General features: G+C 44.1%; 1 protein-coding gene across 3 annotated transcripts; it reads right to left on the bottom strand.

Annotated features, from left to right (window-relative positions):
- Nucleotides 1-41,450: 41,450 nt before the first annotated feature.
- Nucleotides 41,451-59,158, bottom strand: nat9 (N-acetyltransferase 9 (GCN5-related, putative)). Of its 3 annotated transcripts, none has more exons than XM_041217307.1 (6): nt 59,046-59,158; nt 56,902-57,011; nt 55,871-56,011; nt 54,697-54,756; nt 51,113-51,207; nt 41,451-43,156 (listed from the first exon to the last, which is right to left on the bottom strand). In XM_041217307.1, the coding sequence occupies exons 1-6, from the start codon at nt 59,120-59,122 to the stop codon at nt 42,998-43,000; spliced, it is 642 nt and encodes a 213-aa protein (XP_041073241.1). In that variant the 5' UTR covers nt 59,123-59,158; the 3' UTR covers nt 41,451-42,997. The 3 variants fall into 3 exon arrangements, with proteins under 3 accessions (XP_041073241.1, XP_041073243.1, XP_041073242.1); XM_041217309.1 differs by lacking the exon at nt 59,046-59,158 and adding an exon at nt 58,097-58,250; XM_041217308.1 differs by lacking the exon at nt 54,697-54,756.
- Between the last annotated feature and the right edge of the window lie 12,931 nt (nt 59,159-72,089).

Raw genomic sequence — 72,089 nt, 5'->3', positions numbered from 1 at the left:
CTTTCTCACCACCAGCCAAGCTACATCTTGGTGTTTGTTGGAAATTTCTGGTGATGAGGCATTCTGCCAAATTACTTTGTCAGTCTGCTCAGGGAACCATCCCACAGGATCCACCCTCTCCTTTTCCCTCAGGGCCTTTAAGATGTTACGTGCCGACCACTGCCTAACGGACTTGTGGTCGAAGGTGTTTCTCTGCATAAATTTTCCCACGAGGGACAGGTGGTATGGCATGATCCAACTACTTGGAGCGTTCCGCGGCATCGTGGCCAGACCCATCCTTCGCAACACTGGGGACAGGTAGAACATCAGCATGTAGTGACACTTGGTGTTTGCATACTGAGGGTCTACGCACCGCTTGATGCAACCGCACACAAAGGTGGCCATCAGTATGAGGGCGATGTTGGGCACGTTTTTTCCCCCTTTATCTAGAGGCTTGTACATCGTGTCCCTGAGGACACGATCCATTTTCGACCTCCAGATAAAGTGGAAGATGGCTCGGGTGATCGCCACCACACAGGAGTGTGGAATGGGCCAGACCTGCGCCACGTACAGCAACAGTGAGAGTGCCTCACACCTTATGACCAGGTTCTTACCCGCAATGGAGAGGGAGCTTCGCTCCCACATGACCAGTTTCCTTTTCACCATAGACACTCGCTCCTTCCAGTTTCTAACGCGTGCCCTGGTCCCTCCGAACCATATCCCCAGCACCTTCAGGCCATCAGCCCTGACAGTGAAGGGGACAAAGGATCGGTCAGCCCAGTTCCCAAAGAACATGGCCTCGCTCTTCCCACGATTTACCTTGGCTCCCGAGGCCAGTTCGAACTGGTTGCAGATGTGCATAAGTCTGTGCACCGACAACGGATCAGAGCAGAAGATGGCGACATCGTCCATGTACTGGAAGGCTTTGATCTGAATGCCTCCACTACCTGGGATCGTCACTATTCTTATGCCCGGATCCTTCCTGATGGACTCAGCAAAGGGTTCTATGCAACACATGAAAAGAACAGGCGAGAGAGGGCAGCCCTGCCTGACTCCAGATTTAATAGGAAAGCTATCTGATTCCCACCCATTGATTGAGACTGCACTACTGATGTTAGTGTAGAGCAGTTGGATCCAATTGCGAATTCCCTCCCCAAACCCCATTTTGGAGAGCACATCCACCATGTAGGTGTGCGATATTCTGTCAAAGGCCTTCTCCTGATCCAGGCTGATGAGGCAGGTATCCACACCCCTGTCCTGTACATAGGCAATCGTATCCCTGAGCAGCACGAGGCTGTCAGAGATCTTCCTGCCCGGCACAGTGCAGGTCTGGTCAGGGTGGATCACCAATTCCAGAGCGGATTTGACCCGATTTGCGATGACCTTGGACAGAATTTTATAGTCCACATTCAACAGTGAAATGGGTCGCCAATTTCTAATTTCCTCCCTTTCCCCCTTGTGCTTGTAGATGAGGGTGATAATGCCTTTCCTCATGGAGTCTGATATACTGCCGGCCAGGAGCATACTCTCGTACACTTCTAGCAGGTCTGGGCCGATCCAGTCCCACAGAGCCAAATACAACTCCGCCGGCAAGCCGTCGCTTCCGGGAGTTTTACTCTTCTCGAAGGACTCAAGGGCCTCAGTCAGTTCGTCAGGAGTTAGCACTTTGTCCAGACTCTCCCGTGTACTGTCATCTAAGACTTCCGTGATAGAGGACAGGAAGGACTGGGAGGCCGTGCTGTCTGTGGGCTTTACATCATACAATCCGGCATAAAAGGATTTGCTAATCCTCAAAATGTCAGATTGCAATGACTTAACTGAGCCGTCTTCTTCCTTCAGGCTGCTGATCACAGAGCTCTCTCTGTGTACCTTTTGGAAGAAGAAACGTGAGCACGTCTCATCCTGCTCTACAGAGCGGACTCTGGAACGGAAGATGATCTTGGAGGCCTCCGAGGCAAAGAGCGAGGCTTGGTGGCTCTTCACCTCTTGGAGTTTCTCCTTGATATCGACCCCCATCGACCGCAGCCAGAGCAGATTCTGCATGTTTTTCTGGAGTCGGGACATTTCCCTCTGTTCCTTTCTAGCTTTCTGGGTGCCTTTGAGGACAAAAACCCTCTTGATGTTTCCCTTGATCGCTTCCCACCAGGGTGTCAGGGACTCAAAGTGGGGTTTCATGGTTCTCCAACCTTTGTAAACCCTCTTGAGCTTCTCAATGTTCTCTGGGGTCAGCAGTTGCACGTTTAGCTTCCATACCCCCCTGCCAACCCTCTGGTCCTTCTCTAAGTGGCAGTCAGCCAGTAGGAGGCAGTGGTCAGAGAAGAACACCGGCTTGACGTCGGTGGATCTGACTGCAAATGCGCGGGACACAAACAGGAAGTCTATCCTGGAACAGACGGACCCGTCAGGCCGCGACCAGGTGTATCTACGCTGCGCTCCATCTGCAGGGTTGCTGAAGACGTCGTGCAGCTTGGCATCCTTTACTGTTTCCATCAGGGATCTGGATGTAGCGTCGAATCTGCTGTCGGCCCTGCCGGATCGTCCGGCCGCATCGATGATGCAGTTGAAGTCACCGCCCAGAATGACCGGCATGGAGGTTGCCAGCAGCTGTGGGAGCTGCTGAAAAACCTCCAGCCGCTCAGCCCCTTGTGACAGGGCGTAGACGTTAATTAACCGGAGTGGAGCATTCTTATACATTACGTCTGCTACAAGGAGGCGCCCGCCCACCACCTCCTTAACCTGGGAGACGGTGAAGCTGCCTCCCCGCAGCAGAATCCCCAGGCCGGAGGAACGAGAGTCGTTTCCTCCCGACCAGATCGATGGCCCATGGGACCACCATCGTGACCATTGCCTGTAGGAGCTGAGGTGCGGTATCGCACACTCCTGTAGAAACAGCAGGTCAGCTTTGACCTTGGCAAGGTAGTCCAAGGTCGCAACACATCGCGTAGTAGATTTAATGCTACGCACATTTATGGATACAATCTTTACACCCATTTTAAAGCAGTTAGTCGCTTACCAAACCTGTTGTCTCTGAGAGTTCCTTCGTGCTCGTGGTGTGCTCAAATTGCTTCACTTGGGATGGGCTGAGGAAAGCGTCCTGAACCTCCCAATTGGAGATGTTCTGTTCGGGTGGCATCTGAGCGCCTCACTGCTCCCAGATTCCTGGGGTTGTGGTGCACTGGCCTCTTTGGGTTGTGGGCCAAGTTGGGCTGCGCTGGTCTCCTCATTGTCACCAATGTTCTGGAGCTTGGGTGACTCGTCCTCCAACTCCCTAGCGTTTTGCCGCTTCTTCTGTTGGTGCCGCCCTGGCCCTTCTTCGTCCGAAGAGCTGCTGCTCTTGTTATCCGTGTCGGATAGGAGACGCCTCTTGACTCTTGTCTGGGAAGTGGCTTGGTTTCTTTTTAGCCCCTTCTTCCTTTTGGCTCTCTTCACCAGCTGCCACTCCCCCTGCTGCTTTCCCACTGCTGCCTCCTCCTCCTCCGTTGATTAGCTCTCCTGAGGAGTGGGAGGTTCAGGGGGCAGTGCTGTTGATTGGCTGTCTGCTGCCTCAATTTTTTCCTCCATCTTGTCTTCCTCTGTGTCCTCCTTTGTCCTGATGTTTTCCCTGGGGGCCTTGGTGGTTGGTGTGACATGAGGCATTTCTTCTGCTTCCCCCTCATTGGCTTTAGCTGCCTGTGCATAAGTACGGCAACGTTTGGGGCAGGTCTTGTAGAGGTGACTTGCCTCGCAACACAGGTTGCAGCACTTAGCCTGTTTACAATCTTTTGTCTGGTGCCCTTCCTTTTTGCAGTTCTTGCAGAGGACAGCACTGCAATTGGCCGCCACATGACCAGACTTGCCGCATGAGCGACAAAGTTTGGGTTGCCCAGCGTAGACAAGGTAACCACGGCTTTCCCCGATAGCGAATCTGGAAGGGGGGTGGAAAACGGCTCCCTTACCGTCGGTCTTGAGCGTTACCTTAACCTGGCGTTTACGTGTCCAGATCCCCAAATTATCTTTAACTTCAGTGCAGCTCCCAACCTTATTGAAGTACCTGGTAAGGAAGGTGAGCAAGTCAGCGACAGGGACGTAGGGGTTGTACAGATGCACCGTCGCAACCCGTTCACGATGCAATGGTAGAACAAAGAGCGGCTCCGCCGTCAGGATCTTCATTTCTGGCAGGTCTTTCTTTTCCTCAAACACCTTCAGGAGTTTGACACAAGCTGCCACATGCTTGAAGGTCACATCAAAGAAACCAGCGCTGGGGAAATCCTGTAGGCAGTAGATATCCGCAGCCTCAAAACCACACAGCTTGAATAAGATCCTCTTCGTGAAGAAGGTCCTATCCATTCCTGTTCCTTGCTCGCTACCCTTCACCATGACTCGGATGGTGTTAGGTACCCCATGGTAAGGGGTTTGACTGGTTATAGTCATTGCTCTTTCCCTGGCAGAAACACGATGAAGGTCTCTCCCCTGCCAGGTAAGTATGCCTGCAATCTCGACTGAGCATTCCTTAAAATGACCCAGTGCTTTACTGTTCATGATGGTATACACATGCTACACCTCATTCTTCAACCTGCACATCTTTGCAAAATGATTCCACTTTAAGCATGAGTTACACGTTTTCCCTCGAGCTGGATGTGGCGTTGCAAATCAATCAGCACTTCCACAATTTAGACATGTTTTTTAATAATATGTGGAATTGAAGTATTTAAATAAATTGGACATGAATAGTTAATTGGTTAGTGTGCCAAATTTACATGTGGAAGCCAATTGCCACAAAGCTGTCACGTATTGTTTAATGGGTTCACCATTTCCCTGGCATCTCTGGCACAATGTATACCATTTGATCATCACACTTTTCTTTAGCCTGAAGTGCTTTTCGAGAGTACTTACTGCCGTATCAAATATAGACGTATCTTCTTTAAACTGCTTAAATATTTGCAGGCCTTCTGCTCTAAGACAATGTATAAATACTGCCTTCTTGTGGATCGTTGCTACATCCAGACTATCTATCCCTGTAGTGAGCAAGTAGGTTTTGAACCCTGAAATCCATTGTTCCCATGGCATGTGTGGATCTCCTGGTGAAGAAAGGAAAGATACAGGAGTCAGTAAATTTAAACTTTTCTCCATCATCCTCATTCCCACTTTGTTGTATATTTTATATCTTGTATCTATGCTGAGATGTAACAACAGCTTATATGTGTGTAGAAACTTTATTTACAGTGCTTTAAAATGACTGCTCCATGCTTCCAGCTCTAACTTCCAGCTCTTGCTACAGCTTGCTTACTTTTATGAGTCCATATCCAGACTTAACCAATCAAGCACAGTGAGCATCAATAGTAAACAGACTCACATAACCAAATCCTGAACAATTGAACCATTGAATACTACACTGAGTAGTTCCAGTAGTTTCCATTTATATATGGCTTTGCGGTACAAATATAACAAAATATTAGAAGTTTGATATTTATCAGAGTGCCATTTCAACAGATTATGGAAGAAAATACAGCTCTTAACATGCCCACACTATCTCAATTTCCAGTCATTTGGCTGGATCTATCAGTTCATACCTAACCATGAAGATTCTCTTGATTTTGTATTGGAGTGGAGACTAAACACCAATCACTAAAAGTTATGCCACAGGTTAGCAAGGCCATAAAAAAAAACATACTAAGCACTAGGCTAACATTTTTGTAGACAGGGACAAACTGAGTAGGAGCAGGTATGGAGCCGACTGTAGTATTGTTGGGGTAAATTTTAATATTCGGTTTGTAATAAGTAAATAAATCTGATGTTATTGCAGTCAGATGTATTAAGATATAGCATTGGTGGAAAGAGTGTGGGGCGTTACATTTCCCAACTTCTTTGGACGAATCTGGCTGAAAGCTGCATTAAAATGAATAGACTTGCTCATTTGACTTAATGCAAGAAAATATTCAAGAACAAAATTTTCAGTTTTCTTTTGTTAAAATTATAAGGTAGTGTCCATCCACTGGTCACCGCTAATGGTTGCCTGAGATCCCTGAAGAGAGTAGCTGTTGAAGAGAGTTGAAGGATGACTTACCCTGGCAGAGCGGATGGGGTCATTCGTCCACTTCCTGTACTGGATGGCATTTTGGGCATGGCTGCTAGCCACGCTGACCTGCTCTGCAACGGCCTTCCAGGCCAGACAGGTGAGGCTGCTGCACTCCTTGCAGCCATCCCTGGGATACAGGACTTGCCTGTGCGCCTGTGCTCCTCTGATCAAGGCCCGGAGGGCCTGGTACGTGAAGCAGGATGCTGCCTTCTTCTTGGGACCCTCGGCCTTCTTTTTCTGGCTACAAGACATCTCTGCCGGTGTCAGGAAAACAGGTGGACTGGAGAGAGTGAGATTATGTTTTGGACTGGTCTTTAAGTATGGCGCCCGGATATTTGACCCCACCAGCTGATGGCGGGTGGACAAATCAACACCTGACCTGCCAGGTAATTTGGCTCGATACTCACTGTGCATAATTAATGACCCTCCAAGCGTGGAATCGGGTGCAAGTTCTCACCATTCCAGCCAGCGGGATGAGTTTTGCTGAAACCGTCCACCATCACACTTAGACTCATAAATGGAAAATTCTGCCCTTTGAATCTGCAATCCTATTTAGAGTGTGTTTCTCCTATCACAGTTAATCATGCCAGGTTATCACAGAAAGATGATGCTGCACCTAAAGAAGAAACGCTTTATGGCTTCCCACTTCATAAGTCACCAAACCCACAAAGCTCGCTTCTACCCCCTCCCAAGATCCATAAACTGGACTGCCACGGTAGACCTATCATTCCAGCCTATTCCTGCCCCACTGAACTGATCTCTTCCTCCTTTAACTCTTTTTATCCCCTTCTCCAGTCTCTTCTTACCTACATCCATGACTCTTCTGATGCCCTCTGTCACTTTAAAAGTTTCCAATTTCCTGGCCCTATCCCTTTGTCATGGACATCCAATCTCTGTATTCCCCCATCCCCCACAAGGATGGTCTGAAGGCTCTCTGCTTCTTGCTTGATTGGAAGCCCACTTTCCATTGACCACCACCCTTTTCCGCCAGGCTGGACTATGGTATTGAACAATTTCTCCTTTAATGCAACTCAATTCCTCCAAATAAAAGGTGTTGCTATGGATACCCAGATAGGTCCTAACTATGGTTGCCTTTTTGTAAGATATGTGGAACATTTCTTGATCCAGTCCTACTCAGGCCCCCCCCTCAAATCTTTTCTGGTACATTGATGCCTGTACCTGTGCCATGTCCTACTCTCATCTTCAATTGGAAAACTTCATCAACTTTGCTTCCAATTTCCACTCTTCTCTCAGTTTCATGTGGTGCATCTCCAACTCTTCCCTTCCTTGACTTCTCTGTCTCTATTTCTGGCGTTATGGCTATCACCTAATATTCGTTATAAGCCCACTGACTCCCACAGCAATCTTGACTGTAGAATTTCATATTCTACACCCTGTAAGGACTCCATTCCATTCTTCCAGTTCCTCCATCTCCATCACATCTGTTCTGATTATGCAACCTTCTGCAACAGTGCTTCTGAGATGTTTTTGTTTTTCTTCAATCGAGGACTCCCCCCTCCACTCCCCCGGTGGTTGACAGGACCATCCACGTATCTGTTATGTATCCCGTACTTCTGCTCTCACCCTTTTCCCTCCCTCCCAAAATGATCCCTTGTCCTCTCACAGCCTCCATATTCAACATATCATTTCCTGCCACCTTTGGTGTGATGTCACCATCAAATACATCTTCCCTTCCCCTCCCCTTTTTAGCATTCTGAAGGGACCATTCCCTCTGTGATACCCTGGTCCACTCCTCAGTCACCCCTGACACACCATCTCCTTCCCACGATACTTCTCCATGCAACTGGAGGTGACGTAACACCCGCTCTTATATCTCCTCCCTCCTCTCCGTCCAAGGCCCCAAACACTCCTTTCAGATGAAGCAGTGATTTACATGTACTTTTTACATGTAGTTTACAATTGAGTCTAATGCATTCACTGCTCACAATGTGATCTCTACACTGGGGAGACCAAATTCAGATCGGGTGACCACTTTGCAGACCACCTCCGTTCAGTCCATTGGCATGACACCAAGCTTCTGGTGGCCTGTCATTTTAACTCACCGCCTTGCTCTCACACTGACATTTCTGTCTTTGCTCTCCTGCACTGTTCCAATGAAGATCAATGTAAGCTTGAGGAACAGCACCTCATTTTTCAATTACACATTTTACAACCTTCCAGACTCAACAGTGAGTTCAACAATTTCAGACAATAATCTCTGCCCCCATCTTGTTTCCTTTTCTTTGCATGTTTCATTTTTTTTCCCTCTTTTTTGCTTTCAGACAGCAGCACGCCTGCTGTAGGCACATCTTTTGTTTCTTTTCTTGCCCCATCATCCATCCCTTTGGCCCTGTAAGGCTCTCCTGCCTTCAATCTCTCCCGTCTTCCACCCTATCACAGTCCTTCCTTTGTCCTTGTCCCACCCACCCCTTGCTCAAAACCTATTACATTTCTTTTCTCAGTTCTGATGAAAGTTCATCAACCTGAAATGTTAAGTCTATTTCTCTCTCCACAGATGCCCCATAACCTGCTCAGTTTTTTCAACATTTTCCATTTTTATTTTAGTTGCAAAGCTTGTTTTGTCAGTTGAATTTGTTAAGGACACAGACAAGGCTGGATGCTAGTTTTGGTGTGTTGGAACTAAGTACTGTGATGAAACACCCTAAAGTTGAGGATGTTTAAGCACAAATAAAACATTTTAAAAATTAAATATGGAGAAATGTGCACTCAAGTTTCCATTCTTGGGTGACCCAAAGAACATGAAATTAGTCATTTTAGTGATCCTCCTCATGCTGATCTTCCTGATGGGCATTCAAGTGCAGCTGGTTTCACAATATTTTTGGTGGGCAAGATTCAGAAATGTCCTTTAGCCTGGGAAGCTAAGAACATTTTTAAAAAGGTAGATAAAAGTACTTTACCTAAGAAAACACTGGCTGTTGTGGAAGCAGTGGATATGAGATTCTATTTATCAAATAATTTAGGGGAAATTCTATACAAGGGACACACTAAAGATAATTTGTCTATTGAATGTTACAGAGATATTTGTTCTTTGTGTGATAACGTACACTCTGCAAAAATGTATGAGTGAAAAAAGATTAAGAATTGACCTTACTAGCGTGAAGCAAATGTTGGAGAAAAAGGAAATCTCCAAGATCAAATGGGTTCATGCAAGTCATCAATTATCAGATTGTTTCATGAAGTGGTTGCACTAAGAAATTATTGGGGATCCTAGAAGAGGGGCTTCTCATAATGCAATGCTTTGTACAGCCTATGGAAAACAATTTCTTTCTTTTTGATTCGTTTTGAAATATTTTGTGCATATCAATTGTTAATTTTTACTTAAAGAAAAGGAATCTGTTAATTGTATAAGTTAAGGTTCAGGATATACAGATAGAAGGCATTGATCAGATGATCACTTGAGCACATATAAGCAGACATTTGCAGAGCACTCCAGTCTGAACTGACCCTTCTTGGACACAATTTCTTATTCACCCCCGGTCCAAAACCTCCCTCCGGCACCTCAGCCCCACAATTTGAGCATCTCACAGAAATCCCTTTTGAGACGTTCCACTCTGCATGGAGGAGTTTCCTGTAGGGGCTGCTGCTGCACACCCTGCACTTCCTTACCCTCGTCAACCATCTGGACAAGCTGTAGCATTCCGTTCTGCCGTCTGGAAGTGGCAGGGGCCTCCACTGGAGAGCTCTCTATACAGGAGTCCTCCCCTTTAGCATTGGGGATTTGGCATGGCGGGTGTTGCATGCAGCAGTATTGTGCGATAAACAACTAAGGTGATTCACGAACTCCCAGGATGCTTGTCTTTTCTGCGGCCTTGAGGAGTCCGTGTCCACAATTACATAGGTTGTGCGAAGTTGCAGTCCCTTTTTGATTATTTGAGGGAGCTGTTCCTGCACTTCAGGCCCATGCTCCTGATCTTTGGTCACCTGGTGCAAAGGGGGTTGGGCAGTGAACTGTGCAGGGGGTTGATAGGCCTGACTGTCTGCCCCTATTCTGTGGCTATGCTAGCGTCCAGGTGTCCCTGGAGAGGGACTACGCAGTACGCTTGAGGCCTTCCACAACTGGTGGGCAGCGTAGGGACTGGAGTGCATCATCAACCCTGGGAACATTAATTTGATAAGCTTCCTTTAAAGTTTTGATTTTTGTTACAGCGCTTCTTTAAGGGACTGTTAATTAGTTTATTAATTAATTAGTTAATTTACTTAATTGATATTTGCAAAAGAATATAAAGAGTCACTTCACCCGTAAGGGTGGTTCATTAGTTACTTAGTTTATTTGAAACTCAAAAGACTATAAAGAGAAGCTTGCACAGCACTCCCATCTGAACTGACCCCAGTTCAGGCAGAATTTTACATTGGCCCTGGGTCCCAAAACCTCCCTCAGGAACCTTGGTCCCACAATTTGTGCCATCTTGCAGAAATCCCCTTTGTGCCATTCCACTCTGCGAGGAGGGATTTTCTACATAGACTGCTGCTGCACACCCTCCACTTCCTCATCCTTGTCAACCATCCAGTTATGCTGTGCCTTACTGTTCTGCCCTCTAGAAGAGGCGGGGGCCCGTGGTGGGAGGCTATGTGGGAGTCCCCCCTTTTTCCATTGGGGATTTGGCATGGAGGGTGTTGCACGCAGCAGTCCTACGTAACCAGAAGTTAAGTTTGTTCATGGACACCCAGACCACTTGTAATTTCTGCAGCCTTAAAAAGCCCATGTTTCACATTTACATAGGTTGTGCGAGGTTTCAGCCTCTTTTTCATTATTTGAGGTGCTGCTCCTCAATTTCTGGTTGCATTTGGTTCCCATGTTCCTGATCTTTGGCCACCTGTTGTGGAGGAGGGGTGAGCAGATCGGAGGATCTCCTTGTTAGCCTGCTCCTGGGCCTGGCAAAGGTAGTCATAAACAGGTCCAGGTAGTGGGCCATTGAGGGGGTCACTCATCTTAGATGTCTACCTCTCTTCTGTGTTTATGTCCATGTGTCCCTGGAGAGGGAGAAAACCGTGTCCACCTGTGCGCTTGAGGCCTTCTGCAACCGGTGGGCACCGCAGGGGCTGGAGTGCATCATCTCTCTCCAAAATTTTATTTTAATTTAATCTTGATAAGTTTCCTTTCAAGTTTTGTTTTAATTACAGAGCCTCTTTAAGGGATTGTTAATTAGTTAATTTGTTTATTTGCTTTTAGTTTACTCAGAAGTGTATAAAGAGACACCAGTTGACACTGGTGGGGAAGAAGAGTTAATAGTTTTGATGTTTCATTCTGTGATTAAGACTGAGTAAATATTGGCTTCTGGTCTCCTACTTCACCAACTGGCAGTCTGGAATTTAATAATCACTGGTGTGCATTATTGAGTGAATCCCTTCCCATACATGGTACCGATAAATGGTCTCTGCCCAGTGTGACTGCGTCCATGAATATGTAGCTGGGATGTTGTCATGAAGATATTAATGTATATAATGTTATTGGAAATTATTTTAAATTCGAGTTGTAGTAGGGTCTGTGTGTGTGGGTGTGAGTGTGTGTGTCTTAATTGGATTAAAGCCAGCAAGTCTGGGTGCTTTGATGTATAGTAGTTTTGAGATGTTAAACAGTAAGGTAGAGGGGACAATTGCATTTTATTGAATAAACCATTCAAAGACTGGGGGTGAAATCTTGCATCTAGCTAGGAGACACTAAACAATATATTTATCTTACTAATAAAATTGGTGCTATGAAAGGGGTTTTATTGTTAGAAGAGGTGGAGTTCAAAGGGCCTGGTGATACAATGAGAATTTACATTCAAAGGGAAGGCTAGATATATACAGAAAAGAATTTTGTGTGTGGAAGTCAGAGGCATGTAATATCTAAGCAGTCTGTAAACCTTACCACTGTGTCTGCAAAGGAACAAATTGAAAGGAACCTCATTATGAATTTGTAAGATAAAATGTGCTTCACCTGGTGTCTGTTTAAGTCTATGGGTTATTGTTGCCTTGGGGAAGATTACCTGGGAGTGATTAATTTGGGGATTCATTTAATAGTTATTATGGTTTAATTTGTATGTGTATGTGTTTAAATTTGTCGTTAAATTAATAAATGTTTGATTTAATTTATATGAAAAACCTCTCGAGGCCTGTTGGTTTTATTCCTGAATTCCGAGCTGCATCTCAAACATACCAATTGAAAATATAGGTCATGGCAGTTGTTTAAAGTTTCCCTCTGAGACTTTAAATAATTCAGCCTTTACCAACTGCTGTGTCATAACAATTGGGGGCTCTTGCTGGGATAATATTTGTAATTAAAATCAAAATACTGCGGATACTGGAAATCTGAAACAAAAATAGAAAATTCTGTTTTTGTTTAATATTTGTAATTCCTTGATTGGTTTGGAATTAGTGAATCTTAAGGTTACGAGTACAAGAATCACTTTGAATTCAGGGGTTGGTGAGGTTTTTTAGAAGTGGTGGACTGCAAGATGGCTTTGGCAATTGCTAAGACTTGTCTGGAAGCAGAAGATAAAACTCTGGGTTTCAAAATGTAACCAAAAGTAAGTTAACAGAGTTGGCAGATAAGTTAAAATTGGGGTTACCTGCGGGGGCTAGGAAATCAGATATAATTAAAAGTATAGCACAGCATCTACAGCTGGAAGTGATACCTGACACTACTGAGTCACAGCTGGAGGTAGAGAGACTTCAGTTTGAAATGAAGAAACTTGAATTTGAACAAGCAAAGGAACTGAAAAAAACTTGAATTAGAAGGAAAGGAAAGAGAAATGGCTTTTAAAATGGAGCAAGTAGGAAGGCAGGAGAAAGAAAGGAAACTGGACCTGGAATTTCAGGAAAGCGAGAAAAAGAGAGAAAGAGAATACCTGCTTAAAAGGCTGGGAGTTAAAAAAGAGATCTCAGATTCTGAGGAGAGTTCTGATGATGAAAAAAACCTTTAACCTAAAACCCAGTGGGGAGATGTTTAGATTTGTACAAGCTCTTCCAAAGTTTGAGGAAAATGATGTTGAATTGTTCTTTATTTCATGTGAGAAGATAGCTAAACAGATAAAATGGCCACAGGAGTACTGGACATTATTATTACAATCTACATTGCTGGGTAGAGCACAAGAGGTAAATGCTTTGCTGTGTGAAGAGGTATCGATGAATTACGATGTGGTGAAAAAGGCTATTTTGAGTGCATATGAGTTGGTTCCTGCAGATATTTAGGAATATGAGAAAACAGCGTGGGCAAACTTATATTGAGTTTGAGAGAGTAAAACAAAGTAATTTTGACCGGTGGATACGGGCCTTAAAAATGCGGACAACACATGCAGCTCTTAGGGAAGTAATTCTTTTGGAAGAATTTAAAGACTCAATCCCTTCGGTAGTGAGAACTCCCGTGGAGGAACAGAGGGTTCAAACTGTAAGACAAGCAGCAATTCAAGAAGGCAGCTCACCACCACCTTCTCAAGTACAAATAGGGATGGGCAATAAATGCTAGCCTAGCCAGCGAAGTCCACATCCCGTGAATGAATAAAAAAAGAGATAGCTGATGATTACGAGTTAGTTCATAGAGCTAAACCTTTTTTTGTCAACATTTCAAATCAGAAAAAGATAGAGGGCAGAGTTTTCCCGTCAGTGAGCGGGGCGGGGGGGGGGGGGGGGGGGGGGGGGGGGGGCTGTGTGTGTGTGTGTGTGTGTGTGTGTGGTGCGGTGTGTGTGGGGCCAGCTCGCCAACACGTAAAATGGCATGCAGTGACATTGGGTGGAACTCCCGATGTCACTGCGCCCCATTTAAATTTTCCAGTAGAGGGGGGCACAGCAAAATCAGCTGTGCACCTGCCGACCTGTCAATGGCCAATTGAGGCCATTGACAAAGTCATTTAGCTAATTAATGGGTCTGCCTGTCCAACCTTACGGTTAGTGGGCAGGCCAGGAGCCCCGGCGGGAATTAGAAAAAGCATGAAACCTCATCCATGGGCGAGATGAGGTTTCAGGTAGGTTTTAAAAAAATTTATTAAAGTTTTTGTAAAAATTATGGACATGTCCCAACTCACGTGACAGTAGGGGACATGTCAGGAATTTTTCTTTTCTCTGTTTTTAATTTTTGTCACAGAACAGCCAATCTCCCTGAGGCAGCACTTATCCTCAGGGAGATGAGTGCGGTCTTTCGTGTGCATGCATGTAAGGAATCCCCCCCTTAATTGGCCTGCTCATGTAAAATGACACAATGCCCCTGATTGGGGGTGCCGATTGGAGGCGTGCCTGTGCGGGCCTGCCACTCAACTTCACCCCCGACAGGGGGGGATATCACGCCCAGAAAGTGGGAAGGTGAAAAGAAGGTAGGTAGTCAGGGAAGAGAAGGAGTGACTGGAAATTCTCAAGAAGTTTTTTTCTCAGAAGAGAAAGGAAGGTGCTGAGGGCAGGAGTGACATTTGAAAATTGTGGTGTTTTCATTGTAATAAAGTGGGGCACACAAAATCAGTGTTTTGGAAATTACTGGAAAAATCTGTTGGAATTATTGGGGTACAGAAAAGTTCTGGATGTAAAAGTACTGTGGGATCTGAGGTTCAGGCACAGGAAAAACCAGTGGTTTGTATACAGGTAAACAGGGAGAAGCAGTGATGGTCATGAAGCTTTTAATGTATATAATATTTTGGAAAATATTTTTCTTTTAAAATAGAGGTTTAGTCTGTGGGTGTGTCTTAACTGGATTAAAGTCAGCTAGACTGTGTGCTTTAATGTGTACTAGTTTTGATATGTACGAGAGATAGCATGCATTTGCATTTTTTTAATAGAGCATTCAAGAAGTAGGGTGAAAACAGACACCTATATAGCAGCTGTCAAGCAATATGTTTATATTACTAATTTTTCCACTACAATGAAAGAGGTTTTAATGTTAGAGAGGTTTAGTTGTTAGAGAGGTTGTTGATACAAGTGGTAGGTATAACAAGACAACCGTTTTGGGTGTGAAGAGCAGAGGCAATGTGAGATCAAAAGGCAGCTGCAAGCCTCCAACTATCTCCACAGGAACAAAGTGAAAAGAACCTCATTTTGAATTCTTAAGATGAAAATGCTTTGCCTGGTGTCTGGTTAAGTCCATGGGTTGCTGTTGCCTTAATGGAAATTGGTTTGGGAATTTGTTAGAAGTTATGATAGTCATAATTTGTAGCCATGTGCATATATATTTTAACCTGTGTAAATTAATAAAATGTTTCACTTAGTTTAATGTAAAACCTCGAGAACTAGTGGTCTGATTCCTGAATTTAGAATTGCATCTCAAACATAGCACTTAAAATTATAGGTTATGACGGTTTCCCTCTTGGATTTTTAAATAACTCCACTTTACCAACTGCATCGGTTGCAACAGTGATAGGTAAAGAAGTGGGAATGTGTTCACAATTTACCCAAGAGAATTCTGAATGAGCAGGTTGCAGAAATGTTTAAAGACTTTGCATGTGAAGGGAAAGTCTTTCTAGGTGTACAGGGTGGAGTAGGTAAAGATGTTAAAATTTTAAGAGACGCAGGGGCTAGTCGATCCTTAATGTTGTGGGAGAGTGATATTTGTTGTTCCAAGTGAGTATTGCAGGGGCAGGTGATAATAAGTGGTGTTCATGGAGATGCTAAATCTATTCCGTTGTGAAAGGTAAAATTAAGGAGCAAAGGGAGGACAGGTGAAGTTATTGCTGGAGTAGTGGAAAAATTGCCCATTGCAGGGGTTCAATTTAGTCTGAGTAATGATATAGCTGAATCACAAATGCGGGTGAAGCCTAGAGTAGTCAAGCAGTCTGTAGAAATGTTTTCAACAGAAGTGTTACAGAGGGATTGTTTCCTGATTGTGTGATCACAAGATCAAAAGCTCATCAGGAAGAACAAGATAAACAAGAAGGGCAAGCAGTTCAAAGGCAAGAAGATGTCAAAATCCAATTAGCTGGCACCATGTCTGATAACATTGTTCAGGAGGAAAGGCTACAGGACAATTCAGCTGCAGCGTTTAACTCAATGAGATTAGTGAAGTTACAGAAAAATGATTTGCAATTAAAGCAGTTATATCAGAAAGCTTATTCAGAAACAGAAACAAAATGTATTCCAGTATGTTATTACCTTAGGGAGATATTTTAATGAGAAAATGGAGGCCGGATCATGTCTCAGCAAATGAAATCTGGAGTGAGGTGCATCAGATTGTTATCCCATTAGGGTATAGAAATAAGATTCTGAGGGTTGCTCGTGAGATACCAATGGGGTGACATTTAGGAATTAGGAAACACAGGAAAAGATACAGAGGTTTTTTTGGCCAGGATTGCATAGGGATATAGTCAAATTCTATACAACCTGTCATTCATGTCAAGTAACAGGGAAAACACAACAACTGATAAAGCCAGCGCCTTTAATCCCATTACCATCATTTGAAGAACATGATCATGATTGATTGTGTAGGATCCCTCCCTAAGACTAAAAGTGGAAATTAGTACTTACTAACAATAATGGGTGTGTCTACCAGGTTTCCTGAAGCGATACTTTTAAGAAATATTACAACTAAGAAGATTGTGAAGGAGTTAATTACATTTTTTTACAAGATATGGGGGAGAATTTTCTCCCCATCGGCGGGGTTGGGTGGGAGTGGGCATGCGTGCAGCCAATCGCCGCTCACGATCAGCTGTGCACTGCCATTTTACATGGGTGGGCCAATTAAGGCTCCCTCAGCGTGCTGTGCACCCGGAAGCACTAAGCGCTTCCTGTGCCGGCTGGGGGGGAGGGGTGGGGGGTGGTGTTGCCTGAGTCGGGGCCTGCACTCTTTCATACACGCGCACAAAAGAGTGCAGAAAAAGAGTGAGGCACAGAGCTGCCTCAGGGAGATTAGTTTAAGTGCAAAAAAAATGTAATAAAGGGAAAGAATTTTTGAGACATGTCCTCTCATATGAAACTGTCATGAGTAGGACTTGCTATTAATTTTATTAAAAATTTTTACAAGACTTTAAAAACCTTCATGGAACCTCATCCCGCCCGTGGATGAGGTTCCATGAAAAATGCGAAGGCCGCCTGGGCTCTTCACCTGCCCACCAACCTTAAGGTTGGACGGGCAGCTCATCTTATTGATTTAATTGATAGTTAACTGGCTTTATTAGGGCTTTGACAGTTCAGCAGGTGGGCAGCTGACTTGGGTGCGTGCCCGCCGAACTGAAAATCTGAATGACGTGGATTGATGTCCGGATGCACATCCAACGTCACTGCGCGTCATTTTACGCCTCGGTGAGCGGGGGCTGAAGATTCTGCCCATGGTTTACCTAAGGAAAGAATCGGATTAGGGGACAAATTTCATGTCGCAGCTGTTTAAGGAAGTAATGAACAGTTTGGGGGGGGGGTGAAACAGTTTAATTCAACAGCTTATCATCTGGAGTCACAAGAAGCTTTGGAAAGATGGCATCAAATTTAAAAACTATGATGAGAGCGTACTGTCAGGGGTATCCACAGGATTGGGATACAGGAGCTCCATTCTTGTTATTTGTTATTAGAGACACTCCTAATGCATCAACTGGTTTTAGCCCTTTTGAACTAGTTTATGGTCATGAGGTAAGGGGACCACTGAAATTAACTCATGAGAAATTGGTGAGTCATAGTTCAGAAATTATTCTCTTGGATTATGAATCAAATTTCAGGGAAAGATTGAACAGAGCATGTGAGTTGGCTAGGGAACATTTAATGGTATCACAGCAAGTGATGAAAATGAAGGTAGATAAGAAAGCGACAGCTCACAGTTTTGTTGCTGGGGGAAAGTATTAATTTTGTTACTAGTACTAGGTGATTCATTAAATGCAAGATTTAGTGGGCCTTACAGGATTGAAAAGAAATTGAGTGAAGTAAATTCTTTAATAAATGCTCCAAATAGAAGAAAGAAGCAGAGGGTGTGTCATGTAAATATGCTTAAAAAGTATTTTGACAGGGAAGAGGAACAAAAAAAGGTATTAGTGATGGTGGATGATGAGAAAGAGGTAGAAGTGCAGGACTCTGAAATTGATTTTCCTCTAATCAAATTGGATAATGAAGGGGTGCTTGAAAATTCAAATAAAATATTGAGTTACCTACCAAGCAAGTGTCAAAGTGATTTGGACAAGCTACTGCAGTCATGCAAACCTATTAGTGGGAATAAATTGGGAAAGACACATTTAGCTGTACAGGTTTCATCTTCAGTGAGGCAACATCCTCATAGATTAAATCCAGCAAAGTTATCACAAGTACAAAAAGAAATTGATTTCATGCTTCAAACCGACATCATTGAGTCCACTTGTAGTAACTGGAATTTGCCTATTGTACGGGTACCAAAACCAGAAAGAACTCAAAGACTGCGTATGGACTATCGAAAGGCGAATGCGGTGACAAAAGTGGATTCATATCCCACACCACGGTTTGAAGATTGCATTGAGAAAGTGGGACAATCGAAATTTATCACAATGATTGACTTGCTAAAAGGATATTGGCAGGTACCGTTGTCAGAGAAAGCAAAGGAGACATCGGCTTTTGTGATGCCAAATGGACTATATCAATTTAAAGTCATGCCATTTAGTATGAAGAATGCACCTGTGACTATTTCAAAGACTGGCAAACAAAGTAATTGCAGGTCTAAGCAATTGTGCTGTTTATATTGATGATCTAATAGTTTTCAGTCTGACATGAGAGGTGCATTTACAGCATCTGGAAGGATCATTTTCTCAATTATAAGAAGCTAATTTGGTGATGAACTTGGCTAAAAGTGAATTTGCAAAAGCGCAGGTTATGTTTCTAGGGCACACTATTGGACATGGTAAGGTGGCTCCGAGAGATCTGAAAGGCTATCATAGATTTCCCAGCGCCTACAACAAAACGAGACATTTTGAGATTTGTGGCATGAGTTTTACCAGAAATTAGTACCAAATTTTAGCGGTGTGGTTGCTCCATTGACTGAACTATTAAGAAGGAACAAGAAGTTTCAATGGAAAAAAGAAGCAAAAATAAAAATACCTGGAAAAACTCAGCAGGTCTGGCAGCATCTGCAGAGAGGAACACAGTTAATGTTTCGAGTCTGTATGACTTCAACAGAACTAATTGTTTAAGAAGGGTAGCAGGGATAATCCAGGAAATTACAGGCCAGTCAGCCTTATGTCAGTGGTAGTGAAATTATTGGAGAAGATTCTTCGTGACAGGATTTACTACCATTTGGAAGCAAATGGGCATATTAGTGAGAGGCTGCATGATCTTGTGAAGGGGAGGTCGTGTCTCACTAACTTGATCGAGTTTTTCGAGGAAGTGACAAAGATGATCAACGATGGAAGGGCAGTGGATGTTATATATATGGATTTCAGTAGGGCCTTTGACAAGGTCCCTCATGGCAGACTGGTACAGAAGGTAAAGTCACACAAGATCAGAGGTGAGCTGGCAAGATGGATACAGAATTGGCTTGGTCATAGAAGACAGAGGGTAGCAGTGGAAGGGTGCTTTTCTGAATAGAGAGCTGTGACTAGTGGAGTTCCACAGGGATCAGTGCTGGGACCTTTGCTGTTTGTAGTATACGTAAATGATTTGGAGGAAAATGTAACTGGGCTAATTAGTAAGCTTGCAGACAACACTAAGGTTGGAGGAGTTGCAGATAGTGAAGAGGATTGTCAAAGGATACAACAGGATATAGATCGGTTGGAGACTTGGGCGGAGAAATGGCAGATGGAGTTGAATCCAGATAAATGTGAAGTAATGCATTTTGGAAGGTCTAATACAGGCAGGAATTATACAGTAAATGGCAGAACCCTTAAGTGCATTGACGGGCAGAGGGATCTGGGTGTACAGATCCACAGGTCACTGAAAGTGGAAACGCAGGTGGATAAGGTAGTCAGGAAGGCATATGACATGCTTGCCTTCATTGGCAGGGGTATTGAGTATAAAAGCTGGGAAGTCATGCTGCAGCTGTATCGAACCTTGGTTAGGCCACACTTGGAATATTGCGTGCAATTCTGGTCACCACATTACCAGAAGGATATAGAGGCGTTGGAGAGGGTGCAGAGGTTTGCCAGGATGCTGCCTGGTCTGGAGGTTATTAGCTATGAGGAGCGGTTGGAGAAACTTGATTGTTCTCACTAGAGTGACGAAGACTGAGGGGCGACTTGATAGAAGTTTACAAAATTATGAGTGGCATGGACAGAGTAGATAGTCAGAAGCTTTTTCCCAGGGTGAAAGAGTCAGTTACTAGGGGACATAGATTTAAGGCGAGAGGAGAAAACTATAGAGGAGATGTGCGGGGCAAGTTTTTTACGCAGAGGGTAGTGAGTGTCTGGAATTCGCTGCCAGAGGAGGTGGTGGAAGCAGGTATGACAGTGGTGTTTAAGAGGCAGCTTGACAAATACATGAATAGGATGGGAAAAGAGGGATACGGACCCCGGAAGTGCAAAATGTTTTAGTTTGACAGGCAATATGATCAACGCAGGCTTGGAGGGCCAAAGGGCCTGTTCCTGTGCTGTACTTTTCTTTGTTCTTTGTTAGAAAAGAGGTGAAATATAAGCTGGTTTAAGGGGGGTGGGACAGGTAAAGCTGGATAGAGGGCCAGTGATAGGTGGAGTTAACCAAAAGATGTCATAGACAAAAGGACAAAGAGGTGTTGAAAGTGGTGATATTATCTAAGGAATGTGCTAATTAAGGGTAGAAAGCAGGACGAACAAGGTACAGATAGCCCTAGTGGGAGTGGGGTGGGGGGAATGGATCAAAATAGGCTAAAAGGTAGAGATAAAACAATGGATGGAAATACATTTAAAAATAATGGAAATAGGTGGGAAAAGAAAAATCTATATAAATTATTGGGAAAAAAGGAGGGGATCAGAAAGGGGGTGGGAATGGAGGAGAGAGTTCATGATCTAAAATTGTTGAACTCAATATTCAGTCCGGAAGGCTGTGAAGTGCCTAGTCGGAAGATGAGGTGCTGTTCCTCCAGTTTGCGTTGAGCTTCACTGGAACAATGCAGCAGGCCAAGGACAGACATGTGGGCATGAGAGCAGGGTGGTGTGTTGAAATGGCAAGCGACAGGGAGGTCTGGGTCATGCTTGCAGACAGACCGAAAGTGTTCCGCAAAGCAGTCACTGGAGTGTTAGAAGTCACTTGATAGTTTAAAAACTGTATTAACTACGACACCAGTTTTGGCAGTACCCTATTATGCCAAGCAATTCAAGTTGGCTGTTGACGCAAGTGATATAGGCATTGGGGCTGTACTTTTACAAGAAGGGGACACCGGAATTTAAAAACTGATAGGGTATTTTTCACAGAAACTGAATGTACAACAGAGAAAATATTCATCGATCAGAAAAGAGACCTTGGGTTTGGTGTTAGCGTTGCATCATTTTGAAATTTATGTTGCCAACAATTCATCAGAAACAATTGTTTATACAGAGCCTAATCCTTTGATGTTTTGGGACAAATTTTGAGACAAAAGTGCAAGGCTTTTCAGGTGGAGTCCATTATTATAACCATTTAATTTATGGATTATAAATGTAGCTGGTAGAGAGAATCTGTTTACAGATGCCTTGTCAGGAGTTTGAAGTTTGAAGGAAAATTGGACATCTTAAAAAAAAACCTGGGGCAGAATCTTCTGCCTGTTGGGCTGGCCAGATCGCTGTGCACTACCTGTGCAGGCAAGGGGAGGAGGGAGAATTGGGGCCTGTGCTCTTTTGCGCCTGCACGCGAAAGAGTGCAGAAATCTCCCTAAGCCACTGCCTCAGGGCGATTAAATTCAGATTGAGAAAGCTTAAAATTATTCAGACATGTCCCCTCATGTGACAGTGTCACATGAGCTGGGACATGTTTATGAATTGAGAAATTTTTAAATTTATTTCATAAAACCTTCAGGAAACCTCATCCCATCCATGGATGAGGTTTCCTGAAAAACACGAAGGCTGCTTGGGCTCTTTGCCTGCCCGCCAACCTTAAGGTTGGATGGGCAGCCCTGTCAATTACCTAAATTGGTTGATTAATGGCCATAAGAGGCATTTGACTGTTCAGTGGGTGCGCGCTGGAGGTGAATGATGCACGGTGATATTAGGATGCACGCCCAACATCACTGCTTGTCATTTTATGCGTCGGTGTGCAGGGGCGGGAATTCTCCCCCAGGACACTGGAGTGATTTCTCACTCCAAGGACTTGTATATGTGTTGTGTTAATGCATGAATCTGACAATGTAATAATTATAGAAGATAGTGTGAGATGGGTTATTAAAAAATGAAGCCGTTGTTTAGAATTATGACGGTTCATTTTTCGATAAGGAGGGGGATGTCATGAAGATATTAATATATATGTTATTGGAAATAATTTAAAATGGACTTGTAGTAGGGTCTGTGGGTGTGAGTGTGTGTGTCTTAATTGGATTAAAGCCAGCTAGTCCGAGTGCTTTGATGTATAGTAATTTTGAGATTTTAAACAGTAAGGTAGAACGGACATTTGCATTTATTGAATAAACCAAAGACTAGAGTTGAAATCTTGCACCTAGCTAGGAGGCACCAAACAATATGTTTCTATTACTAATAAAATTGGTACTATGAAAGGGGATTTATTGTTAGAAGTGGTGGAGTTCAAATGGCCTGGTGATACAATGAGAATTTACATTTAAGGGGAAGGCTAGGTATATACAGAAGAGTTTTGTGTGTGGAAGTCAGAGGCATGTAATATCTAAGCAGTCTGTAAACCTTACCACTGTGTCCGCAAAGGAACAAATTGAAAGGAAGCTCATTTTGAATTTGTAAGTTAAATGTGCTTTGCCTGGTGTCTGTTTAAGTCTATGGGTCATTGTTGCCTTGGGGAAGATTACCTGGGAGTGATTAATTTGGGGATTTGTTTAATAGTTATGGTAGTAATTTGTAGACGTGTGTATGTGTTTAAATTTGTTAAATTAATAAATTTTTGATTTAATTTATATAAAAAAACCTCGAGGACTATTGGTTTCATTCCTGAATTCCGAGCTGCATCTCAAACATACCAATTGAAAATATAGGTTATGGCAGTTGTTTAAAGTTTGTCTCCAGGATTTTAAATAACTCAGCTTTTACCAACTGCTGTGTCATAACAGATGATTAGTGAATCCCTTTCTGCAGTCCCCACATATTCAGTTTCTCCTTGGTCCGGACGTCCTTGTGTTTCTCCAGGTTCGATGATCAGTTGAAGCCTCATCTGCACACAGAACACATATACAGTCTCTGCCCACTGTGAATGGTGCAGTTTTTTTCAGGCTGTGTAAGTGGCTAAAGATCCTTCCACAGTCAATACACCAGAACATTCATTTGCGTCTGTATGTCTCGGTGCTTTTCCAGTCACAAGGGTGTTTAAAACCTTTTGAAACAGATAGAACAGATAAATATTTCTCCTTCTAGATTCTAAGGCCAATAATATTCAGGTCCTGATGAATCGACTAACTCTATCGGATCTTGACATGACATTTGGTTTGTGGCTTTTGTCTGTAAATCCTCCCTTTCTAAAAGCCTATAAAAGGTATTTCCAAAAGTTCTCACTGTCAGTACAGGCAATTCTAGTTTCTATGGAAAATTCCTTCTCTTTCATTCCTCTGAAGCCGTAACTTTCCATCCTACACACACTCTCTCCATTCTCAACCTGCTGTAATGAATATATGCCCTCCCAATTCTCCTGAAGGTGCCAATTCATGGTGATCGACAGATCCATGCTCACCGCTTCCTGTTCAGATTTCAGACCTAAATATGTATGTATATGCACATATATGTATTACTGGAGTAAAAATGTGTGCAATATTCAGTACATTATTAATTGATTAGAGATACAGTGGGAACTTGAGGAAGAACTTTATGTAGGCAGCTAGTTATCAGGAACAAAAACAGAATTACCTGGAAAAACTCAGCAGGTCTGGCAGCATCGGCGGAGAAGAAAAGAGTTGACGTTTCGAGTCCTCATGACCCTTCGACAGAACTTGAGTGAGTCCAGGAAAGGGGTGAAATATAAGCTGGTTTAAGGTGTGTGTGGGGGGGTGCGGTTTGGGTGGGGGGAGAGAGAGAGAAGTGGAGGGGGTTGGTGTGGTTGTAGGGACAAATAAGCAGTAATAGAAGCAGATCATCAAAAGATGTCACAAACAACAGAACAAAAGAACACATAGGTGTTAAAGTTGGCGATATTATCTAAATGAATGTGCTAATTAAGAATGGATGGTAGGGCACTCAAGGTATAGCTCTAGTGGGGGTGGGGGGAGCATAAAAGATTTAAAAATATTTAAAAATAATGGAAATAGTTGGAAAAAGAAAAATCTATATAATTTATTGGAAAAAACAAAAGGAAGGGGGAAACAGAAAGTTATCAGGACCTGGAATTCACTGCCTATGAACTGAGAGAGACCAGGGCCTGAACCAACCTTTCCAGAGTCCGCACCCTCCCTGGATTCACCTCCTTTGCTTTCAATTCCTACAAGTCAACAATTTAAACACAGAATTAGGAAATAACTTGAAAGGGGGGAATGGAAGCGTTTTACTAAAAGATGTTGGACAGATTAGGATGTTTCATTCTGTCTATAAAGCGAAATCTTCATTCAGAGATAGCAGGAGCAATGAGGGAGCTCAATGTTGCCTTTGGCATTGAGCCCATCCCCTGGCTGGAGAACCAGACCTTCCTATTGGTCAACACCCCACATGAAGACAATGAGGGAACGCAACCCGGCTGCCAGACATGCTGAGCTGTTGGTGAATGGGAAAAGTTGGGGGACCAGAAGGACTCTGGTTCTCTGGCCAATGAGTGCAGGCTTTGTGCTAATGGTTACACTTGAACTGCCACATTGCCCAACTTTGCATTCAGATAATGAGCTTGTTAATCTGTTTATTGCTGCCCAGCAAAGATGCTGCAGTTTCCCCTCACTCTCAGAATGAAGAGCCCACTTCCCACATACAAACTTCTTCCTCTGTCCAACATCTGTGAATAAAACACTTTCTTTATCCCCATCTCACAAAAGATCTGTTGCGCGAGGCACTTCATTTCTCCACTAGCCTGGTGCTTTTCCTCTCTTCATTTTCGGCACTGATGATTCTTCTAGTGGGGGCAATTTCTTAATTCGCACCAACTCCTGCCCCTCTTTTATCATCCTCCCTTGTAATCACTAACCTACGTTGGCTCCCAGATCCCCATATGTCTCGAGTTTAAAATTCTTATCCTTGTTTCCAATCCCCCCAGCCTTGCTTCCTCCCTATGTCTAATCTCCTCCATCCCAACAACCTTCTGAAATATCAGTACTCCTCCAATTCCAGCCTCTTGAGCATCTCTGATTTTAATCACTCCATTTGTGCCTTCAGCTGCTAGGGCCCCAAGCTTTGGAATTACCTTTCTAAACCTCTTTCCTCCTTCAAGATGCCCCTTACAACCTACCCTTTTAACCAAGTTTCTGGTCATTGGCCCTAATATCCCTTTACATGGCTCAGTGTCAAGAATTTATAATAATTTTCATGTTATTGGAATTTATTGTAAAATAGAGTAATAGTGAGATGTGTCTTTCTATATATATATATATATATATATGTGTGTGTGTGTGTGTGTGAGATTTAATTGAATTAGAGGCAGCTAGTCTGGGTGCTTTAATCTAAGAGAGGGTAGGTTTGAAATGTTAATTAGATAACCATGGGGACGTTTAGAAATATAGGTGTCAAGGGAACATTTGCATTTTGAAATAAATTAAGACTAGATTGTTTTCAAAGAAGGGGTGAAATGTGTCACCTAGCCAGGTGAAGTTTAGAAACAGTGTGTTTATTTTTCCCAAAGATTACTGGTAAAACTTTGTACTATGACAGGGGTTTATTATCAAGGAGATAAAGTCCAAAGGCATAGTGAAACAATGGGCATTCAAAGAGGAAGATATGTATAAAGGAGGAACAAGGGCTTTGCGTGGGGGAAAGCATTTTTAAGATCTTGCAAGTATGAAAAGCCTTCAGCATCTATGCCTCAAGCTACTGTTTTCAAAGGACTGAAGTTAAGAAAACTTACCTGGAAGTCGACTTATTCAGGGTATCATGTTTCTTTGCCTGGGTCTATGAGTCTTACTGTGACCTTAACGAAAGTGTAATTGGAGTTAGATTGAATAGGGGATTTAGAAGTTAGCACAGTAGTTATTTGTAGATCTATGTATGTATTTAAAATCAATTCTCTTATTAATAAATGTTTAATGTAGTTCTATTAAAAACTATAAGACTTGGTAGTCTTATTACTACTGAATTCAAGGCACGCATCTCAAAATTTATACAAATTGAAAATTAGTTGTGATGGTTGTTTCAAGTTACCCTCTGGGATTTGACCAGCTTGGCAGTTACCTTTTGCTGTGTCATAGCACTCAGTGTCAAATTTTGTTTGATAAATAGCTTCTATGAAGCACCTTAGGATGTTTACCATGTTAAAGGCTCTACATAAATGCAAGTTAGAGAAGATTAACGCGGCTCAAGGCGATGACAAGCAGTGCTGAGGGAGGTTGGTTGTTAGGCGGCGATGCCATAAAGTGATGATGTGATGCTACTGTGACACATGGGGGAAATTCCACACCACTAAATACTGAGCAATGCCAAAGAAAGGATTAATACTGCAATTGTGGGAGAACTGAAATGAAGCACTTTCTCCACACAAAGGGCAGTGGAAATCTGGAAGTGTGCCCTGGCTTAGGGAGCATAAGTCTGCAGAAAACCACAAAGGTTTAATACTAGGAATACTAGGCAAGGACACAAATGTAGGAGCACTAGGAACAGGAGACGACCATTTGGCCCCTCCAACCCTCTGTCAGCTCATGACTGATCCCCACCTCAATTCCATTTGCTCACCTTTGCTCCATATCCCTAAATATCCTTACCAAAAAAATCCATCCACCTCAGTCTAGAAAGCACCAATTGATGACTCGCACCCACCCCAACCACCCTTTGGGGGATGGGGGAAAGTTTTCCACATTTCAACATCCTTTGTGTGAAGAAGTGCGTCCTGATTTCACTCTTGAAAGGCCTGGCTCTAATTTTAAAGTTTGGCCCCTTTGTTCTGGACTCCTCCCCACACCAGAGGAAATAGATTCTCTCTATCTACCATATTCAAATTCTTTTAACATTTTAAACACCTTGATCAGATCTCTCAATCTCTGATACTTGGGGACAAGGGGGATGGATGGCCTTTGGATAGAGTCAAAGTTACTACAGCACAGAAAGAGGCCATTTAGCCCAGGAGGTCCATGGAGGTTCTCTGTAGGGCTATCAAATCAGTTTCATCACCCGTTCTATCCCCATAGCCCTGCAAGTTTATTTCCCTCAGGTGCACATCCAATTTCCTTTTGATATCTGGGTAAGATGACCAATAGCTGCGTAGGACCCGAAGGAAAGCCAGTTTAATCTGGCACGTCCCCTGTTTATTATTAAGACCTGGAAGGTAACAAGGTGCTTAGTTAATAAGCAAGTCAAGTCTGGATCAGGTTAACAAAATGGGTACATTAAACGGGCTTGATCCCGCCCATGGATGAGGTTTCCAAAAAAACGCATCTGAGATGGCAAAGCTTTATGTAAACACGTTCAAGTCTTTGAGAACAGAGAGAAAGAGACAAACATTAGAACTGATCACAGTCCCCATTAAAACACGCAAGCAAATCAACAGGAGGAAACCATTTAACCTCTCTTGTCAGTCATACAGGATCAGGAAGAGACTATTCTGCCCCCCTCAAGTCTGTTACATAGGAACAGGAGACCATTCAGCCCCTCAGGCCTGTTACTCAGGAACAGGAGGAGGCCATTCAGCCCCTGGACCTCTTCTGCCACGCAGTCAGCTCATGGCTGATCTACACCTCAACTCTGTGCTCCTGCTTTTGCTGCACTCTGCACAGGGCTAGGTCAACAAGAGATGGGAACCAGCAAAGTGAGAGGGAGGGAGGAGAGAATGGCAATGAATACACGTGAACCCCGCAGGAGGCAGGTTTCTTCACAACTGGCCAACCCAAAAGGAAGAGAGTGTCCTGAAATGCACAAATAATTCTATCAGCTGGTAGGTAACCAGGCATTCTGTTGTGATGAAACTTTAGAAACATTCCCTGGGTAGATTAGTTTTTCCAAGCAGTGGGCTTGGCAGCTGTACAGTGAAACAAAGGGCAGAAATTTTTGCTCGGCAGGCGGGCAAATGCCTAACCTGCTCGAGTGTGAAATGCAGCAACGGAGCTGGTAGCGCACCTGCCGACAATTAAAAGGCCTGGTAAGGCCATTAAGTTGTCAATTAAATTAAAATTTTCGCTGCCCATCTAACCAAACAGTTGCCAGGCAGGTGAAAAGGTCAAGTGGCCTTTGCGTTTTTTTGGAAACCTCATCCATGGGTGGGATGAGGTTTCCAAAAGCAAATAAAAATAAGATAAAAACTTTAATTTTTCATTAACACAACCCTGCTCATGTGACAGAGTCACATGAGGGGACATGTTTTATTACATTTCTATTTAAAATTTTTTTTTTCATATCTCTTCATCTCCCTGAGGCAGCTCCGTGCCTCAGGGAGATTATGCAGCACCCACTCACACGCATGCTGGCTTGGCTGGCTTGCACGCCCCCCCCACCCCCCACGCAGCACTGCCGCTCATGTTTCATGTTGGGCGGGTCTTAATTGGCCTGCCAATGTGAAATTGCAGTACAGTGCCAATTGTGGGCTGCAGTTGGCTTCCTGACTGCCCCAGCCGATGCTGCCTGCCAATGGGCGCTGCGACCTCTAATATTGGACACTGGGTGTAATCTTGTTCTACATTAAACAGACATATCTGGTGCTGGGTTATTGTGATATAGTTAATACCACCTTTAACTGATTCATTTCTGGCAGTTAATAACATTGATACAAATACAATACTTACTCTATTAATTTATTAATTAAATGTGTTAATTCATCTAGTTCTGTGTCTGGACTCAATTTCATTACTTATCTTTTGTTACTGACTGGGATCTCTCTCTCCCTCATTCTTTGTTTCTCTCAGTATACTGATTGGGGTCTCTCTCAACCTTTGTCACTGTCAATATAAATCATCATTTAGAATGTCACAGATTAATCAAGGACAGTCAGCATGAATTTGTTAAGGGAAGATCACGTCTGACAAACTAGATTGAATTTTTTGAGGATGGTCAATGAGGGTAGTATTTGTAGTCTACAGGGATTTTAGCAAGGTTTTTGATAAGGTCCCACATTACAGGCTGGTCAGAAAAGCAGGAATGTTACGTTTAATTTGTTTAGAACCATGTTGAGCATTGACAACAGTTGTGGTCTCCATTTGGAAAAAGGAAATAAAGGCATTGGAGAAGGTGCCACACCGGTTCACAAGAACTGAGAAAGTTTAACTCTCAGGAAAAGTTAAACAGCCTGGGTGCTTTTACCTAAGAAAGAGAAGACTGGAAGTACTTAAGATTATGAAGGGGTTGAATAATCCAATAGGGAATCCATAGCAAACCTCTTTCCCACTGAGTAGTGAGTATGTGGAACTCGCTACCACAGGAGTGGTTGAGGTGAAGAATATGGATACACTGAAGTGCAAGAAAGCAGGGAGAAAGGCATAGGATATGCTGCTGATGGACTAGAGATGAAAAGGGGTGATTGGAAGTTTATGTGGACTATAAATACTGACATAGACCAATTGGGCCTACTGGCCAGGCCCTGTGCTGGAGATTCAATGGAACAGAGACAAATGTATTTATTTTAGATCTACCTATGGTGTTAGGAAAAACACAATCTACTATCCAGGATAAAATAAATGTACTTCAACATCTTTTGTGAATCATTTCAGTGGAAATGTGCACTCCCACTGGAAACAAAATCCAGTAGAAAGAAACCCTCCAAACCTCCCACTTCGCCAACTGTCAGACTGAATATGGTTCAGTCTTGGATGTGATTATCAGTATCAATAACAGCAGAATCCAACACCTGTAATCACTTGTGAACTCGCTGGTGTGTCTGCAGGCTGGATAACTGAGTGAATCTCTTCCCACAGATAGAGCAGGTGAATGGCCTCTCCCCAGTGTGAACTCGCTGGTGTGTCTGCAGGTGAGATGCCCGAGTGAATCTTTTCCCACACACGGAGCAGGTGAACGGCCTCTCCCCTGTGTGAACTCGCTGGTGGGTCAGCAAGTTGGATGACTTTCTAAACCTCTTCGAGCAGCGAGAGCAGCTGAATGGTCTCTCCTCAGTGTGAATGCGCTGGTGGACCATTAGTTCCTGAGAGCTTTTGAAGCCACCGCCACAGTCAGCGCATTTGAAAGGTCTCTCATTGGTATGACTGCCATGATGTCTCAGCAGGCTGGATGACTGAGTGAATCCCTTCCCACACACAGAGCAGGTGAATGGCCTCTCCCCGGTGTGAACTCGCCGGTGCTTCCGTAGGGTGGATGAATCACTGAATCCATTCCCACACTCAGAGCAGGTGAATGGCCTCTCGCCGGTGTGAACTCGCTCGTGTAACAGCAGGTGTGATGACTGAGTGAATCGCTTCCCACACTGAGAGCAGGTAAATGGCCTCTCCCCGGTGTGAATGCGTCGATGAGTTTCCAGCTCAGATGGGGAACGGAATCCCTTCCCGCAATCCCCACATTTCCATGGTTTCTCCATGGTGTGGGTGTCCTTGTGATTCCCTGAACTTGGTGATCAGTTGAAGGCTCAGCCACAAACAGAACACCTGCACAGTCCCTCCCCGCTTTGTATGGTGCGATGTCAGGCTGTGTAACTCATAAAAAGCTCTTTCCACAGCTAGCGTACTGGAACACTCACTTGAATGTGTGTCTCGGTGCTTTTCTAGTCACAATAATTTTTGAAATATTTTACCACAGATAGAACAAATATTTCACCTTCTACATTTAAAGGCCGATGATATTCTGATCCTGATGAATCCAGTGACTCTATCAGATCTTGACCTGATATTTGGTTTGCGTTTCCGGTCTGCAAAACCTCCCCTTCTAACACCTGCAAAAGGAGTTTACAAAGGTCATCACTGTCAGTACAGGACAGAAATTCAGAACAGACAATTCTAGTTCTATGAAACATGCTTTCCTCTCTTGTTCCAGCAAAGTTGTAAATCCTGTCCCACACACTCTCCAGTTTCTCTGGAAAATGACAATTGGTTGTCCAGTTTCTGATTTTTTTCTTCCCTCCTCTATTCATGGGTCTAACTGGCAGTCAGTGGTTCTTTATTTTATTCTATCATTGGATGTGAGCTTTCCTGCCAAGGCCAGCAATCCCCAATAGCGCTTGTCCCTCCAGTGGAAAAGCTGGGATTATTCTCCATTTGAGCTGAGAACTCCTAGAGGAGATTTGATAGAGGGTGTTCCAATCATTAACTGAAGAGAAAACGTTTACAATGACAGAAGGATCACACAGATTCAAGGCAAATGATTAAAAGAAAACCAGAGACAACATAATGAAAAACCTTTTAACATTAGGTTAGGATTTGGAATGTACTGTCTAGTAGGGTGGAAGGAACAGATTCAACTTTTTTTTGTTTATTCTTTCACGGGATGTGGGTGTTGCTGACTAGGCCAGCATTTATTGCCCATCTCTAAGTTGAGAAGGGCTTTCAAAAGGCAATTGGATAAATACTTAAAGGAGAAATATTATCATGGATATGGAGAAAGAGTGGAGCAGTGGGACTAACTGTTTTGCACTTTGAAGGGGCCAGTGCAGCCTTGATTGGCTAAATGGCCTCCTTCTGTGCTATACTACGGTATGATTCTGTGTTGTGAGCCTGTAAAGTGGGCACGTAATTTGACACACAAGAAGCAACCAAGAACAATCCTGTCATTGATGGGGTAGGAATGAGATAGCGTTCCTTAAAGAGGCTGACTCTCGCTGCTCTACTCAGCTTCTCTCCAGCTCCGTATCTCAATCCAATCTCAAAACTGACATGCCACTGGAAGTTGGGATTTTAATGATGAATACACCAACCCACAAAGCCTAGTGGGTCGAACAGCCTACAAAAGGCTAGTAGAAATCTGGAACTCACTCCCCCAAAAAGCTGGGATCAATGGAAAATTTCAAAACAGAGTTGGATAGATTTTTCCTGGGCAAAGTTATTAAGGGTTATGCAACCAGAGTGGATTCACAACTCCTCAGATAATGAAGTAGTCCATGTCCATTTGCACCAATATTCAGTCTGGGAACTGTGTGGCAAGCAACATTCACACCATGCAAGTGCGAGGCAATGACCATCTCCAACAAGAGAGAATCTAATCATCTCCACTTGACATTCAATGGCATTACCATCCCTGAACACCCCAACATCAACATCCTGCGGGGGGGGTCACCATTGATCAGAAACTGAACTGAGCCAACCATATAAATACTATGGCAACAAGGGCAGGTCAGAGACTTTTTTATTATTCATTCATGGAATGTGGGCTTCGCTGGCTGGGCCAGCATTTATTGCCCATCCCTAACTGCCCTTGAGAAGGTGGTGGTGAGCTGCCTTCTTGAACTGCTGCAGCCCATGTGGTGTAGATACACCCACAGTGCTGTTAGGAAGGGAATTCCAGGATTTTGACCCAGTAACGGCGATATATTTCCAAGTCAAGATGGTAAGTGACTTGGAGGGGAACTTCCAGGTGGTGGTGTTCCCATCTATCTGCTGCCCTTGTCCTTCTAGAGGGTAGTGGTCATGGGTTTGGAAGGTGCTGTCGAAGGAGCCTTGGTGAGTTTCTGCATTGCATCTTGAAGATAATACACGCTGCTGCTACTGTGTGTTGGTGATGGAGGGAGTGAATGTTTGTGGATGGGGTGCGAATCAAGTGGGCTGCTTTGTCCTGGATGGTATCAAGCTTCTTGAGTGTTGTTGGAGCTGCACTCATCCAGGTAACTGGAGAGTATACCATCACACTCCTGATCTGTGCCTTGTAGATGGTGCTCTGGCTTTGGGGAGCCAGGAGGTGAGTTACTCATCGCAGGATTCCTGGCCTCTGACTTAGTCATGTAATCACAGTATTAATATGGCTAGTCCAGTTCAGTTTCTGGTCAATGGTAACCCCCAGAATGTTGATAGTGGTGTATTCAGTGATGATAATGCCATTGAGCATCAAGGGACAATGGTTAGATTCTCTCATGTTGGAGATGGTTATTGCCTGGCACTTCTGTGGTGCAAATGTCACTTGACGCTTGTCAGCCTAAGCCTGGATATTGTCCAGGTCTTGTTGCATTTGGACATGGGCTGCTTCAGTGTCTGAGGAGTCGGAAATGGTGCTGAACATTGTGCAATCATCAGCGAACATCCCCACTTCTGACCTTATGATAGAAAGGAGGTCATAGAGGAAGCAGCTGTGGATGGTTGGTCATAGGACATTACCCTGAGGAACTCCTGCAGTGATGTCCTGGAACTGAGATAACTGACCTCCAACAATCACAACCACTTCCCTTCATGCTAGGTCTGACTCCAACCAGTGGAGAGCTTACTCCCCGATTCCCATTGACTCCCGTTTTGCCAGGGCTCCTTGATGCCACACTCGGTCAAATGCAGCCTCAATGTCAAGGGCAGTTACTCTCACCTCAGGAGTTCAGCTCTTTTGTCCATGTTTGAACCAAGGCTGCATTGAGGTCAGGAGCTGAGTGGCCCTGGCAGAACCCAAACTGGGCGTCAGTAATCAGGTTATTGCTAAGCAAATGCCGCTTGATAGCACTGTTGATGACCCCTTCCATTACTTTACTGATGATCGAAAGTAAACTGATGGGCGGTACTTGGCTGGGTTGAATATGTCCTGCTTTTTGTGTACCCTTGTCTAACCCTTCAGACCCTGGCTGCGGTTTGGCGCTGCCATTTACTGACTGAATCTCCAGGTCTGGCCATATTCTTGATAACTGTTGACTGTTCGACTCTGGTGGACTTCACTCCATCCCCAATAGCTTTCCCAGACTACCCGCTTGACCCCAGGCTCCGTCCCAGCCACAGGATAACACGGAGAGGAGCGGGAAGCCTGGCCTTGCCCCTGATGACACAGAGGGCCCAGTTCAGTGCCCAACCCACACCTCTTCACCCCACCCATAACCTGGCATTGCTTCCCTCGGCGAGGTTTGAAATATCAGAAGAATTTTCAAAGCAAATACTGAAGGGCCTTTATCACTACAAAAAAATCATGTGGTGTTTAAAATCAAACTGCATCAGCTGGGGGGGGGGGGAAATGAAGGGAAGACATTTTGCAAAGTCCCTTCCCCTCCCCCACTCCCTCAGCTGGTAGCCCAGCACGCAGGCGCAAGAAGCGCTGCTCACCGACCTGTCCGGATCAGGCACAGTGCGGCTGCCGCGAGCGGTCGGTGTCGATCTCTTTTTGGACCAGCCAGCCACCGTAGAGGACGGGAGCGGGCGTTCGTCGAGCGGCTTCTCGCTCTGGCCGGAGCCGTCAGCCGGTAACAAGCTCAAGCAGGGGGAGGGTGAACAATGGGTGGGTACGGGGCTTTCCTGTCCGCGCCCCTGGCCTGCAGACTGGAGCCCGAGGACGTCGCCGCGGAGCAGTGTGATTCCCAATTGGCTGGTACTGAGTGAACGTCACAAAGACGCATACGTGCAGTGCCAGAGCATGGCCCGGGTCTCCGCATGTTCTGGGAAGAGGCGGGGAATGGCACAAACCTCGCGCTTTGATTGGCTGGAGGACCAGAAGGACTGGTCCTCCAACTTTTCCTAATTGGCTCAGCGCGTTGGGCGGTCAAAGTCTCTCCGACTCTCACGTGGGGTCGGGCTCCATTCCCTCATTGTCTTCATGTGGCTGGATTGACCAATGGAAAGAGCTGGAGAACCGGAAACACTTTTCCTCTCCAGCCAATCAGCGCAGGCGTTGCGCCAGTGACTACACTGAGCTCCCACGTTGCCCAACTTTCGCATTCAGCCAATGAGCTTTATTCACTTGCTCGTTGCTGCCCAGCGAAAGTTATTTCTTTTCTCTTTTTCTGAATGAAAATTTAGCTTCCCACACGCGCACTGAAATTTACCGTTCTGTCCAACAGTTGTGACTAAAACGCGTTTACCCCCTTTGCACGTTTTCCCTAATTCTGGGTTTAATTATTGACTTACAGGAACTGAAGGGATAGGAAGTGAATCCTAGGAGGGTGCAGACTCTGGAAAGGTTGGTCCAGGTCACTCTCTCTCTCTTTCTCTTTGTGGAGTCTACTGTTAAGTTGACGTCCCTTACTCCTTCAGCTTGAGACGTGTTTGTCTGGCTAAAAGGATGGCCTCTTTTCTAATGCTCATAATTAAAGGAGTGGTTTCCCCTGGAGATGGACAACATTTAAGGCAGTATAGTAATGAAGTACATGGATGTGCCTAATGTTGCTATATGGTACAAATTAGATATATTTATGGTCCTATAACAACATTAATTTATTATTATTTCTAGTCTGTAGAATGGTACTGTAGCACAGAAGGAGTCCTTCGACAACTCAAGTCGATGCCCATTTGCGGTAGAGCAATCTGGTCAGTCCCATCCACGTGGCTCTGCAAGTTTATTTCCTTCAAGTGTCCATGCAATTTCATTTAAAAATAATTAAGTGTCTCTGTTTCCACCATCCTCATAGGCAGCAAGTTCCAGGTCATGATAACTAGCTGTTTAAATAGAGTTCTTCCTCACGTTCCTGGTGTATCTCTAATCTCGTAATACACATGAAGATTTTCAGCTTTCTGTGACCTGGACAGTAAGTCTTGAGCATGGATCTGTTGATCACCATGAATTGGCACCTTCAGGAGAATCGGGAGGGCATATTTTAGGTAGAGCAAAGTGAGAATGGTGGGCGAGTGTGCGGGACGGAGGTTTACAGCTTTTGGGGAACACGAGAGGGAAAAATGTTCCATAGAAACTAGTATTGTCTGTTCTGAATTTCTATCTGTACTGACATTGAGGACTTTTGTAAATACCTTTTGCAGGATATTCAAAGGGCAGGATTTGCAAACTGAAAGTTCATACCAAACGTCAGGATCAAACAGTGCCACTCAATTCATTGGGACCTGACTATCACCGGCCTTTGAATCTAAGAGAAATTTTTGTTCTGTCTGCTTCAAAAGGTTTTAAACATTATTGTGACTGGAAAAGCACCGAGACGCGCACACATATACACCCAAGTGTGAGTGTTCCAATCTACTGACTGTGGAAAGAGCTTTAACGCTTGCAGCATATGCAACAGGGAGATATCATACACGTGTTCTGTGTAGGCAGTTTCAAGCGATTGTTGAAACTGGAGAGTCCGAAAGGCACCCACGCCATGGAGAAACCATGGAAATGTGGGGACTGTGGGAAAGGATTCCGTTCCCCTTCTGAGTTGGAATCTCATCAACGCATTCATACGGGGGAGAGGCCATTCACTTGCTCTGAATGTGGGAAGGGATTCACTCAGTCATCACACTTGCTGAGACACCAGCTACTTCACACTGAGGAGAGGCCTTTCAACTGCTCTGAGTGTGGCAAGGGATTTAGTGATTCATCCCACCTGCTGAGACACCAGCGAGTTCACACCGGGGAGAGGCCATTCACCTGTTCTGAGTGTGGGATGGAATTCAGTCATTCATCCACCTTGCAGAAGCACCAGCGAGTTCACACTGGAGAGAGACCATTTACCTGCACTGACTGTGGAAAGGCATTCACTCAGTCATCACACCTGCTGACACACCAGCGAGTTCACACTGGGGAAAGGCGGTTTACCTGCTCTGTGTGTGGGAAGGCATTCACTCAGTCAACACACTTGCTGACACACCAGCGAGTTCACACTGGGGAGAGGCCATTCAGCTGCTCCGAGTGTGGGAAAGGATTCAGTGATTCATCCACCCTGCTGATACACCAGCGAGTTCACACTGGGGAGAGGCCATTTACCTGCTCTGAGTGTGGGAAGGGATTCACTCAGTCATCACATTTGCTGACACACCAGCGAGTTCACACCAGGGAGAGGCCGTTCACTTGCTCTGTGTGTGGGAAGGGATTCACTCAGTCATCCACCTTGCAGACACATCAGCGAGTGCACACTGGAGAGAAGCCGTTCACCTGCTCCAAGTGTGGGAAGGGATTCACTCGGTCCTCTCACCTGCTAAAACACCAGCGAGTTCATACTGGGGAGAGGCCGTTTACCTGCTCCGAGTGTGGAAAGAGATTCACTCAGTCATCTCACCTGCTGAGACACCAGCGAGTTCACACTGGGGAGAGGCCGTTCACCTGCTCTGAGTGTGGGAAGGGATTCACTCAGTTATCCAACCTGCTGACACACCAACGAATTCACAAGTGATTGCAGGGGTGGGATTCTGCTGTTATTGCTGCTGGTAAGCACATCCAGGACTGAATAATGTTCGGACAGCTGGCGATGTGGAAGGTTTGGAGGGTTTCTTTCTGCTGGATTGGCTGGTCTCATGACTTTGCTTCCAGTGGGCTGATGCCCTTTGACCCTGGGAGTGCACATTTCCACTGAAATGATTCACAGATGATGAAGTATGTTTATTTTATTGTGTTTTTCCTGTCACCGCAGGTGGAGTAGATCTCAAATAAAACATTTGTCTCTACTCCACTGAGTCTACAGCACATGGTCAGGCCAGTCGACTCAGTTTGTCTGTGTTGGTATTTATGATCCACTTAAGCCTCCAGCCATCCCTTTTCATCTCCCCCCATCAGCATATCCTTCTATTCTTTTCTCCCTCATGTATGCATCTAACTTCCCCATAAATGTATTCATGCTATTCACCTCAACCACTCACTGTCATAGCGAGTTCCACTTTCTCACCACTTGCTGGGTATGGAGGTTTCTCATGAAATCCCTATTGAATTATTGAACCCCTTCATAATCTTAAAAGACTTCCATCAAGTCACCCTTCAGTCTTCTCTTTTCTAGAGAAAAGCACTCAGCCTTTCCCGATGATTAAATGCTCTGTTCCGGTATTATCCTTGTGAATCTTCGTTGCACCTTCTCCAGTGCCTTTATGTACTTTTTCTAAGTGGAGACCACAACTGTTGACAGTACTCCTGGTGTAACCTAACCAAGGTTCCAAACAGATTGAACAAAACCTCCCTACTTTTCAATTATATCCCTCTAGAAAGGAACCCCAGGGACAAGAGTGACTGAGGACACAAAGGTCTTAAAATTTTTTGGAACAAAGAATCATGTAATTTTTATCATTTGTAATTAATACAAATGACAGAAATTTCAGTGAAGCCTCTCTCTCCCACCTCCGATACACACAATTGTAATTACCCCTTCTCCCCCACCATACACGTGCCCCTTCCACAAACCGCCTCTTCCCACTCACTCAGCAGCCCCTCTTTCCAAACCCCCTCCCCACTCACTAACCCCTTTCCAAACCCCCTCTACACGCTTACTCAGCAGCCCCTCTCCCCACTTGCTCAGCAGTCCCTCTTCCCAAACCCCCTCTCCTCCCACTCAGCAGAGCCCCTTCCAAACCCCCCTTGCCCCAGTTACTCACTGAGCAGCCCGTCACGAACCCCACCCCAAATCTGCTGAATCCCATGGAAACTTGGGCTCCGCTGCTCCCTTTTCTCTACCCCAGGCCTGCCAAACCCCAGCTCCAACAAGTGTAAAGCAACAGAGTGCGCCCTTTTAGTGAAATGAGTGACAGCTCCCAAAAGCCTGCTCCCAGCCTCACTAGCGGCAGAGATTTTCTGGACTTTGAGACTCTTCACGGCTTTGGTTGTATTGGAGACAGCGGTGGCCGATGGGAGGCGGGAGTCAGAAAATAAATTATAAGGGTGGAATTCCACCAAATAGTAGAATTTTCTCATCCCTATGCAGCACAAAGTGGCAAAGTCACCATAGCGTGAAGGGCCAGAACATTATAACACTTTTTATATGTAATGAAATACAAATGTTTCTAGGCCATTTCATCAATTGGTGGAGTAAACAAGTTGGTAGGAAAAATAATGGTGATGTTTAAGTCCTGGGCGCAAGATTTTTATCTTGACAATGTAAACATTATAAATTGTATATTGTAAATATTAACCCACACACAGATTATTGAAATGACAAAAGAAAAAAAATCATAGATCCTATCAAATCATCCAAGAGTACTTCTTGTCTGTGTTGTGAATAAAGTTATTTTTAACTAGTCAAATTGATCAAAAATGTTTTCGCAATATATAGTTGCTCAGGAGGACAAAGTATTTTACAAACCACTTCAGGTCAAAAGAGAAATCAGCAATATCATGGGAAATATTTATATTTGACCGCGTTCCACACAAGAGTAACTGTGGGTGTTCTGCTGTAAATACTGGTAGCAACCATTTAATGACTTCTGCAGTTGCTAGTGATTTAAATAATGGTTTTGTTTACCTATTAACTGGTAATCTTTGGATCGAGAAATCTTTGAACATCTCAAAGTAGCATCTGACACATCAGGCATTGTAAAAGTACCGTGAGATGAATGCAGTTGGACTCTTAAGTCTAACAGCCACCTTTCCAGTTACCTCATTGTAAAGGAAAATATGAATCCTACTGAAGTATACCCAAGTGATGAAAGTGGGCTGTGTCTCCTTCACTTGACAGCTGACAGAGCTCGCCAAGTTCCCACAGTCAAGAATATCAACCATAGCAGATAAATGAATCAGTAATTTCTTAAACATGATTAGAGTACACAAAATTCAAGGTGTAAAATTTGAAACTCTCAAAATATTCCACTTGCAACCGTGCAAAGTGGTGAGCTAGTTTGGTGCGTTAGACTAGGCAGAAGTGTTTTGTTCAGGAGTGGCACCAGGGCTCAAGTACTTAACTGAGAGGCAGATGAACAGTATGATGGCTTCAACACAATTGGTTCTCTGCTTCCCTGCCACTTTAAATATCTATAAAAATTCAAGTCTTCTGGCTTTAAGAATGGGAACAAGAAACAAATACAGGTTTGGATATGTGTGGAACAAGGCGCTGCAAGTTATCCAATTGCAACACTGCTTTTGTAAGCATTGTGGTGCATCGCTGCACTTGGAACATCCCTAGGAACATAAGAAATAGGAGTAGACTACTATACACCCCCTCCAGCCAACTCTGCTATTCAATACGATCATAGTTGATCTTTGGCTTCAACTCCACTTTCCCATCCATATCCCATGACTCCCTGAGAATCTACCCCCCAAAAATCTATCTATCTCAGCCTTAAATATAGTCAACGATGGAACATTTACAACCATCTGGGGTTGAGAATTCCAAATATTTGCAACCCTTGAAGTGAAGAAGCTTCTCATCTTAATCCTCAAAGATTGGCCCTTATCCTGAGGCTGTGCACCTTTGTTCCAGATTCCTCAACCAGGGAAACAACCTTTCAGTATCGACCCCATCAAGCCCCTTCATAATCTTGTATGTTTGAATGAGATGACTTCTCATTCTTCTAAATTCCAGAGTGTAGACCCAATTTATTCAGCCTCCTTATGGGTCAACCCTCTCATCCCAGGACCAATCTAGTGAACATTTGCCATATCGCTTTCAACGCAAGTATATCCTTCCTTAGACATAGAGATCGAGACTGCACTCAGTACTCATGTACTGGTCTTAAAATCCTGCACCACTGTAGCAAGACTTATGTATTCTTGTACACCAATCCCTTGCAATAAAGACCAATATGCTGTTTGCCTTCCTAATTGCTTGTTGTATCTACATTTTAACTTTGTGTTCCTTGTATGAGTACACCCAAGTCCCTCCAACATCAATATTTAGAAGTTTTACCTTTTAAAAAATTTTGTTTTTCTATTCTTACGACCAAAGTAAATAACTTCACACTTCCCCACGTTATACTCCCACTATTTTAACCTGTCTATATCTCTGCAGACTGTGTCCTTCTCAGAGTTTAGGGTTTTTACACAGTTCTAGCATAACCTCCTTGCTCATAAGCACTAGTCCTTGACCATTAAAGTATCCCGCACACTTTCTTGACCAACTTGTCTACCTGTACCTTCACAGAATCTTTACAGTGCAGAAGGAGGCCTTTCAGCCTATCGAGTCTGCACTGGCTCTCTGAAAGAACATTCTACCTAGTCTCACTCTTTCAGGGTGTTATAGACTCCAAGGTCCCTTTGTTCATTTGCACTTTTCTGAATACCACTTATATGTGCCCTTGTCTTGTTTCCTCCATTACCTCCGTTTGCTACTCTTCTGCCTGAAACAATTATGTAACAAAATATAATTCTGTGCCATGCTTAACTCCGCACTAGAATTAGTATGCTGCAGTCCACAAACAGTAGCACTCATGTCTGAATGCGCCCAGAAAGGTGCAGTCAAAAATCAAAGGGAATGTTAAAATTCTCAGTTTACTTAAATTGTGTCAAAATAAAAAGCACTGGGCAACTTTTTAAATAGGTCTCCGCAAACTTTGAACAAAAGAGCTGCACAGGCACTTTATTACCCGTGTGCACAAAAGTGAAGTTTCACTGTACAAATCAGGGGGAAATAACACAATGATTTACATTTAACTCCATCCAAGTTTAGACAGGAACCAAGAAAGTGTTTCATTAATGAGGGGAAAAAGCGAAAGTTTCATCAGGGCTCTTTTATTTGGCAGTGGCTTACATTCATGCTTTTTCTAAAATGATTGATATGCAACACACATTCTTTTAAAACAAAGTCACTGGTGTGTCTCCCACTCTGACCTCCACTCTCACCCCTGTTATTGGCAGCTCTAGCAAAGCTTCGCCAACTTGTTGCAAAAGGAAAGTGACAGTGATGGTCTGCAGCAAGCAGCACGCAGTGAGGCCTCACTCACTGCCTCGACACCACCCCAAAATACCTTTGCCCTGACGCCCACTGCTAGTAAGCAGTGACACCTGTGTGTCCATAAAGGGATGCTGCTATCGCTGTACTTGTACTCAGCCCTGCTGATAGCCTGGAGCCAGCAGCCATTAACTGCAACAGTTGTGAATGCAGATGGCAGCCAGGTCTTGGTGGGTGCGAGACTGAACAGCTCTGCTGGACCTGCTCCTGGCCTCATTACTGGTGAAAATTGTGCAGGCTTTGGGGTTCTCTCATCTTGGCTTAGGCCGCATTGGAAATAGTGGCAGCTGAAGGGAAGCAGAGGTCAGGGAAAAAGGGCAGAATTCCACAAAATGGCTGGAATTTCTCATCCCTGAATGTAAGATTGAGAAAGTACAGTGTAGAGATTAATTGAGTGGGTTAGAGTCTGTGATAAAGTGCCCATGGACTGTGGAAGAAGTTTTGATGAATTCCATGGTTCTTTTATTTTCTAATCCCACATATTCATCTACTTGCTGCTAGCATTGCTGTTGCTTGGATTACTAATTACTATGGTGAGCTTTACACATGAGAAATATATATCCATTTATTGCATTGGATTACAAATTCAAGCTTAAAATCAATCTAGTGGTTAAATTTGAATTGCTAGCTGCAAATGATGTCCTCTGCTCCCTGTGTCCCAAATTGTACTCCAGGTTTCACCACAGAAGGTTACACTAGGCAGGATCCTCCCAGCTGGTAAAACCTTTGTAAAAAAGCACAGATGGAATATCCCATTATATAGCTATGGATCTTTATAAAAAAAGATGCTGACAGTCAACCAAAGCAATGTGCTTTCTTACCCACCTAGGAGGTAGACTCATACCCATTTACAGCCTGACAAGAACACCTGTTCAGTACCATGGTAACAGCCATTCGCCTTTTCGGCTTATGCTTTGCATGTTGCAGTACAGTTCCACTATGGAGTGAATAGGACCATGGGGCCAAGTGCAGCGCCCTACCACTGCCCTGTGAACTCTCAGTTGACTGGACATCAAAGCTGCAACTGCCCTGGCTTATGTGGCTCAATGCTGAGAATCCTTATTCAATAAGCCAAGGGGGTTCCTGCACAAAAGGTCATTCTTGGACTCAGCTTAACCAGGGGAGTACGTGTGGCTCAGGGGCGAAGTCAAACAGATTTTATTGGCCTTGTCTGACATTACGATGCTGGAAACTGCAACAATTGCATTCATCCCAGACAAATTTCAACATGAAATGCTTTGAATGGCACTCAAAAATCTCTAAACAGGCAATAATAGGCTTTTTAAGTAGCCAGTCCTCATTGTAAAGTTGCTAATCAGCAGGCAGATGGATTTTCCCGATGGCTTCCTCCAGCCGTTGACTATACCACTTCTCCTCGATGTGATTAGTTTGTTCGAGGAGCCATTTTCTTCTGCAGTTGTCGACAGTTAACCAGAGCGTCACTTCCTGGAATATGTCACTGATAGAAACCTAAAAGATCAGAAAACAAAACACTTGTAGGTCCTTTAAGATGAAATCCAGCACAATATTGACAATACAGCTAAAGCTGTATGGGGGGTGTAGTTCATATGTACCGTGGTACGTCAATGCTGTGCCAACAGTTCACCACAAGCTCCTTTGTGGCTGTGCCAATGGAGGCATTCCTGATAAACAATCTAAAATTCTCTAACAAGCATCAGAATAAATGTTTTTTCAAATTTTGTGCTGTTGATATAATGAAGTGCAACACGGCAAAGGCCAGTGCCTTTGGGAGAGATGGGTGAAAACCTGCAGAGAATTGGAAAATAAAATACAATCAAGCTCTGTGTAATACTGATTCTTGTAAGCCCTTGCTGTGTTTCAATTTTGAGCTATTTCACAGGGCACAGAACCATAGCTGAACCCACTCTTGGCCTTGCCTAACACCTGTAATTCTCCAACTGGCCATTGTGTTTTTTTCATTCGTGTGTGCGATTGGGCATTGCTGGCAAGGGCAGCATTTATTACCCATCCCAAAGATAAGGAGTTTGGCAGTCTATCGGGACTGTGGCAGGTCTCACAACAGAAGCTGAGTCTTTCCTGATCCATTCACACATGGGATTTCCAGTAGAGTAGTGACCAGGACCAGGATCCGTGACTGATTATCCTTCCATATCCCTCTCACAAGCCAAGGGTTGAGTTGTATTACTCCAGGTCTGGCTCAACTGGAGATCAGCTAACTCAGCTGAGGCCCAGGGTAAACTGCCCATCAAATCTTCCCAGGTTTGTGGAATGCGCAAGAGGACCTGAGACCCTGGGACAGGCAGTCAGTAGCACCTAGAGGAGATCGCTAGAGAAGGACCCCGAGCTAGGCAGTCAGCAGAACCTAGAGAAGACTGTGAGAAGATGACCTGTTTCTATCTGTCAGAGCCGAAGTGTGACATCAAAGGAAAACAGGTATGTGATTAGTGGGTATCTCTTCTTGTCTCTTTTGATTGGCCAAGTGGTGTAAATCAGGAGATATTATTACAGCTGAACAGTACAGTTAAGAAATTCACTTTTAAGATATTTAACATCTAAATTAATGAAATAAAATAGAGATGGCTGTGTAGGTGATGAGTTGCAGCTGTAGTATGTGGGACTGGTGGAAATCGGTTCAATCCACGGTGACATCTGCAGCAAATGTTGGCTGCTTGAGGAACTTTGGCTCAGAGTTGGTGAGCTGGAGTCCGAGCTGTGGACACTGTGACACATCAGGGAGGGGGAGAGTTACCCAGACACTGTTTCAGGAGACAGTCACACCCCTTTACAACAATTACATCAAATTTGGACAGTGGTCAGAGGCAGGAGGGTGTGGCTGCGAGTGAGGCAGGTATGGGGATCCAAAATTTAGCTTTGGAGGAGCCTCAGCCAGCGCCCTTTCCAATAGGGACGAGGTTCTTGGCTCCTGGTGTGGATGAGAGCTCAGACTGCAGGGAGGATAAGCGAACTGACTACAGAATACCATTCAAGTGGGGGGAGAAAAAGAAATGTAGTAGTAATAGGGGATAGCATTGTTAGGGGAATAGATACTGTTCTCTGCAGCAAAGATAGAGTCCCGAAGGCTGTGTTGTCTGCCTGGTGCCAAGGTTAAGGACATCTCTTCTGGGTTGGAGAGGACCTTAGAGTGGTAGGAGAAGGATCCAGTTGTAGTGGTCCAAGTAGGTACCAACAACATAGGTAGGACTAGGAAAGAGGTTCTGCTGAGGGACCACGAGCATCTCAGGGCTACATTAAAAAGCAGAACCACAAAGGTAATAATCTCCGGATTACTACCTGAGCCACATGCACATTGGCGTAAAGTAAATAAGATTAGAGAGGTAAATGTGTGGCTCAAAGATTGGTGAGGGAGAAATGGGTTCCAATTCATAGGGCACTGGCATCAGTACTGGGGAAGGAGAGAGCTGTTCCGTTGGCATGGACTTCATTTGAACCATGCTGGGACCAGTGTCCTGGTTCAATTGAAGGGAAGTTTAAAAAATCAGAAAGAAACTAGAGAGCAGAGGTGCAGGGTAGTGAAGAGGCAAATGATAATCAAAGTGTGACAGGAAGGGACAGAAAACGTAAGCAGAAAGTGCAGCAGAAATCAGAACCAGAATGAATAATGGTAAAAGTCAAAGCTTAAAGCTCTTTATCTGAATGCATGCAGCATTTGTAACAAGACAGAAATAGAAATAAATTAATATGACTTGATAGCTATTATGGAGACATGGTTGCAGGGAGACCAAGACTGGGAACTCAATATTCAAGGCTATCCAACATTCTGGGAAAATAGGCAAAAAGGAAAAGAAGGTGAGGTAGCTTTGTTAATAAAGGAAGGTATCAGTGCCGTGGTGAGTAGTGATATAGGGGCAATAGATCATGATGTGGAATCAATTTGGGTGGAAATAAGGAATAGCAAGGGGAAGAAGTCATGGGTGGGAGTTGCCTATAGACCCCCTGAGAATTGCCTCACTGTAGGACAAAGTATAAATCAGGAAATAATGGAGGCGTGTAAGAAGGGTGCTACAATTGTCATGGGCGATTTTAATCTGCATGTTGACTGGAAAAATTAAATTGTAAGGTGGAAGACGAATTTGTAGAGTGCATCAGGGATTGTTTCTTAGAGCAATGTGTTGCAGAACCTACCAAGGAACAGGCTATTTCAGATCTAGTATTGTGTAATGGGTGGGATTAATTAGAGCTATTGCCGTTAAGGATCCTATGGGGGATAGCAATCACATCATAGTAGAATTTCAAATTCAGTTCGAGGGCAAGCAACTCGGGTCTCAAACTAGTGTCCTCAACTTAAATAAGGGCAATTACAGAGGTATGAAGAAAGAGTTGTCTAAAGCGGGCTGGGAAAATAGACGAAGGGGAAGGTCAGTGGATGAGCAGTGGCAGATATTTAATAATGCTCAGCAATCATTTATCCCGGTCAAAAAGGAGGACTTGCTGAGAAGGATGATCACCCACCCATGGTTAAGAAAGGTGGTCAAGGAGAGTATCCAATCAAAAACTAAGGCATACAAAGCGGTGGTAGGTTAGAGGATCGGGATTTTTTTTAGGAACCAGCAGTGGATGACTAAAAAGTTAATAAAGAGGGAGAAAATTGATTATGAAAGTAAATTGGCAAGAAATATAAAAACAAACAGCAAAAGCTTCTACAGGTATATAAAAAGAGAGTGGCTAAAGTAAGCATCCCATGGAGGATGCGATTGCGGAATTGATAATGGGGAACAGAGAAATTTGATTTGTGTGTACAGGACATACCTGGGCAATTTTCCACATTACTGAGTAGATACCAATGTTGTAGCTGTACTGGAACGGCTTGGCCAGGGGGGCGGCAATAAATAAAATCTTGGGGCCATAAGTAAAAGATAATCACCAATAAATACGATAAAGGAATGAGGATGCTATTCTATAGCATGATGGTGGTTAGAATGTGGAATGTGCTTTCACAGGGGGTTGAGATGAATAGAATAGGGATCTTTTAAGGGAAGCTCGATTAATTCCTTTCTCCCTCATGAATTAAAGGAGATAAGGTAAGATGATGTAGAATAGGAGGAGGCTTGTGCAGAGTGCATGAGAACGCCAGCAACTCCAAGTTCCCCTCCAGGTCGCACATCATGTTGAGCTGTAAATATACTTCCATTCCTTTGTTGTCGCTGGGCCAAAATCCTGAAAATCCCTATTAAATGAGGATGAAGGTATGGAACTCGGGGAGAGAGAGTGCGAGGTTTTTGAGCAAATTGATATAGGGAGTGACAAGGTATTGGAGCTGTTGGCAGGCTTAAAGGTGGACAAATCTCCAGGTCCAGATTATTTGTTCCCCAGACTGCTGAGGGAGGCAAGGGAGGAGATCGCAGGGACTCTGACCCAAATTTTTAATTCCTCTCTGGCCACGGGGGACGTGCCAGAGGACTGGAGAACAGCTAATGTGGTTCCGCTATTTAAGAACGGTTGTAGAGATAAGCCTGGGAACCAGTGAGTCTCACGTCAGTGGTAGGTAAACTATTGGAGAAAATTCTGAAGGAGAGAATCTACCTCCACAAGGAGAGGCAAGGTTTGATCAGGGATAGTCAGCATGGTTTTGTCAGAGGGAGGTCATGCCTAACAAATTTGATTGAATTTTTTGAGGAGGTGTGTAGATGAGGGTAGTGCAGTTGATGTAGTTTACCTGGATTTCAGCAAAATCTTTGACAATCTTTGGGAGACTTATAAAGAAGGCAAATGCACATGGGATACAAGGTAATTTGATAAGGTGGATTCAAAATTGGCTTAGTTGTAGGAGACAGAGGGTGATGACAGAAGGCTGCCTTAGTGACTGGAAGCCTTTGTCCAGTGGCGTACCACAGGGATCTGTGCTGAGTCCCATATTATTCGTCATTTATATAAACGACATAGATGACTATGTGGGAGCTAGGATTAGTAAGTTTGCGGATGACACAAAGATTGGCCGGGTGGTTAACAGTGAGGTTGAGTGTCTTGGGCTACAGGAAGATATAGACGGGATGGTCAAATGGGCAGATAAGTGGCAGATGGAATTTAACACTGAAAAGTATGAGGTGATACACTTTGGAAGGAGCAATTTGACAAGGAAGTATTCAATGAACGGCAAGACACCAGGAAGTTCTGAGGAACAAAGGGACCTTGGCGTGTGTGTCCATAGATCTCTGAAGGCAGAAGGGCATGTTAGTGGGGTGGTGAAAAAGGCATAAGGGACACTTGCCTTTATCAATCGAGGCATAGATTACAAAAGTAGGGAAGTCATGTTGGAGTTGTATAGAACCTTGGTGAGGCCACAGCTGGAGTACTGTGTGCAGTTCTGGTCGCCACATTATAGGAAGGATGTGATTGCACTGGAGGGGGTGCAGAGGAGATTCACCAGGATGTTGCCTGGGATGAAACATTTAAGTTATGAAGAGAGGTTGGATAGACTTGGTTTGTTTTAGTTGGAGCAGAGAAGACTGAGGGGCGACCTGGTCGAGGTGTACAAGATAATGAGTGGCATGGACAGGGTGGATAGGGAGCAGCTGTTCCCCTTAGTTGAAGAGTCAGTCATGAAGGGACGCAAGTTCAAGGTGAGGGGCAGGAGGTTTAGGGGGGATGTGAGGAAAAACGTTTTTACCCAGAGGGTGGTGACGGTCTGGAATGCTCTGCCTGGGAGGGTGATTGAGGCAGGTTGCCTCACATCCTTTAATAAGTACCTGGATGAGCACTTGGCACATCATAACATTCAAGGCTATGGGCCAAGTGCTGGTAAACAGGATTAGGTAGGTAGGTCAAGTGTTTCTTGTGTGTCGGTGCAGATTCAATGGGCCAAAGGGCCTCTTCTGCTCTGTGAGATTCTGTGTGAAATAGCACTGTGGGAGTTCCGTCACCACATGGACTGCAGGGGTTCATGGGGGTGGTTCACCACCACCTTCTCGAGGACTATTAGTGATTCACAATAAGTGTTGATCTTTCCTTGCCAGCGATGTCCACATCCCGTGAATCAATTTTTAAAAAAGCATTGATCAGTCGGGCCAAATAGCCGTTTCTGTGCTGTAAATTCTGCTTTAATAATTGGCAGATAACTTATACCAATATTTTGCATCCCAAAGATATCAGATAAGCAAGGGGCTAATGGGGGGAACGATCTTGTAACAGTCTCTATCAGGAGGGACAAAGTATTTGACAAATTAATGGGACTATAGGCAGACAGGTCGCCAGGACCTAATGGCCTGCATCCAAGGGTTTTAAAGGAAGTAGCCACAGAGACAGTGGAGGCATTGGTCGAAATATTCCAGAACTCATTGGATTCCGGGAGGGTCCCAGTGGATTTGTAAACCACTAATGTGATGCCCCTGTTCAAGAAGGGAGGGAGACAAAAAGCAGGAAACTATAGGCAAGACAGCCTAACATCTGTCATTGGGAAAATGCTGGAGTCCATTATTAAGGAAGAAATAGCAGGACATTTAGAAAAGCTTAACGCAATCAAACAGAGTCAACATGGTTTTGTGAAAGGGAAATCATGTTTGATAAACTTGCTACAGTCCTTGAGGATATAACGAGCAGAGTTGATAAAGGGGAACCGGTAGTTAGTGTATTTGGATTTCCCAGAAGGAATTCGATAAGGTGCAACATAAAAGGTTATTAAACAAGATTGGAGCTCACGGTTTTGGGGGTAATGTATTAGCTTGGATTGAGGATTGGTTAACACACATAAGACAGGGTCGGGATTAATGGGTCTTTTTCAGGTTGGACAGATGCAACTAGTGGAGTGCCACAAGGATCAGTACTAAGGCTTCAATTATTTACTATTGACATTAATGAGTTGAAGGAAGGTGCAGTGTAATCTATCCAAATTTGATGATACAAAAATAGGTGGGAGGTCGTGTTGTGATGAGGACGTAAGGAATCTGCAAGGGGATATAGGTAGGTTGAATGAGTGGTCAAAAACTTGACAGATGGAGTTTAATGTAGGAAAGTGTGAAGTCATGCACTTTGGTAGGAAAGATCAAAGGCAGACTATTATTTAAATAGAAAGAGACTCCAAAGAAGTGCAGCACAGAGGGATCTGTGTGTTCTTGTGCATGAAACACAAAAAGGTTAGCATGCAGGTGCAGCAAGTAATTAAGACGACAAATGGAATTTTAGCCTGTATTGCTAGGGGGCTGGAGTTTAAAAATAGGGAAGTCTTGTTACAACTGTACAGGGTGTCAGTGAGGCCGCACCTGGAGTACTGTGTATAGTTTTGATCCCCATATTTAAGAAAGGATATACTGGCATTGGAGGCAGTTCAAAAGAGATTCACTAGGCTGATTCCTGGGATGAGGGGGTTGACTTATCAAGAACAGCTAAACAGGTTAGGCCTTTATTCATTAGCATTTAGAAGAATGAGGGGTGAAACGTACAAGATTCTAAGGGTGCTTGGCAGGGTAGATGCTGAGAAGATGTTTCCACTGGTGGGGAGTCTCAGACTAGGGGACATAGTTACAGAATAAGGGGACACTCATTTAAAACTGAGATGCGAAGGAATTTCTTCTCTGAGGGTAGTGAATGTCTGGAATTCTCTACTCCAGAGAGTTGTGGAGGCTAGATTACTGAAAGTATTTAAAGAGGAGGTAGATAGATTTTTGAAATATCAGGGGATTGAGGACTGTGAGGAACTGGCAGGAAAGAGGAGTTGAGGCCTGGGGCAAATCAGCCATGATCTTATTGAATGGTGGGGCAGGCTTGAGGGGCCAAATGGCCTAATCCTGCTCCTATTTCTTATGTTCAACTAAATACCCTTGCTATACCTGTCCTGGGACAGTGTAGAGGAAGCTTTACTCTGTATCCAATCTGAACTGTTCCTGTCTTGGGAGTGCTTGATGGGACAGTGTAGAGAGAGCTTTACTCTGTATCTAACCTGTGCTGTACTTGCCCTGGGAGTGTCTGATGGTAGATTGTAGAGGGAGTTCTACTATGTGTCTAATCTATGGTGTACTTGCCCTGACAGCACTTGATAGGTGAGCAAATTGGGAGTTTTATTTTTATCTAGCCTGTCACTTTATGGACAGAAACAAGGTTCCACTAGTTGATCTATGACTCAGGGGCATAATCTAAAAATTAGAACTTGACTTTTCAAGAATGAAATTAGAAAACGCTTCTACACAAAAAGATTGGTAGAAGTTTGGAATTCTCTTTTAAAACCAAGATTGATAGGTTTTTGGAAACTAAAGGTATTAAGAGTTTTGGGGCATAGGTAGGTAGATGGAGTTAGGGGACAGATCAGCCAATGTTTCAGTGAATAATGGAATAGGTTTAAAAGACTATAAAGCCTACTCCTGTTTCATGGAACATTTGGCACCTGGTGTATTTATACAGATCCAACAATTAAGTGCAGCAGGCATTATCCATCAGGGATTGTGGCACAGTTGGAGTGTTGAAATGGAAAGTTAGCGCATGGGTAAAGTACATTACCTCTTTAAAGTGGAAGTTTTGAAACATAGCAATGCTGATTGTATTTTCCAGGTTGATCTTGGCTTGAAATTTTTTTATCCCCAGTTTAGTTACTCCTGAAGAAAAAAAGCAACCACGTAAACAAATGTTTACCACACAACCAACAAGTACAAGGAGCATATGGACTTCCTTGTCACTAAGATTGAGACCATGTGCTCCGCTGCCTCTGCCGCCACCCTCCCCTCCAACCCACTGGGCCAACTGTCCCCTCAAGGTTCCCTCTGGCCCTAGCCCTGAACTCATTTTTCTCTAGTTTCTCTCCTATTGCTCCTCACGCCCTCTCCAAGCTCATCTTGTCCATGAAATCCATCTCTCGCTCCCATAATCCTATTCCCACCAAATGGCTGACTACTCAACTTCCCCTCCTGACTCCATGTTAGCTGATATTGTTAATGGTTCTCTCTCACAAGTTACTGTCGCCTGCTCTTCATATCTGCAGTAATCCCTCTTAAAAAACGACTTGATCCCTCTGTCCTTAAGTCTTTCAGATGAAAAATGTTAAACGTCTGCAATCTTTAAGGTGGATGTAAAAGATCTCATGATACTATTTTGAAGATGAGCAAGGGAGTTATCCGCAGTATCCTGGCTAATATTTACCCCACAATCAGCATCACAAAAAAAGTTATCTGGTCATTATCACATTGCTGTTTGTGGGACCTTACTGGCTGCTGCATTTCCTACAATCAAGCAGTGACTACACTTCAAAAAATAATCCATTGGCTGTAAAGCACATTGAGATGTCCAGTGGTTGTGAAAGGTGTTATGTAAATGCAAGTCTTTATTTTCCTTGCAAACCACTACCATCGCCAACCTCCCATTCTTCTTCAAAACCTTTGAGCATGCTGTCACTGCCCAAATCTGCTCATCTTTCCTGGAACTCCACATTCGATTCCTTTCAAATCAGGTTTCTTCCCCTGCCATAGTACTGAAATGACTTTTATTAAAGTCACAAGGGGCATCCTATGTGACTGTGACAAAGGTAAACTATGTAACCTTGTCGTTTTCAACCTGTCTCGAACTTTACCACAGAATCCTCCTTCAAAGCTTCTCCTTGTCATCTAATGGGGTGGACTCACTCATCTGGTTCCATTCCTTTCTCGCCATAGAATCATTTGCAGTGGCTTCTCTTCCCATTCCCACATCATTACCTCCAGAATGACCCAGGGATCCATCCTTCGTCCCCTCCAATTTCTCATGTACATGTTGCCCCTCAACATTATCCAAACACACAGCATCAGTTTCCACATATATGTCGATGGCACCCAGCTCTACCTCATCATCAACTCATTCAATCCCTCCACTAGAGACAGTGATGTAGTGGTATTGCCACTGAACTAGTAATCCAGAGACCCAGGGTAATGCTCCCAGAACCCAGGTTCCAATCCCACCACGGCTGATGGTGAAATTTGAATTCAATAAAAATCTGGATTTAAAAATCTAATGATGACCATGAAACCATCATCGATTGTTGTAAAAACCATCTAGTTCGCTAAAGTACTTTAGGGAAGGAAATCTGCCATTCTCATCTGGTCTGGCCTACATGACTCCAGATCCGCAAACTCTTAAATTCCTCTGAAATGGCCTAGCAAGCCACTCAGTTGTATCAAACCGCTAGAAAGTCAATACAAAGGAATGAAACCGAATAGACCACCCAGCATCCACCTAGGCACCGGAAACAACAGTGGCAAACCCAGCCCTGTCGAACCCGCGAAGTCCTCCTTACTAACATCTGGGAATTGTGCCAAAATTGGGAGAGATGTCTCACAGACTAGTCAAGCAGCAGCCTGACATAGTCAAACTCACTGAATCATACCTTACAATGTCCCAGACACCATCACCATACTTGGGTATGTTCTGTCCCACCAAGGATGGCAAGGACACAGAATGTACTCTAGATGGGGGATTGGCTTGGTAGCACCAGCACAGACCGAGCTAGCTGAGTCCTGAAGCACATAGCTGCTAGGCTAGGTCTGGTGAAGGAACCAACAAGAGGGAAGAACATACTTGACCTCATCCTCACCATCCTGCCTGCCGCAGATGCATCTATCCATGGCAGTATTGGTAGGAGTGATCACCGCACAGTCCTTGTGGAGACAAAGTCCTGTCTTCTGATTGTGGATACCTCCAGTGTGTTGTGTGGCACCACCAGTGTGCTAAATGGATAGACTTCAAACAGATCAAGCAACTCAAGACTGGGCATCCATGAGATGCTGTGTGCCATCAGCAACAGCAAAACTGTACCCAACCAAAATCTGTAACCTCATGGCCCAACATATCCTGCTCTACCATTACCACCAAACCAGGGAATCAATGCTGGTTCAGTGAAGTGTGCTGGGGGGCATGCCAGGAGTAGCACCAGGCATACTTAAAAATGAGATGTCAACCTACAACACAGGACTACTTGCGTGTCAAACATCATAAGAAGCAAGTGATAGAGCCAAGCGATTCCACAACTAATGGATTAGTTGTCTGCCACATCCAGTCGTGAATGGTGGTGGACAATTAAACAACTCACTGGAGGAGGGTCCACAAATATCCCCAAACTCAATGGCGGAGGAGCCCAGCACATCAAAAGATAGGACTGATGCATTCGCAACAATCTTCAGCCAGAAGTGCTGAGTGAGTGATCCATCCGAGTCTCCTCTGGAGATCCCCAGCATCACAAATGTCAGTCTTCAGCCAATTCAATTCACTCCACGTGATATCAAGAAATGGTTGAAAGCACTGGATGCTGCAAAGGCTATGGGCCCTGACAATATTCTTCCAATAGTACTGAAGACTTGTGCTCCAGAACTTGCCATATCCCTATTCAAGTTGTTCCAGTACAGCTACAACACTGGCATCTACCTGGCAATGTGGAAAATTGCCACGTATGTCCTATATATAAAAAGCAGGACAAATCCAACCCGGCCAATTACCACCCCATCAGCGTACTCTCCATCATCAGTAATGGAAGTGGTCATCAACAATGCTATCATGCGGCACTTGCTTAGGAATAACCTGCTCACTGACGCTCAGTTTGAGTTCCGCCAGGGTCACTCAGCTTCTGACCTCATTACAGCCTTGGTTCAAACATGGACAAAAGAGCTGGACTCCAGAGGAGAGGTGAGAGTGACTGCCCTTGACATCAAGGCAGCATTTGACCGAGTGTGGCATCAAGGAGCCCTAGCAAAACTGGAGTCAAAGGGAATCCGGGGTGGGGTTTAAGTAGAGAATGAATTTTGAGACAGACAGGGCAGGTGGAGTTTTGGATAAGATCAAGTTGCTGAGGATGAGGAAAAGCCTTCTGCTGAACCTGTTTCCGAATTAAGCAGTTTTTATTAAAGAAATTGCTCTCCTCCCCTTTCTGCTGTGAATGTCTCCACGTATGACGATCACCTTGCTATAATGATCCTTAAACCACTCACCAATCAGTCAATTTTCAGGTTCTGACAGTCACAGCTGCTTTCCAGGGCAATAGGTACTACTTCAAAAATAAATTACTATCACATTACAGAATAAACAGCCACCAAAGGCACGACAGCATTAGTATGCCGTGTTCTCACCATAATACATCATCATCATTGTTGCTTCCTTTCCAAACCCCTTTCCTCTGTGACTAGACTCTAAAAAACAAAAGCACAGGGTACTTAATATCACTAGAAAATACAATGCAACACTACAAATGCCATGTGCAACACAGAGCACAATATACCAGAACTGCCATATATCAGTACTTACAAGGGGTCTCCATTAATGTATCAACATCTGCAGGAGGAATCCATTAGTGTGTCAATTTTTGCAAAGGCAGCCCCAGGAGTACATCAACATGTGCACAGGAGACCCCAAGAGTATATTAAGGCATGCAGAGGCACCCGCATCAACATGGGCAGAACCCCAGGGTACATCACTCTGAATGGTTTGAAAATGCACAATTTTAGTGTTTGGTAGTACAGAACTAGAGTATTGCTGAAAAAAAAAAAAGAGAAATGCTGTCAAAGTTTTTCATCTTGCACTCATCGGGGCAATTCACATGAACACCAGTTGTAAAGGGTACAGTAATTTATACTGCACAAGAAGAAAGTGCTGATTGGTTAGCAAGTGAACTCTTGATTGCTAGAGGCATTTCCATGGAAAATGCACCAGGGAACAATTAACTGCCAAGCTTTTGTTTAAATTCAAACCAGACAGGTTGACTCTGATTGGTCAAGCCATTGCCCTGGGGAATGAACTAGGGAATGGCTATCCCCCAAGCTTTTGTTTAGTTGAAAAAGGCGCAACTTGTGGACATGCTCCTTCTGTCTGCAAAGGACAGGGCCCTGTATGTGAATATATGTGGCTTCTAGTACACATAAGTGAGCTACATTGCGAGCCCAACTGATAATCTTAAACTGGCTGTCAGTGACAAAAAGCTTCAATGGCATATCTCTTTTTTCAGCAATACTCAAATTTTAGTGTTATAGATCTCAAAACCTGCTCTCCAGGTACAACCCAAGTTCAGAAGGCACCATCTGGAATTGTTGCTTACTATGTTCATTCAAGTCCCAGATGCCCTGCTTACCTCAACTCAGTTTGCAGTTCCAACAACTTGGGGTGCAAAATATCATTTACATTGAAAAGACAAGGCCAAGTTTAATTAATAGTAGATGCTGTTACTCTCTACAACAGTAAATTATGGCCCAATGCGAATACTGTACACATTACTGAAACCCTAGTGACAGTGCTGTAACTAGTACTAACCCGCAATCATAATTTCAATTTCAGCCACTGTGGTGTCTTCAGGATCCGTGAAAAACAGATTCACATCTCCCACCATGCAGTCCTCTTCTGTGTACAAACCACTCGCCCACCTGAGCTTGTCCAAAACAATGAAGGTACATTCTGTCAAAATACAAAGAAGGATCGTCAATGTTCAGATCCTTAAGTATAGATCCCACCACATATTTGGGGAAGCGTGCTTGTGTGAATATAATTTACCTGCTATGCACGGTACACGATAAAACCATAATGGGCTGCAGTAATGATATAACACCCCTAATCGTTAGTGCGAACAGCAGACTTTAACTGAAATCAGCATGGCTTTTAAATTGGTAAGTACTGAACTACTTAAACCGACAGTACGCTTATACATTTTAAACATTGCCTTTGTAATTCACTCCTATTAGAACTATTTGCCCAAGTGGTGGGGACTGTATTGGTGAAATCACTATTTATGGCTACATTTTGTTAAATATATAAATTGTGATTCAGTGAAAGGACACATTAGGAATGCAAATTATAACTTGGGACCAATGCTAATGCATTCATGTAGTGCCTTTAATGAAGTTGTTGTTGGACTAGTTTGTGCAGTGGTTTATAGAATGGCCTTTTACCTCTGGAGCCAGCATTCAAATTAAGTCCAGACTCTTGGGACTCAGGTTGGCTGTAAGCATCTATGTGGATATTCCAAAATTGAGCGGTGAGAGAGATGAAAAAACATCACCCTAATAAAGTACCAAACCTTCTTGGCTTAGGGTTGAGGCATATCAAACAACAGAACGGCCTGTAATCCGTGCTGACATTGTTGATGCTGACGCTAGGCTCCTGAAATGGAAAGATTTACATTCCCTTGTACCAATATTCAGCAGCTTGAACGACACACAAGAAACACAGCCTGTACAAATTCAGTACATTGTCCTGGTAAATATGTAATGAATGGAGATCCAGCTCTCTGCTGCTGACCTGTTCAATGACAGCCCAAGATGGTTTTGGTATTATTAACAAGTCCTTACTGTCGGCATCCTCCCGCCAGCTTCTCTGCATCTGGTATTCCTGCTCCAAGGTAAGTGGCTCCGAGGCCGTAAGCTTCTGTAACTCCTCTGATTTCATCCATTGGTGATACCTGTAAACAATTAAAGTTGCTAGGCTAATTGCGAAGTCAGTTCAGAGTCAGTCATCTTGATATGAGTCTGGAGTCCCACTTAGGTATATTGAAGTCAATGAAAATATAAATTGGGTGAGCTGTAAACTGGGCTGCTGATTCACTTTCTTACATTTTTGCACAAGGTCAAGATTACTCCCTCCCACATGCGAGGTAGCTTAGGTGATTCTGTTATCAGGCTCTCCTATTAGTGAGCACCACAGGAAACTGCAGACATTTCAGCCCAATTCTTCAGCTCAGAATATAAGGGGCTCTGGGAATTCCTGCATGCACTTACTGCAACAGCCACTCCCTGTGAAGAGCTTCTGACTGTATAAATCTTGAGTCCCTCCAAGGCCTCACCACTCCCTATCTCTGTAATCTCCTCCAGCCCTACAACCCCAAATGTTAAAGTCGCTGTTCATACATTGAGAAAGGATGAATCTGAAGCCAGTCTTTTCCTTAATCCAGTTTTATTTGCAAGGCTACAAAGTAAAGGCACAGACTCCCTTGTTCCCTGCTACACCCAGTATGAATTGCTTTTTATATACTTGCAATAATTCCCTAATCTTTCAGTAATTGTGGCAGCTGCTCTCAATTACAACCTTACATCATGCACTCCATTGCAGTGTGATTCTAACAATAACGTGGAAATCTCCGTTTTCTGGACTCTCACATATCCCCAATTGAAATTGCTCCAAAATGGCAGCTATGCATTCAGCTGCTAAGCTCCTAAACTCTGGAATTTCCTCCCTAAACCACTCCACTTTCCTACCTCACTTTTCTCTATCAAGAACCACAGAAAAGTTAAGGCGTAGAATGAGGCCATTCAGCCCAAGATTTTCCCTAAAACAATTTGACTAAACATCAATCAGGTCATCTGCACTAATAGCTCCTCATCCTTCTCAGTGTGAAATTTGATTTCTTTAAAAGGTCCTGTGAGGCATCTTAAGACATTTTACAAAGTTAAAGGCGCTATATTAATACACATTGCTGCTTTGTTCAATCTAGTCAGGGATTTCCTCAAAATCATTTACGACCAAATTTATGTTGGTTTCGACACTAACCTTACCAGGAAGGGGAGGCATCTATGGGATCTTTACCAAGAGGATCACCCTTGCACAGCCCGGGAGCATGCGCACCCATCACCCCCACGCCGCACAGACCAGGAGCGCAAACCTGTCACCCCTCCCACCAAAGACTGGGAGCGCGCACCTGTCACATCCCCTCCCCAAAAGACTAGGAGCGCGCACCCATCACTCCTCCCCCCCAAAAGACTGGGAGCACACACCCATCACCCTCCCCCCCTCCAAAAGACTGGGAGCGCGCACCCATCACTCCTCCCCCCCAAAAGACTGGGAGCACACACCCATCACCCTCCCCCCCTCCAAAAGACTGGGAGCGTGCACCCATCACCCTCCACAAAAGACTGGCAGCACGCACCCGTCACCTCCCCCCCCCCCCTCCACAAAAGACTGGCAGCACGCACCCGTCACCTCCCCCCCCCCCCCTCCACAAAAGACTGGCAGCACGCACCCGTCACCCCCCCTCCCTCCCTCCCTCCACAAAAGACTGGGAGCACGCATCTGTCACCGCCGCCCCCCCCCCCCCCCCCCCAAAAGACTGGGAGAAGGCACCCGTCACCCCCCTCAACAGACTGGGAGCGCGCACCCGTCACACCCCACCCCCCAAAAGACTGGGAGCACGCAACCGTCACGCTCCTCAAGACTGGGAGCGCGCACCCATCACTCCTCCCACCTGACATGGAGCGCCCACCCGTCACCCCCGCCCCACAGACTGGGAGCGCGCACCCTATCACCCCTCCCACCCAGACGTGGAGCGCGCACCCGTCACACCTCCCACCACAGACGTGGCGCGCGCACAGGGCGGGCCAGGCGAGGCCGTGACCCCTGGAACAGGCCAGGAGCGCGCATCATCACTCTGATGGCATGTGATGGCGCCTGGTCACCCCACCCAGACCGAGAACTCGCATCGGCAGGATTCTCTGGCCCTGACCTGGGAACGTGCCCCGCTCCGTAAGGTACCAATGCAACCAGTCGGCCTTGCAGCTCCACCTCCTCGTTCAGCCGCATCCTCCGGGAGCCGAGCGATACGCATGCGCAACCCTGTCATCCCGTGTCCTTGCGCAAGCGCGGCGACAAGACCGTCAGGTCACAGGTTCGTAGCGCATGCGCGGCTCGAGCAGGCGAAGTGCGGGAGCGAAGATTTTCCCTCCACGAAGCGACGTCAGATAGTGTCCCCCCCCCCCCCCGCGCTTTTCAATGTTAAATCTCACCCAAATACCGAATGGTTTATTTTAACTGTACAGCCTTGTTAAACTTACTATTGGCTCTCTCACTACTGTATTGTGAGTACACGTGGAATCTATTTTGTGTTGTGCACTATCACAAACCTGTGCTCAGGTCAGAATTAGTTCAAGAAACTCACAAACTCCTCTCAGGAAACGGAATGCTGCAAAGTCAGTCTGGCTGCCCGGTGTACTCCATGTCCGATATTCACCTCTAACGAAGTCATTCGGACCGCCAGACACGAGAATCTCTCCCCCTCAGAAAGTTCATGGGAGTGAGGTTGGACAGTGGAAAGTCTATTTTTATGGGCCCCAAGTGGCAACCTAATGCTTGAAAACGGAGTCTGAGATCTGATGGGAAATAGGCAGGATGTCACCTTGATGAGAAGATTTACATATCCACGTTGAACAGCCCCCAGCAGCATGTGGACAAGGCAGATTGTAAACCAGTGTACAACACCGATTTGATGCCAGTGTTTCCATTTTTAACTCCACGCTACATCCAACACCATGTCTTAAATCCATACAGTTAAACAAATAAAACGTCCCCCCTTCCCACCAGCACTAAGAGGTCATGAGCTACTTAGAGGTTAGTTGCTGGATTATTTCTTCTGCCCGTTGGTGCAACTGTGCATGTTTTTAAAGTTTTCTTATACTTCGACAACATATAATATAACAATAATCCACAAGGAATGGTTTGGCTGGTGCTGAAGTATTTTTCTTTCATTTAAAAGCTAAACCAAGTTTCTTCCAGATATGAGTGGCCTGGTAGGCCTCCCTCTGGGGGTTTAATTTTACTTTGAGAATGAAGAGAGGTCATGCAGAGTAGGACAGGCTGTTAGAAGAGGGAGGAGGAAAAACGAGAGAAAGGCTTTTAGTAGGAAGCCAAATCTGCCCATGGTCAATGAATGAGATGACTATCCTTCACAAAAGAGGCTGCGATGAAATCTGCCAACTGCTGCAGCTACAACTGCAACCTCAGAGCAGAGTAAGGAGAGCATTTCATGTGGCTGTCAACGTGACTGTGGCTCTTGTTTGCTTCTGGCTTCTTCCAGGCTACTGCTAGATATAGAAGCAACATCTTGCAGTTTCCAATACATTGCTGCATGAGGGATGTTTACAGATAATTTCTATATACAGAATCACACAGTGCAGAAGAGGCCCTTTGGCCCATCGAGTCTGCACCGACACGTGAGAAACACTTGACCTACCTACCTAATCCCATTTACCAGCACTTGGCCCATAGCCTTGAATGTTATGATGTGCCAAGTGCTTATCCAGGTAATTTTTAAAGGATGTGAGACAACCTGCCTCCACCACCCTCTCAGGCAGTGCATTCCAGACCGTCACCACCCTCTGGGTAAAAAAGCTTTTCCTCACATCCCCCCTAAACCTCCTGCCCCTCACCTTGAACTTGCGTCCCTTCATGACTGACCTTTCAACTAAGGGGAACAGCTGCTTCCTATCCACCCTGTCCATGTCCCTTATATTCTTGTACACCTCAGTCTTCTCTGCTCCAATGAAAACAAACCAAGTCTATCCAACCTCTCTTCATAACTTAAATGTTTCATCCCAGGCAACATCCTGGTTAATCTCCTCTGCACCCACTCCAGTGCAATCACATCCTTCCTATAATGTGGCGACCAGAACTGCACACAGTACTCCAGCTGTGGCCTCACCAAGGTTCTATACAACTTCAACATGACCTCCCTACTTTTGTAATCTATGCCTTGATTGATAAAGGCAAGTGTCCCATATGCCTTTTTCACCACCCCACTAACATGCCCTTCTGCCTTCAGAGATCTGAATGGACACACATGCCAAGGTCCCTTTGTTCCTCAGAACTTCCTGGTGTCATGCCATTCATTGAATACTTTCTTATCAAATTACTCCTTCCAAAGTGTATCACCTCATACTTTTCAGTGTTAAATTCCATCTGCCACTTATCTGCCCATTTGACCATCCCGTCTATATCTTCCTGTAGCCTAAGACACTCAACCTCACTGTTAATCACCTGGCCAATCTTTGTATCATCCACAAACTTACTAATCCTACCCCCCACATAGTCATCTATATCATTTATATAAATGACAAGTAATAAGGGACCCAGCAAAGATCCCTGTGGTACAACACTGGACACGGGCTTCCAATCAATAAAGCATCCTTCTGTCATTACCCTCTGCCCCCAACAACTAAGCCAATTTTGAATCCACCTTATCGAATTACCCTTTATCCCATGTGCATTTGCCGCCTTTATAAGTCTCCCAGTAGGACCTTGTCAAAGGCTTTGCTGAAATCCATATAAACTATATCAACTGCACTACCCTCATCTACACACCTGGTCACCTCCTCAAAAAATTCAATCAAATTTGTCAGGCATGACCTTCCTCTGACAAAGCCATGCTGACTATCCCTGGTCAAACTTTGCCTCCTAGTGGAGATAGATTCTCTCCTTCAGAGTTTTCTCCAATAGCTTCCCTACCAGTGACGTTATACTCACTGGCCTGTAGTTCCCTGGCTTATCTCTATAACCCTTGTTAAATATTGGAACCACATTAGCTGTTTTCCAGTCCTCTGGCACCTCCCCCGTGGCCAGAGAGGAATTAAAAATTTGGGTCAGAGCCCCTGCGATCTCCTCCCTTGACTCCCTCAGCAGTCTGGGACACCAGTCATCCAGAACTGGAGACTTGTCCACTTTTAAGCCTGCCAACACCTCCAATACCTCGTCACTCCCTATATCAATTTGCTCAAGAACCTCGCCATCTCTCCCCGAGTTCCATACCTTCATCCTCATTCTCTTGGGTGAAGACGGATGTGAAGTATTCGTTCAACACTTTACTGATGTCCTCTGGCTCCCCCCATAGATTGCCCCCTTGGTCCCCAATGGGCCCTACTCTTTCCCTGGTAATCCTCTTCCAATTGATATACAAATAGAATATCTTGGGATTTTCCCTACTTTTACCAGCCAGAGCTTTCTCATATGCCCTCTTTGATCTCCTAAATGCTTTCTTAAGCTCCACCCTACACTTTCTGTACTCCAGTAATCCCTCTGCTGATTTGCTCCCCTTGTACCTGCTAAAAGCCTCTCTTTTCCTTCTCATCGTATCCTGAATATCTCTGGTCATCCATGGTTCTCTGGGTTTGTTACTCTTTCCTATCACCTGAGAGAGAACATGTTGAGCCTGTACCCTCCCCATTTCCTTTTTGAACACCCCCCCCCCATTGCTCTTCTGTAGAATTCCCCACAGGTGGCTGTTCCCAGTTTGGCTTGGCAAGATCCTGCCTTATTTTACTAAAATCCGCTCTCCCCCAATCCAAAACATTTTTTTTGTAACTTGTCTATTTCTTTGTCCAGAATAAGCTTAAATTGTACCATGTTGTGGTCACTATCACTAAAATGCTCCCCCACCACCACCTCAGCCACCTGTCCGGCTTCATTCCCCAGGATTGGGCCCAGCATTGTGCAGTCCCTTGTTGGACCCTCTACATATTGACCCAAAAAGTTCTCCTGTATACATTTCAAGAAATCTACTCCACCCAAGCCCTTAACACTATATCTATCGCAATTAATTTTGGGAAAGTTGAAATAACCTAATATAATTACCCTATTTTTTATTGTTTTTACACACTTCCGCAAATTGTGCACATATTTGCTCCTCAATTTTCCGTTGACTATCTGGGGGTCTATAATAAACACCTAAAATGTGGCTGCCTCTTTTCTATTCCTAAGTTCTACCACAAAGCTTCATTCGATGCCCCCTCCAAGATATCATCTCTCCTCACTGCAGTAACTGACTCCTTAACTAATAATGCAATGCCTCCTCCTCTTTTACCCCCTCCGGTCTCGCCTGAAGATTCTATATCCCGGAATGTTAAGCTGCCAATCCTGCCTCTCCCTCAACCACATCTCTGTGATGGCTACTTTATCACAATTCCATGTGTCAATCTTCACCCTTAACTCATCCGTTTTACCTGTAATACTCCTGACATTAAAGTAGAGGCCATCCAGCCTTGTCTTACTCCCTTGAAACTGAATGCAGCTGTACTTCCTCTGACTTGATTGATTTACTGTATTATGATGTGTCCCTATTCTGCTAACATTGTGTCCCCTCCCCCTGCCAAATTAGTTTAAACTCCTCCCAACAGCACTAGCAAACCCGCCCGCAAGGATGTTAGTCCCGCTCTGGTTCAGATGTAGACTGTCCCACTTGTACATGTTCCACCTTCCCCAAAAATGGTACCAGTGATCCAGGAAACTAAAACCCTCCCTCCTGCACCAACTTTTAAGCCACGTATTCATCTGCGCTATTCTCCTATTGCTGTGCTCGCTAGCACATGGCACTGGGAGCAATCCAGAGATTACAACCCGAGAGGTCTTGCTTTTTAATCTACTGCCTAACTCCCTGAATTCTTGATGAGTCCCTCTTTCTACCTATGTCATTGGTACCGACATGTACCATGACCTCTGCCTTATCACCCTCCCCCTTCAGGATGCCCTGCGGCCATTCAGTGACATCCCGGACCCTGGCACCAGGGAGGCAACACACCATCCTGGAGTCACATTGACGGTCACAGTATTGCCTATCTGTTCCCCTGACTATAGAATCCCCTATTACTATTGCTCTTCCTCCCCTCCTGTACAGACAGGCTGCTTGTGTGCCAGAAGCTTGGCTCTGCCTGCATTCCCTGGAGGAACCAGCGCCCTCATCAGCCTCCAAAATGGAATACCGATTTGCAAGCCATACAAGAGGCAGTTTGCTAGAGACAAGCAGGCAGAGCAAAACCAAGGATTTGCACAAATTGTAGGCTTTCCTATGCTGCTGGATTGGCTGGAGGAGGGGATGGCAGGGGGCATTGATTACACACACATTGCCTTGTGTGCAGCTTGTGAACTCAGCCATTTGCATGAACTGAAATGGATTCCAAACTCTCAATATGTATTTGGTGCATGACAACAGCAGCACATCGTGTAGGGAATATCCTGGCAGCTGTCACAATTCTTTCATTCTGCAGCAGTCCTCTGTGCCACCAGTATTTGACCCACTATGGAAAGTCCAAGGCTGGCTACTGGGTGACAAGAGTTATCCACTCATGACATAACTCATGACTCTCGGCTGGAACTCACACACATGTACAAAGCAGGTCTAAACTAAGAACCATGCTGCCACAGAGCACAGCATCAGCAACCTCAAACCAAGCTTTCACTGCCTGAAGGAGCTCTGTGGTATTCTGCAGATCAGCTATCAAGGTTTATGGTTGAATGCTACATGTCACACAAAGTCACCATTATGAGGGAACAACCCTTTCCACCACCGATCAGATGAAAAGCTGAGTAGCAAGAGGACAAGCAGCAGCAGGAGGAAGTGAAGGAAGGCCAAGAGGAAGTTAGATCAAGGCTCCATATGATCAAATAATCACTGAGCAAAACCAGTGTTTTGATCCACAACTGAGGTTACCCCTGGACAAGCTTGATCCCAGAGTGGAACCCAGCTTGATGGATCCTAACTTTTGGATTTTTTGTGTAGATACGTGGAGGGTAGCTATTGAACAGAGGCATAGGAGTCAGCTGATGAACTTTTAACAGAAGAATAAAACATTGATTCAACAAGAGAAGATGAACTATATTACATTACTCCTTCACTCAACTATACCTTTACAGATGTATACAGATTTGTAGGGATAACACAAATTACAAAAGCTATCTTATACTCTATTGTTCGTAGTAAGTACAAAGCCCATGTAAACGTATGGCACCAGGTGGTCAGACATATCACACTCTGAAACCAAGTGAAGATGCCATCTCAAATAGATGATATGGATCTCTCCTCAACTGCCCCCGGACGCTTGTGATACAATGAGCCAATCAGTCTCACCAAATTCTGCCCTTCACACGAGGGATTCCAATCTCCACTCTCCAAGACCTCGCTTCAGAATCTTCTCCCAAAATGACGCTTTCACTCACCTTCCACAAGGGTTCACCTCCAGCGTTTCAAACTCTTCTTCTGATGTTCCTCTTCCCTGGCTCATCACATGCACTCAAGCTGTCTTCCATGCACTCTCTCTCCAACTCAGCCTTAACAGTACACCACTGCTTCACAGGACCTGGCAAAGAATTACAGACCTTCAATTGTCTCTTTGAACCTTCTTGCCTCTTGCAAGCTGTTCTCACTTTAAATCTGAAGCTTGGAACTTTTTTCTCTACCCCTCACTCTTAACTTCACTTAACAGGACCTTTTCCCAGATTCCTGTCCTTCCTTTAACTAGATTTCCTTTGGACTTTCTCTTCTCCCACTCCCCTGGACTTTTGGGGTTTTTCTTAGCTTGGTTCTTGCTATCTGTCCCATTTTAAGCTGCTTCTGCTTCACAGCTGCCTTCAAACCAGCCAACTTCCAAAACAAACTGCCATCTTTCTTCTTCTGTATGTGTGTGTGTGTCTGTGGGAGGAACCTGCCTATCTGGCCCCCAGTTGCTAGGCAATAGCACTGATCTTCCTACTCTTGTGTGTTTACTTTCACTTTATAGGGGTCGTAAACATCTCATTAGAAATGCAAGCATCCTTTTAAAGTGAAACTAAAACTCCTTTTGATCTTTCTTAACACAGACACAGTAATACAAATCAAACTTAAACTTTAAAGCTTAAAATCATTCCTAACACCCATAAATACAAGAATAACTCACTTAAGCTATCTCTATTTCCTAACACCAGTAACCTCAGCTATATCCCACCAATCACCGCTAGTCTCACAGTTTTCCTCTATCATTGATGATTACATCCTTTTTGACAACCTAGTAAAAGAACAGAAAATTCAAATTACAATCTAGTTTATAAATTCAAACATTACATAATGCATACAAAAAGAAACCATGCACCCTTAGCTCCTGTCATCCACGTGCCTTCGCTTATCCTTGTGCTCCTATGAGCTGCTTCCCCAGTGGCTGCAATATGGGTAATGGAAGGCTGCTGACCTTCAACTGAGGGAATCACTGTTAAGACACCCATTAGAAAGTATGTCAGGTTATTACAGCATCAAGCATTCCCGTGATGCCCCTATGATTGAATAAGCTGTTGCCACCTACTGTCAACCTGTTTAGGAACAATTAAGATTGCTATTGTTAAATTTAAGTCTTTACAAGCCAAATCCACAAAACACACATTCTAGGAATACAAGATAGTCCCAATTAAATCATCTACCCAGGAAGATGCATTTTGCATACCACATCAGTTTGAGACAATGAAGTTTGTTAACATATTCCACAGAGGAAATTGTCTCGAGGATAGCAATCCAGATTTAAAGATAGGAAGGTAAACTAATATTCTCTAACTTTGCTTGATTATATTTAGCAATCAAAGAGTATTCATGCAGAACCTTCTTTTATGAGATTAAATTGGGACATAATCTATGGCAGGGAAGATTTGTACCTAGTTTGTGAAAGGAGCAAGCTCAATGAACAGAGTGGTCCTCTTTTTATATGTTTTCCAATATTCTTTTGAGTATCTCTTGCTTCCAGCAACAATCCAGAACAATGGACAGTGATTGGAGACCAAGAGACATCTCTAGCCAAATGTCTGCTAAGGACTTTGATGGAATATAAACTCCTGTAGGCCATACTTGAATATAATGACTCATTCAGTGTATGTCCCAGCAATGACAGCCAACAGAGGGCACCCTTTACTAAGCAGCAAGTATACTGGCCCTAATGCAGTTAGCTATATTGATGCTATATGTATGGTAATATTCTTTGTGCAGCTGACTGGGCATTAGTGCTTGAAGTTAAATTGTGTTTTTACAAAATAATTTCCTAGCTAGTTCCTGTGATGCGGATTATTACTGATTACAATGAGGCAAAGCTAGTGCACTATTTAGTAGGACAGAATGTGGTTGTATCTGTCTTAATGTGTTGTGTACTATAGTTCATTGTCATTGTGGGTGCATTCTGTAATTAATGTTCACATTGTTTGCTCATGGTGTGTAATTGGCTGTTGGATGTGATGTGAATCATAGAATGGTTACAACACGAAAGGAGACCATTCAGCCTGTTGAGTCCTTGTCAGCTCTCTGCAAGAGCAAGTCAACTAGTCTCACTTCTCTGCCTTTTCTCCACAGCTCTGCAACTTTCTGTATTCGGATAATTATCCAATTCCCTTTTGAAAGCCACAATTCAATCTGCATCCACTCAGTGCATTACAGATCCTAACTACTCGCTGCATAAAAATGTTTTTTGGTCATATCACCTTTGGTTCTATTGCCATTCACTTTAAATTGGTGTCTTCTAGCTCTCAACCCTTCTGCCATGGGAACAGTTTCTCTCTATCTACTCTGTTCAGACCCCTCATGATTTTGAATACCTTTATGAATTCTCCTCTCAACCTTCTCCAAGGAGAACAGCCCCAGCTTCTCCAATCTATTCACGTAACAGAAGTCCTTCATCCCTGGAACCACTCTCACAAACCTTTTCTACGCCTTCTCTCTTTCCTTCACATCCTTCCTAAAGTATGCCACCCACAATTCAATGCACTATTCCACTTGAGGCCAAACTAGTGTTTTATAAAGGTTCACTATAACTTCTTCCTATTGTAAACCCTATGCCTTTATTTATAAAGCCCAGGATCCCTTATTTAATATTAGCTACTTTCTCAACCTGCCCTGCCATGTTCAATGTTATGTGCGCTTATGCCAGGTCCTTCTGCCTCTGCACTCCTTTTAGGATTGTATTTTTTATTGCTGCCACTTTGCCCTACATTGGAACAGTGGCTGTATTTCAAAAATGCTTCATTGGCTATGAAGCACTTTGGGATGTCCCAAGGTCATGACATGTCAAGAAGACTTGAAAAGAAATCAAAACTGTATGAATCAAAACTTCATTATTTTTTGCTATTTTAAAATGGACTTCTGCTGAACTACAAAATGGCTGCTACAGGTCACATGATTCAAGGTTGGCTTTCTGCTCTGGAAGGTTCCAACAGAGACTACAAGAACAAAAGTGTTCCACTCCCATCCTTGTGGAATTTCACACCCCATTGAAAGTCCATATTATAATCACGAAACTAGACAACTAACAGACAAACTGACATAAAAACAAAAAACTGCGGATGCTGGAAATCCAAAACAAAAACAAAATTACCTGGAAAAACTCAGCAGGTCTGGCAGCATCGGCGGAGAAGAAAAGAGTTGACGTTTCGAGCCCTCATAACCCAAACTGACTCCCACAGTGTCAATGTATCAGCAATTACCTTGTCAAAGTCCAGTAACAATCATCTTATTGACTGGCAATTACATTGTGTAGCTATTACATTGTAAAAACAATTGCATTGTTAAAACAGGTGATGGGCATTAACTCACCCATAAATAGGTACAGTTGTAACACTGCAGGGGGGAAAGGAACTGGGATTCTGTTATTCTATTGAGCTGACTAAAGAGTAAACCTGCTTGAAGCAAGAGACCAGCTTTAGGCTCATTCTTCCCTAATTGTTGGAATTAACGTGGTAGCAGAGGATGAGCATTAAGTTTTAGTGAATGGTTGCTGTAAAATAAGTATTTTGTCTTCATCCTCTGAGGGAAAAAGGAGCATACTGCTGCTGACAATTTAAGTTACAGAATGGCAGAAGGACAATATAAAATTTCAGACTTTGACTATCCACCAATTTTTTCAGAGATAGAATCATATCAGCAATGGAAATCTGAAGTTGAGATGTGGATGCGGGTTACTTCATTACCCCAAAAGAAGCTTTGGCTTTGTCACTATCAGCAAAAAGTAATATTAGGAGTAAAATATTTTCAGGATGGAACATGGATGATTTGGATCATGAAGAGGGATTGGACCTTCTGTTACAGCTTTTGGATAAGTTTTACAAAAAGGATGATATATTGGATACATATGGAGCATGGTCAACCATAGATGTAAGAAAAACATGATCAGTCCATGGAAGAAGATTGAAGAGATTTGAACTTGAAATCCCGGAGTCTGCATTGGCATTTAAATTATTCCATTGTGCATGTAGCTCTCATGTCGATAGACTTTTAGAATTGACAGGGGTTCAATTCCATGGGAAAGACTCTTTCCTAGACCAAATGGCTGCTGCTCTTAAAAAAATTCTGGAAAAATAGTTGACACCAGCCACTTTCTTAGCAAATGCAAGCAACTATGCCGTGAAACAAAGGACGGAGGATTCTGTGGTGGCCGAATGTCCAGATTGACCAAATATTGGATGAAGGTTTCAGGACAAAGACAAGGTTACTAACAGGTGGTCTGAAAATGGCCTTACCTTTAGCCAATTTGAGACAAAAAGCGGGTCTGGGATGGTGTTTGAACCTGAAATATGCATGGAGAATGATTAATCGGTGTTTTGGTGTGATTCTTAGTATCATTACGCAATGAATTGCCTACAGTGAAAGAGTCGTGTTTTTTAAGTAACCCATGAGATGGACTGAGGCTGAAAATGACAATGGTGACTGCCATGATGGAATTTTGTTGGTCACTGAGAGTTTGAATCCAGTGATGAGTATCTTGATGGTCGATTCATTCAACTGTACCATTACTGCCTGCCACTAAGGAAGTCAGATATTTCTCATCAAAAAGTTCATAAATTTTTGTTAACTCCTGGGCATAAGAATTTGGTAGACTAGAAGATTATTTGGAAGTTGCAGAGACAGTTTGCACATCTGGTGCCACAAAAACTGAAAGCTCTATCGTGAGATGCTGGCATGGTTGATAAAGGATATGATGACCTTATGGAGCTAATCACTGCTCAGTGCAAAATTTGTATTCAATATTGAAAGACACCACCACGTCCTGTTGTGAGCTTGCCACTAGCCAGGGAATTTAACAATGCAGTGGCAATTGACTTAAAAGTATGGGACAAGGGTAGAGTTTTTTTTTTGCTAACTTTATAGCTATGGCGACCAGATCCACTGTAATACATGGTAAGGACAAAAGGACCATTGTCGATAAGGTCATGGAGAAATGGGTGAGAAGAGGATTAGGAACAGCAACTAAGTTCCTGACAGATAATGGTGGGGAATTTGCGAATTAGGAATTTTGAGACGTGTGAAAATTTGTATATCATAATTATGCACACTGCAGTTGAGAGTCCATTCAGTAATGGCCTGTGCGAGAGAAAGCTTGCAGTGATAGATGACATGTTACATAAAATATTCGCCGATCGACCCGATTGCAAATTGCAAACGGCGCTGGCATGGGCAGTTCATGCAAAGAACTTTTTGCGAATGGTTGGGGAATAGAGTCCATACCATTTGATGTATGGAGGGAATCTGAATTTGCCTTTGGTGCTATCAGATGCTCCCCCTGCCCTAGAAGGGACTAGCATTAGCTCTACTTCTTTTGCTCATTTGAATGTTTTGCATGCAGGCAGAAAAACTTTCATTAAAGCTGAGGTTTCGGAGAAAATTTGGCAAACCTTACGGCACTGCATAAGACCATCAGGAATACAGTTTAGACAAGGAGACATGGTATGTTGTAAAAGAGAAGTGTGGAAAGAGTGGAAAGGCCCTGGCAAAGTGATGGGCAGTGATGAAAAAGTAGTGATTGTACAACATGGGAATCAAACTGTTATGGTACATTCTTCAAAGTTAATTGGCATTGACTATAGCTTTACAGGTTCTGAACATGGAAAGCGAAGAGACACCATGCACATCACATATGCACATAGTGGGCAGTTATGAGGAGCAGACTACAACAGATAGAGGGTCAACTGATGATGCACAAAGTAACACTGAAGCACAGGACAAGCCTATTTGTTCATAAGGGTAACTACGCAAAGTAGGAGTAAAGGTAACATACATGCCAGAAGGGGCCAGTGTGTGGAGGGATGCCAACATCATAGGGAGAGCAGGAAAGGCCACTGGTAAATACAAACATTGGCTAAATGTACAGGATGGAGGACAGGAGATAAGACCCATGGATGGTCAAACCAAGATAAAGATGTGGAAGCCCAGAAAGCGCAGTATGAGTTCTGGCAGCAGACCAGAAAGTGGTCATGACCCTGGGAAAAGATCAGAGACTTGCAAATGGGATTCTCCTTGCATGCGGAAAAGATCATATAGCAGTAGTCCAGAAAGAGAGAGGAATGCAAGTAAAGGTCGTAGCTTGACAAGAATGAGAACTACAGAATAACCTAGGAATGTCAAAAGAAAAAGAAGCCCTTATGATCGAGAAGTTTTAGTAGCTGCTAATAAATTGGAAAATAAACTGATTAAGGAAGCCATACAAAAAGAGCTGGAAAGTTGGAATGAATTTAGGGATATACTGTAGAACCTGACAGGGGACAGCCAGCTTTGTCACAGGTGGATCTGTACACAAAAGGTACTTCCTGATGGCACGTACACGACTAAAAAGAGCCTAATAGCCAGAGGCTTTGAAGAAAGACTTGGGGATCAAGATGTCAGGGTGGACTCCCCTGCTACAGGGAAAGTAAGCTTGAAGTTTTTTTTTAGCTATTTTAGTATCATATCTAGCAAATGGAGTGCAGCTGGGGTAACTGAGTGAAGACTTGGAGTTTGGTGAGAGGAGGGGTTTTAAGTGTTAATTTTGTTCTTAAATTTTACTCTTAAAGTTTAATCTAGCCTGTAATTAGCAGTAATGGAAAGTACTGTGCATTTTAGAAAGGGTAAACTCACTCTCAACTATAGGAGCTGAGTAGTTAATTAACTAACTGGTTGAATCTGGTTACTGTAGTCCCAATTCAGTTTAAGGTTCTTAGTGCAGTGAAGGCAAACAGATTGTAGCTGAGGTAA

This window comes from Carcharodon carcharias, chromosome 22 (assembly GCF_017639515.1).
Source record: "Carcharodon carcharias isolate sCarCar2 chromosome 22, sCarCar2.pri, whole genome shotgun sequence".
Taxonomy (NCBI): domain Eukaryota; kingdom Metazoa; phylum Chordata; class Chondrichthyes; order Lamniformes; family Lamnidae; genus Carcharodon; species Carcharodon carcharias.
This window is presented reverse-complemented; position numbering and strand designations above follow the sequence as displayed.

What these genes read in the sequence shown, in the direction of transcription:
- nat9 (XM_041217307.1), bottom strand. Translation starts at nt 59,122, where the DNA reads ATGCGGCTGAACGAGGAGGTGGAGCTGCAAGGCCGACTGGTTGCATTG. An exon ending in CTGGCGGGAGGATGCCGACA is followed by an intron (nt 56,012 to 56,901) that starts GTAAGGACTTGT and finishes GTATTTTGACAG; the next exon opens with AATGTACCTTCATTGTTTTG. An exon ending in AATGATGATGATGTATTATG is followed by an intron (nt 51,208 to 54,696) that starts GTGAGAACACGG and finishes TTTTTTCTTCAG; the next exon opens with GAGTAACTAAACTGGGGATA.